The sequence below is a fragment of the Atractosteus spatula genome, chromosome 2, assembly GCF_055471065.1.
Source record: "Atractosteus spatula isolate fAtrSpa1 chromosome 2, fAtrSpa1.hap1, whole genome shotgun sequence".
In the NCBI taxonomy this organism is placed as follows: Eukaryota; Metazoa; Chordata; class Actinopteri; order Semionotiformes; family Lepisosteidae; genus Atractosteus; species Atractosteus spatula.
In genome coordinates this window covers 75,491,159-75,551,972 of record NC_142707.1, presented here as the reverse complement: position 1 = coordinate 75,551,972, position 60,814 = coordinate 75,491,159, and the positions used below count along the sequence as shown (strand labels likewise).

Genomic DNA, 60,814 nt, shown 5'->3' with positions numbered 1-60,814 from the left:
CTTTGTCCAGTGTTGATGCACATTAAATCTAATCGTAGATTAGATTAAATGGAATCGTAGATTACGGACTCTGCCATCTCTGTCATAAGATGCCACACAGTCTTTTGTAAAATGTTAGTGCTTTTTTATAGCTTTTTCAGCACCCATTCTGTGTTTTGCCATATTGATGTTATTCTTACAGATTCTGTCTAAAACTGTTACTAGTTAAAGCATAAAGGTAAACAGAATTATGTAGCTGTTGACCCCATCACAAAACAAATTATGAAAAGCATCAATACAGTTCTTTCAGGATAAAAGGATACATATTCATCTGATAACTAGTTGGAAACAAACTGAGAAATATACGTTCTGCCATAGCAGAATATTGTGTGAAAAAGTATCAAGATGTAGCCCATTTAACATGAAATGAAGTTGACGATAATTATAGATGGCACCAGTGTGTGAAGATAAAACACAAAAAAGATTAAGGAAAAGCAAGAATGTGGTCTTGAAGGTGTCTGAATAAACATCTCAATGTTTGACATTTACATTTACATCTAGTAGTTAAATGCATATTTTTCAGTTGTCTCCTTTTAAGAACACCTATCATATTTGTTAAAATATATATATGTGGTCCCCTATTCATTGATCTATAATTTTCTAACTTAAAAATTTCTAACTGATTGATCAATTTTTATAGGTCACGGGAGACACCACAGTCTTTCTCAGCAAGCAATCAGAACAAGACAGGTTACTCCCTGGATGGGACTCCAGTCTATCCCAGGGCACACACAGACACACACACTCACAACAGGGCCAAGTGACCTACTAGTATGTCTTTGGACTGTGGGAAGAAACCCACACAAACCCAAGAACATACAGACTCCACACAGACAGCACTCCAGGTCTGCAGTTGAACCCAGGGCCCCAGCGTAGCAAGGCAGCAATGCTAACCACAGCTCCATCATGCTGCACTAATGTGTATATATACATATTAAAGTATCCTGAAAAATCACTTACCAACCTTTTGTGTTGTTTTTTTTTTATAAAGAATGACAGGTTTTAATTTAGCATGGCAGATCCTGAATATAGTCCATAGTTGCCACTGAAACATGGACCAGGGCTTTAAGATGGCCCTTTCTGCTGGACTGCTGGCTGTTGGTTCTGACTAGGAACAGACAGTAGGGAAATCAGGGCTTTAGTACAGTCAAGAAGGATCGCTAGTGTCTGAGATGCTGTTGATGAGGTTATTTTTAAGGCCCATTAAACATGTATCTCATTGGATTAAGGCTGGAATTTTGTACCACACTGTAACCAATATAAACACCTCTTAGCTGATATTTTGGCACTGTGATGCCATTTCAACTTTTAAACTTGAGGTTTTATCACATTGTCAGTGCCTTTTGGTTTGATTGCCCTTTCTGTTTAGCTGTAGGAGTCTCTTTATAAACTTAACACTTTCGATATGTTCTGTAAGTGACAGGACTGCTGTGCAATTTAGAAAAAAATAAGTAAAGCACCTTAAATGTTCTCTTATTATTTTTTGCACTAACTATAAAATAGGCACTAGCTTCTATAACCAAAATTATCCTGCTGGATAGGATATTCAAATGGTTAGAGTTGCTTTGCTTTTGTTACAACTTTTAAAAATAGTTACTTCTAGTGTTGTGAAAAACTACACTGTTAATTCATTGTTCTGAACTTTGCCCTTAAACAATGTACAGTTGTAAATATCCAGCCATGTGAGGTAGAAATTGTAAAACATGCACTGTCAAGTCACTTTTATTGTTTAAAGAAATGGATAAATGTAGCATGTTTACAGTATACTTTAAGAAATGTAAACTAAAATATCATAAAATTAGTTGATAGTAATCTATTGATTACTTCTGTTGATTAGTTCTGTTATTTAACAGGAACTAAACAATTAAATACCAAATACATCAAGAAAAAGAATAAAACATTACCAAAATCTTTGCATTTGTATTTGCTTTTGTTGTTATTTAAGTATCAATTAAAAAGTACTTCATAATAGTGAAGTGTATAGATTCCTCCTGGGTCATTAAATCTGTGTGAGTTTAAACCATTTTATTGCTCATTTTAATATGCATGCAAATGCAGCTTTTTTTTCTCTATTACTCTGCAGTTCTTTTAGTTGTATAAAAGTGCTTGTTAAAACAATAGTTACAGAGCATCAAAAACACAACTTATATCTGCCACAGATTTTTACAATTATCGGGAAAATTATGTAATGTTTTTGTAGCAAGTGCACAGACACTATTGCACAGACACGATACAGGTCAATTAAATTTGTTGATTAAACTTTGCTCACAGCCCAGTTTAAGCACACTACAAGCTAGGCTCTTTCATGAAGGTGCTATGCTGTTGAGAAGGGAGTATATTGGTTCCTTTCTGTGTTTTTCTCTTCTTGATCTTCACCAAGATTGACATTAATGCTGTGAATCTGTGCTTATGCAACATTCAAAGTCACTCATGTGTGTCAGGTGTACTTAAATGGTTGCTTTGTCAAAATGATACAAACTGCATTTAGTCAACATTCAGAATCCTTATGCTTTATTTTTCTAAAACATACATACTGTAGAACTTCATGTGATGCTCAGTGTAAAGTAGTTTACTGTAGTATGATTGATTATCCAATATTTTAAAAATGTTTTGAATTTAAATAGTGGTACTATTTAAATTGTTAATTACAGATAAATAGAGACATTCAAACTGCTTATCTTAAACATTTCCATTTTATTTTTGACATAATGAGTTACATTATCACATTGCTGATCATGGCTTATTCCAACAAACAGTCCAATATGTGATGTTCTTTGGCCTTTTCACAGTTTATTTAAAGCACAGAGACTTTAGCTCTTTTTTTCTTTTATGCTGCAATGTTACTAGTCAAGTAAATAGTAATGAAAATAAAAACATTAACTTTAAACCTATATTAACTTTAAAAAGTTAAAATGTGAAATTATGTTTAAAGGATATCAGATATAAATTATAATGCATGTATGGATACAGAACTCAAAACTTTTCTCATACTTTTTCTGCCATACTGTGTTGGTATGTAATCTAGTAGATTGTGTATCAGTTCCTTTATTACAGGTAAAAAAGTTAAGTTCAATACACAAAAAATTGCTCTGTTGGACCGAATACATAGGAATGTCAAATTGGATATAACTTGTGACACAGATTTACCAAAGATAATGTTTTTTAGGGTCCTGCAACGTATGAACTTTGTAAGAGCAGTATTTTAAGCTTATCTTCTACTTATAGAACAACTAGGAGACATCAATAAATATGCAGCTGCTTATAAAGATTTGTATGCTCTTTTACATACACTGGTAATATGTTCCATGGTAACAGATATACTGTATGTACCAATACGATCCATAATCAAAATCTGTATCCATTACTCTTAATAATTTAAACCTGGCTTCTGCTATAATACATATTCAGTCTTGTCCAGTTGCCACTTGCAGCTCAGACAGACAACAGGACGGTCAGAGGCAGGATCCACCTGCTGACAGAGAATAAACAAGGTGAACTGAGATTAGAAACAGCCATAGACAGACAATTCATAAAACGGAGGAGGAACAAAGAAATGACTCACCTAGCCGCTGCAGGAGAACCTGACTTCGAGTCCGTATTTTAATAAGTGCCGGGTGGGGAGTACAGTCAGTTCTAAAAGGATTTTGGAATGTAGATTGTCTAAAAGTATTTTCTTCCCCAATTCTGCCGAGTCAAAGCTCATGTTTATGATATCCCCCACAAACAGTTTCCAGCTGAGGGCCAGATTGTCTTTCACGTCTTGATTATAGTGGCTTCATCCGTCCGGCTGAGGGGAGCGGACTGCAAGCATCCTCACTCCTCACTTCGTGAAGAAGGAGTTGGGAAGATTCTCTCGGGGCCAGGAAGGAGCAGGTGAGCAGCAGAGCGCAAGTGGACGAGATTAGGGTATGACCTTCTCCTGACCTTTCAGTTCCCACTCCATTTACTTATTTAGTAGTTTGGCCAAACCATAATTAATGCAAGGTAGAGGCATGATTTGGATTAGTATTAACTCACCTGGCTGAGGGATGGACAGTCTGACCACAAGCACAAGGCTGATGGAAGCCCAAGAGAAATGAGTGAGAAGTCCATAACACCGATGCTGAATAGTTATTGGTGTTTAGTAAAATGTACTGTATCTCATTGGGCATTTAGGTTGCAGAAGCATTTTATCTGCCTTTGAGGAGCATTCTGTGTGAGGAGTTTTGTTTTTTTAGGATCCAGTATTTATTATTTACATTTACTGCAGGAATATTATAAAAGCATGCAGGTAAGTGGATTCAGTTTGTGATTATCGTGCTTTAGACAACTGTGTGTCAACAGCCACACCCACCTTCTGGTTTATGCTAACTCTCTGCTCTTGTGTGATGACAAGGTAAGAAGTGGTATTTTATTTTTAGAAATAGAGGCAGTTAGAACAATCACGGATTCATCAGTCCCCACAGGATGCTGGAAAAATGTTGTACATCATGATAGAATGCATACATCTCATGAACACAAATAGTAGCAATAGTCTGATTGTGTCATTTAGCCAAAGTAATGGGTACAGTAGCAACTTCCCTTAACAATATCATAACCGGTACAGTTCAAGGAGTAAAAATACAGTGTGCCTTTTGTAAACAGTACTTTTGTGGATATACATGTACTCTGCATTTCTAAACCCTGAACCACAGCTGTTTAAAGAATGTATTTAAAGGCAGCTTACTCACCTGACTATCTCTTATGGTGATTGTGCAAAACCTGGAAAACACCATTGAAACTTAATTGGCAGTGTAATCTGGCATAATTGAAGAGAAAATCAATATTCAAACACTTCAAAATAAAATCAATCAGGAAACCTGAGCCTTGCATCGAACATACAGACTGCAAATACTATGCCTACATGCTCTCCTGCTTTAAATTCCAACTTTAAGTTACTTCTGTACTTAAGTAATGTTACTTTTAGTTTAATTGAATAATAAATATGCTTTCTGTAATCTAAAAACTCATCTTCATTTATTCTACATTGTAGTAAAGGGATTTAGCCCAAAATACACTTGTCCGAGCATCAGAAACGCAGTGTACTGTATTCAGTTTTCTCTCTGGAATACAGCGGCTTTACCTGGATAATAGCCACTCGCAGCACATGTTCTGTTTCTTTATCCACAGGAACGTCCCGCTGACAGAAACTCTGAGCTGCTGAGTTCAAGGCCTCTTTGAGATTTTCAGCATAATAAACATTGATTGCAGAAGAAGAGAAGTTACATTACAAGAAGGGAAGAAGAGCAGTTACATTACAAGTCATCAATTTTAGTCAAGTTATTTAAATCTAGTGGGTTAAATATTATCAATGACCACTTTACTACATGTATGTTGTTTTCTGGCCTTTTTTTCCATTGATCATCTATTACATTTGTAAGTATCTAACTAGAAACAGAATGATGCCCTGCTGGTAATATAAATTAAACATTAATGTTTACAGACATGAGCAGTTAATCAATATAAAGTGGTCAATATAAAGAAATGGTAAATATTGAAACTGATGTTAGTTTGTCTAAAACTGTATTTAGATATAATCATATGTTTGACAAGGAATAAACATGCAGGTAGTTTGATGTGAAAGTTAGGCACAGACATGGTACACATGCAAAATGAAATGCAGGCAGTGTTTGAGACAACCAGCTGCAGGAGGAGTTGATTTGTAAGAGATAATCCAGTGCTGTGTATGCAAAATGTATTAAAAAAAGATTACATTTAATATTATAATCACATTGAGAAGAATTTGGGGACTTTTATTAATTGTTTCTCAGTATTTGTTGATGATTTACATTAAGAGGTGCATGACTTTGCAGCCATTTATATTCAGTCTCGAATTGTCCATCATTTATTGTGTGATGTCTGGAAGATATTAATTACAGCTGAAACAGCCAATAAATTATGTAGTTTTGCATGACTGATGAAGGCATATTATATATTTATAAGGAGAAATTAACAGTCATATCACAATATCCTGGCATTGTTCTAAAATAAAATGAGGAAATATCTTTGTTACAATTTACAGTAGTGTTGCTGGTTTGCAGTGGGCCCTGGGTTCAATTCTTGGGATGCTATCTGTGTGGAGTTTGTATGGAAACCCAGGTAAACAAGGGGAGTTCGCCGGGCACTCCACAGTCCAGAAAATAAAATGTGTTATTTTGCTTGTGGAGCATACTGAACAGCCACAATGCAGTCACCTAACTCTGCAATAACAATATGGTGCACTTTGAATCTGATCACATATTAGTTGTATAAAAGTCCAGATTAAAAACTGATACAGCACTGACGAAGACAATACCAAGAACCATCATATTGCTCACCATTTATTCTTCCTTTCCAATCTCCTGTTATAAATTGTGCCATTGTGCTGAAGAATTACACTATGGTGTTTCTGAATACAACTTGTATTACAAGTGAACAGTAGCAGAGTGCTTACGCACGTTTTCTGATCTACAACCACAGTACTGCAATAGGACGTCTTTTAATGAAAGCAGCCTCTATTTAAGACGTGATATTTACAGTAAATATAAAGTTTAGTTTAGTACGAATGTGGAATGTGAGCAATGATATCAATGCAGAGAAAAGTCAACGATTCTCCCGAACGTTTTCGTCACAGCGGAATATATTGTTGGTGCGTTTTGACCAAACAAGAGCCGTCAAACTCGCATCATTGCAAAAGTAAACAAAATCTTGCTTGTTCATGATTTTTTTTGCAAGGAAATCGCAAACTCTAACTCGGGAAGCAGAGCCTCACTTTTTCTGAGCTGTCCAGTGTTTCTCGAAACCAGTAACTGAACGAGTATCTTCTCGTCTTCAGCCCTTGGAAAATAATTTGGGCAGCAAATTTACTCGCACTTCCGGCCTGCACAAGGAAGTTTATGTATGTAGCCTTAGCAACGACAGAGTTTCTTCTTATTATTATAATCTCCTTTTTTTTTACTTCCGAGAGAATATCCAAACGGCTGGTGAGATTTCCTATCAAACTGTGTGTGATGTCTTTGCAAGACAGAGATCCAGTGTACTGTATCAACATGTATTACAGACAAGCTAGTCGGGATGTAGAAGATTGTTTAATCTGTTTTACAGGGCAGTTGTGGTAATTTCCAATGGCTTGACAGTGTTTTTCTGTATTTCTTCGTTTCTTCGTATTTTTCTTCTGTTGAGATCCATAATTTCATTTTTTACTTCACGCGTATTAATCCAACAACCAGTATTTTGGAGGTTAGACGAGGGAGCAGCAGAGGAGCCAGTTTTTTCTCTCCTCTGTAGATGTTGTGCAAACTCGAGTTTCAAGTCGATCTGCAGCAGGTGTTAGGATATTAATTTGAGAATGTTGTTTTCACCTTCTTTACTAAAATCAAGCAGAATAGTTTTTTTTATAATTTATGCTCAATCGATTGCTTATAAAAGTAATTTGTTTTCTTTCAGGTTCCAGTCCACATTGGAGAAATGAGTAAAAACAGCAAACAGTTGAGGTACTGTATATAAAACTAGAGATGACCACGGCTGCAATACCATCGTTGCAATGTATTTCGACATTGAAGTGTATACTGTGTGTTCTGCATATAGTAAATGTTTGTAGAGGGAAAACAAAGATTTAGTTCGGATTGCTCCATTCAGTGAAATAATTCTCGTTTTCCACTTCGGTGTATTTTCCTTATTCTTATAGACGTGTCGTGAGTAGGGTTTTATGTTGCTGTATGTCGTTGTCGTTAACTTCAATATCATATATTTTCCCCCTGTGCTTTCTTATAGGGAGTCTCGGGGTTTGGAAGTAGAGTTAATAAAGAACCTCCAACAAAAAGTTTACTTTCTTGAACTGGAAGCGGCATTTCTATATCCATTTTACACGATTTCAGATATGATCAAGGCCCCTTTAAAATTATTACCATTTAACAAAAAAAACCTGTTATGACCTGAAAAAATGAGGATCAGCAGATTTAATCTAAATCATGCAATACATTTAAGCTTTATTTTATAAAACTTTAAAAATAACAACAAATAATTGTTATATATATATATTCCTGTAGATGTTCTAAGTGATTTTATTACAAATCTATATCTGTTCATTTTGATATTCATGTGATTAACTCATGGAAGTAAAATGCAGATGCTCTGAACTGAAACTGTTCCTTGACGATGTTTATGAACTCGAGAAAAAGCAAGGAAAGCAGCTGAACTGCAGCCTCAGATCACCTCAGAAGCAGAGCACATGCTGAGAAGCTTACAGGTACATGCAAATAACATGGGAGATCAGCAGCAGGACCTTTAAAGCCATCACTAAACGACACGAGGCAGATTCTGTTTCAGTTTCTTAATTAAAACTGTAAAGGAGCATTCATATTTCTAAATCTGATAAGGATATTACATTAAAAAATTACCACTGCTGCTTCAGTTAAAATGAACAATTTGCTTTTACTGCAGTATTGATTTTATTGTGTCAGATCAGAAGTCATATTTAGTTTATATGGATGGATGGATTATTTCAAGATATATTGTTGTATCTTTACATTTTCTAAATAAGAATTGATAAGTTAGGTTTACTCGTAATGAATTTTAAAGGAGAAAAGTATCACTGCTGTCAAATTCAGTATTCACAATGCTAAAAGTAAGTTTAATTACATTATACATGTCTTGTCGTGACTTTGTACTGTCATTATTCAGGAACTTCAGTCACAGTCTGATGGTCTTCATATTGAGTTAATGAGAAAGGAAGGAAACATCCATATATTACAGACTGATAGAGAACAAATAAGTGCTGAGATTCAAGCTATAAATGGTAAGTTATCTTAGGTTCCTCTAGCTCGCTGTGATTTATACATCATATGTACTGTAACTGAAGGTAAGCAAGTGCAAACCCTATCTCTTAAATTTATTTTTTTTCCATATTCTTTCTTACATAAACCTCCTTATTCTAAATTTCTTCAGATGGCCATTCGAAGGATAAACAGGCTCTTATACAGGAGATAGTGCAGCTGAAGAGGTTGAAAGAGCATGCAGACAGACAGGTTTCTCAGAAGGAAATGGAGATACTGAAGACTAGGCAGGAGATAGAGCAACAGCTGACAAAACTCAAAAACAGTGAATTTAGAGTCACTTTACTGGAGAATGAGGTGAGTTCTGTTTCATATGGGATGCTTGATCTTAATGTGATTTAGCAAATCTCATCGATTGACTGCTGAAGTCACTTTTATGCTGCAACCACAATCTCACTAAATCAGTGGGTGCATCAAAAACAAACACAGGGTGTTCATACTAGTATTAAATACCGTGTGATCCACAATGCACACTTTTTCATTTTAAGAGTGAGCTCTGGCAGCATTTGAATGAAAATGCCGACATAAGCCACACAATTGTCGAAAACTGTTTGATGTTATTTAGAAAATATAGAATAGCAAAATTGTCCAATTTGCACATTGCAAAGCTTCAATTATGAATTGAACTGCAATATCTTGCCATTGCACAGCTGCAACAGAGAGAAGATCAACACAAGACAGTAGAGATGCATCTGTCAGAGAAGAGAGTGGAGTTGCAGAAGGTGCACTCAGCAGTACATGAAATGGAAGAGAAGCACTTCTCGAACACAGTTGCTATGCAAGACCACATCACAAAAGAACTGAGGTGCTGGTGATACATTTTGAGTTGGTGTTCTAGTAAGGGGAAATCTTGATCACTAATGAAAATGTTCTGAAAAATGTTTTCGTTTTTTTTAATTTAAAGAGTTTTAGTTCATGCTGGCACAATTTTATTTCTCATCGAGGGCCGAACCAGTAGTTTGACTTAATATAGACATGGAAGAATTTAATGTTTTTACTGCAGCTTTATCAAGCTGTAATACAGGTATACTGTATATAGTTCGATAAAGCTGCTTTAAAAACAAACCATTAGAGGTCTGGACGTGCTGAAACATCCTATTTATATGTAAAAACCAGCAGTCAAATCCTATTAAACATACCGCATGCATGTGTGAAATACGAGTGTTCTCACTTATAGATAATACTATCTACAGTTTTCAAGTTAAATAATTTTACTTATCACTACTTTTATTTATTCATTACCATGTGTTGAAAAGCAGCACTTTCATCATTTATTTTCATTTACTTGTTTTTTAAATCAAATGTTGTACTTCAGAATTTAAGCAGTCTATAGAATAAATTATTCCAAATGAATTATTATTTGATTCTAAGATTAACTAATTTCCAAAAAATTAATAATTTAATTGTATATTGAAAACCTTGTGTTCATAATTACTACAGTATTTCACACTAATAAATAATCTGAAGGGGTCGCATATGCTTCCTTTCTGATGAACAGAGATGAGATATGTTTTCTCCACCAAGAGCAGCGAGAGAGAGATCTAAGAGCAGAACAGAACAGATTGCTGAGGCAGAAAATCTCTGCAGACTGTGAGACCCTGGCCAAAGAAAATTCGGAGTTACGCTCTCGACTTGCGGAGCTGTCCAGACAGCTGGATAAGGTGCAGTATCCTAAGGCAAACAGTACAGTACGAGGTTATGCCGTTATTGTACAGGATGTTGCTCACACGTGTTCTTAGCTTCACAAAGTGAGGTTGTGTGCTTTGGATTTAATCATAATCCATCCGGTTTTCTTGTTCATCCTTCCAAGTTGTCGTTTTCTAAACACATAAAAACATATACATATTCTATACAGGAGGGACAGTTTAGAGGCACCGTTTTACCTTGACAGTGTGGTTTTGGACTGTGGGAGAACAACGGAGAATTGAATTCTGCATCACTTGGCAGACTGCTGAGCAGTAAAGCACTGTAATTACCCCAAAAATTAATTTCATGTTAATTTACTGAGCGCCTGTATAGTCAGATATAAGTCAATAATTAAAGTGAATTTAGCCCCCAGATACGCAACACAGGCTAGGAAGACCTTATGTTTTTCACCATAGTCTCCTTGTGGAATTCACACGCCAGCACCACTTCGGGAAGTGCAGTAAGTAACAGTTGAAATGGGAGTCAGCAGTGTGCAGAAAGCACTGCGAGGCACTCACCCTGGTGTCATTCCTCAAGATGACAGTGTGTGCCCAAACACAGTCAAGGTTGCACTGCTGAGCTACAAGATTTTTTGAGCAAGAGGTCTCTTGTTCCATGCTTTTATATAATGTGTATAATAAAATCAGCTGTCATAATTGTTCGTGTAGAGACTGCTCTGACCAAAATAGCTGAAATACTTGTCTGAGGACACAGGTTAGGAAGAAAATATCCTAATTTCAGAATTTGGGGATGAGTGTTGTCCCTCTGTCCCCCCAGCGATGGACTGATAGAACTACATGAAGTGTGTGTACCTCTGCAGGAAAGGGCTCTGATGGAGGAGAGCGTCTCTCGGCATTCCCATGCCCTTGTCCAGCTCCTCTCAGTGAAGGACAGCGAGAAGCAGCTACAGCATCAACTGAAACGACAGAAGGAAATTCTGGATGGAGAGAAAGTTAAACACAAAGAAATTATGGACAAGGTACAACAAAGTCAAACTATGTTTTTGTGATCGTAGGGAGAAATTCCAGCTTATTGAACAAGTCAATCACTCTGTGACTGTGCATAAGAAACAGATCTTATGACATACCCAGGGGTAGCAGGATCTTTAAAACAGGCAGGTTGCAGGAAAAATAGAAACAAAACTGCTGTTTTGTCTGAAGCTTCCACCCTCTTACAATGTTCATCATCAGCTTGCATTCACGCCACTTACAGACATACCAACTAAATATACTACTACAAATCGTTAACAAAAAACATGTTTCTTTTGGATATAAATTTGATTTATAGTCTTACATTGAACTTTATATCACCTCTAATTTTCTTAATTTAGAAAAGTGAACAATTACAAATAGTGCAATGGGATAGTTACAGAACTTTTGGTATTAAAAATGAGAATTTAACCCTTTAGGATACTAACGTGGACTGAAGCAGATAGACACACAGAAAAGAAAAGTGCAGGATAGTGTACCCCCAGCTAGTGTACCCCCTTTCCCCCAGTTATGCCACATACTGTAGGCTGTTTAGTGACCATAACAGGCCTGGCAGGAAACTCCCAAGAGTCGGACGGTCTGGTCAGAAAGCACCAAGAGCTGGCCAGCTCAAGGAGCATGCCGGAGACCAGACCAGACATGCACTGTCAGCTCGGGCTCCCAGCTGCAACCCCCCGGAGAAGGGCCTGGGTTCAGACAAAACTGAACTCCCTGTGCCTGATGGACCGGGTCAACTGAGACATCTGTGGAGGATGGGTTCTCGACCTTGAGTAAGACTAGGGCAGCAGTGACAGACAAAGGGCTGGTGTTCAGGACTCAGGACTGGAGTTAGGACACAGGACTGGCGTTCAGGACTCAGAGCTGGCGTTCAGGATTCAGGGCTGGAGTTCAGGACACTGGACTGGTGTTCAGGACTCAGAGCTAGAGCTCAGGACACTGAGCTGGAGTTCTTGATGCCTGAACTGGAGTTCAGAGCAAAGATTAGGAAAGCAGAGCTGCAGGACAAAAATTGGAGAAGCAGCACTGCCTGCCTGCATCAGGGGTTTGAAATATGTAGATGGAACAGGCTGCTTCAGTGATGTATTCGGAAAAGGCCGTTATAAGAGAAGACCATGGTTCCGGCCAAAGGAGGCCCCTGGTAATGGTGGAACTCTGGGCAGCCGAGGAGAGATAAGGTTACAAAATACTTGGTGGTCTAAAAGGTGAAAATGAGCTAAGACCGGAAGAGGACCCAGTCACAGTGGTAAGCCATGAGACATTGTGAGGCTTCGTTAGAACGCTCCAGTGTCCCATGGCAACCATGCCGAGAGCCGAGAGACACCGCAGGCTGGCAGGCGTAACAGTAGATACTGTTACAGTAGGAGTCAACTATCATTCGTCCAAGTTGACTTGGGCCCCAAAATCCAGCACCGAGCATAACAAATGTCTAAGTAGTCTGGGAATGCTAACCCTAACCCAAGCCGGGTTTTCAAATGAGCAATTCCCCAATCTGTCTCTGCAGGCCTCGAATCATGAGATTTGAAAAAGTTCCTGAAACCGAGAAATTTTAGTCTGAAATAACCAAACCCATTGAAAAAACCTCTTAGAAATTTATATTCTTTAGTAATGTATCTTCTGTAGGCAAAGTTTCAGTTACCTCAAAATGCTTTTTAACTGTATTTATCGCGCATTTCAAGATAGTGTAGGGTAGGAGGTACAAAACCACGAAATGTCGACTACAGTTATACTTCTAGTTGCATTTTAAATGACACAATTAAGAGAGTTCATCCAGTAGAACAGGTTTTCTTCCAATGTTTGATCTGACTCAGTTTTGCAATAAAATTACTGAATGGAGCAATATACATTACCAGCAGCCAAAAGTCTCAGAAAAAAAGTTGAAGGTATGATCAAAGTAGCACTCGTACTAAAGATCACTTGGTTCCCAAAATCCAGCACCGAGCACAAAAAATGTCTAAGTAGTGTGGGGATGCTAACCCTGACCCTAGCAACTCTGCAGTCTGTCTCTGCAGGCCCCAAATCATGAGATTTGAAAAGTTCCTGAAACCAAAAACTATTAGTCCAAAATAATCAAAACTATTGAAAGAAGCTCTTTGAATTTAAAATTTTTCAATAATGTATCTTCAATATCTTACAACTTACAACGTGCAATTACTGGACCTACATGAGACTGTACTGTACTGTACCTACATGAGGGAATGTTACTCTCTGTTGAGGTTCTCTGGATGTAGTCTTGATGTCTGCTGTTTCCCTTGTTTTCTCTCTCTTGCTGAAGGACAGGAGACACTGTACCTTGATTTATTAGGCTTACAGTGCCTATAACAATTATTCACCCCCCTTTTACTTTTTATATTTGATTGTGTTACAGCATGGAACCATCATGTATTTAACTGAGACGTTTTGCCACTCATCAACACAAAGTACTCTATAATGTCAAAGTGAAAAAACAATCCAGATATTTTACTAAATTCATTAAAAATAAAAGATAAAAAAAATTGAATGGACAAGTATTCCCCCCCACCCCCAGAGTTAATACTTGGTAGGACCACCTTTGGCAGCAATTACAGCTATGAGTCTCTTTGGGTCTCTATTAGCGTTGCACATCTTGACACTGGACTTTTTGCCCATTCTTCATGGCAAAATTGCTCAAGCTCCATCAAGTTGGATGGGGGCCATTTGTAAACAGCAATTTTTAAGTCATTCCACAGATGCTCAATTGAATTGGTCTGGGCTTTGACTGGACCACTCCAGAACATTAACCTTTTTGGGTTTTAAGCCACTTTAGTGTGGCTTTTGCTGTATTTTTTGGGTCACTGTCTGTTGGAAGATGAATCGTCTTCCAAGTTCCAGTGCTCTTGCGGATTGCAGCATGTTTTCCTCCAGGATATTTCTGTACTTAGCTCCATCCATTATTCCTTCTATCTTTATGAGTTTTCCAGTCCCTGACGCAGAGAAGCATCCCCAAAGCATGATGCTGCCACCACCATGCTTCACTGAAGGGATGGTGTTCTAAGTGTGATGTGCTGTGTTAGGTCTGGACCAGACCAGGTTTATTCTGAAATCATGTGAAACACCTCAACTGCACACAGGTGGACTCCAGTCAAGCAACTACGTGACTTGGAGAAGAAAAGTTGGTTACTTCAGAGGTGTGTCAAAGCAAGGCGGTGAATACCATTATGCATTCAATTATTTTCTTTTTTTATTTTTAATTAATTTAGTAAAATTGAGTCTGGATTTTTCATTCACTTTGATGATATAGCGTACTTTGTGTTGATGATTTGCAAAAAAAGTCTCAGTTAAATACACCATGGTTCCTGTAACACAATAAAATGTGAAAAAGTCCAAGGGGTGTGAGTACTTTTTATAGTCACTGTTTGCATCATCACATTAAGTGAGATGTATACTGTACATACTTTACTCGCTCACACAAACGGATGGATGATTAAACCGTCCATTTTTTATTTTTTTAACTGCTACTTCCACTTCAGGGTCTCGGGGGAGCCACAGCGTATCCCAGCAAGCAATGGGGGCAAGGTGGGATACACACCGAATGGGACACCAGTCAGTCGCAGGGCACACACGGAGACCAACACAGACATGCACACATGCTCACACCAGGGCCGGTTTTCCCTAGCATGTCTTTAGATTGTGGGGGTGAACTGGAGAACCCGGAGGAAATCCACATCAACACGTGGAGAACATACAAACGACATGCAGATTGCACCCCAGGAATTGAACCCAGGGGCCCAGAACTATCTAGATTATCGGTGTAAAAGGTCATTTGTGTTGACTTTGGCCATGTTTAAAGTGATGGTGTCAAGTGAAATGGAAACAAGTCTCTGCCTGACAGGTTTGAATGGCCATTGTTCAAGTTTAAATGAAGTTTTCAGTGCGAGAGTTTAATGGCCATTAATGACACAGTTTACTCCCTGAAACAGATCCTCCTCCTGGAGCAGGGGAGGACCTCTGCAGAGCTGAGCGGAGCTACAGTGCACAGCCGACTGGCTGAAATGGAGGCCCTGCTGGCTAAAGAGGAGCGAGAGAATGTGAATCTTAGAAAGGACAAAGCCCTGCTGGTGGATCTTATTTCCAGCCTTCAACAAAAAGTAACATCTTTGTTTTTCAAGACAACACTCCATATGTATCTCCCTTGACTGCACATTCCTGCCAATAACAGCATAAAGTAACAGTAACCGATATACAATAACAGATTGTATATCTGTATATATAAAAAAAAAACATTGCAACAAAGCCTGAGCACTAGAGGGCACTATTGTGTTTAATAAAATGTGAATAATTATACTGCTTACAAACTTCACTGTTTGGAGGTGAAAATAAGCATTAGACTTTTTAAAGATTATTCTCTCTTCATTGAACCAGTTCAACTAAGTTTTTTTTTGCTAAGCATAATCGAATTTGGACAAGCTGTTTAAAAGAAATAAACAACACTGATGCAAAGGGCGATCTCCAGGAACTAGATCCTCCCACTTGAGGAACTAGTTTTCCGCGGCTTCCCTCCAGCACTTTCTGTTTACCAGCCTTTCCTCAAGGACTCGCTATTTTTACGAATTAAAACTGTAGCCATTTGACTTTCGGTTCCATGAATTTTTGTCATAAGCATACACTTAATTTTGTCCTTGTACAGTATACCTTTCTGTGTTTGTATCAGAATTTTACTTTGTTTATGAAGCCAAAGTTACAGATAAACTGGATTGTGTTTGTATGAGCATGAATTTAAGAAAATTGATTTAATTGCACACTTTAACAAAGAAAATACAGTAACTTGTCTTTAATCAGCAACATTCTTTAAATAAATTACAAATTATTACAATGCCAGGAACTACACTCAAGATACTGTACATCTTTGTCTTGTGTTACAGCTCATTGCAAAGGACAGCGAGCTGGCACAGATATCCTCAAGAATTGAGATATATCACAAGGACATCTCAACTCTGAGGTCCCTACAGCTCAGTGAAGAGAAGACGGCTTTAAACAGACACCGGCCTGTCAGAAAAATGACAGACTCTTTAGTACAGTACTGAGAGTAGTGTGTATGTTGTTTTTTCAAAGTACTGATTTTTATCTTCACTTCAGAAGGAATTGAATTAGGAGCAGTTATAGTGGATGTATTAATTAAAAAGAATGGTAGCTGTGTTTGAAACTTTGTTTTTTTTAAAAGTTTGTGATCGTGGTATCAACTTAATAAAATAAATTTGTCTGATGAGTATTGTCACTTTCAGAAATGTGGTATTAGTGTAAACAAAAGAATTACAAATCATTAGACTAGAAATAATGAAGAACATATGCTGAAAAACAACCTACACAGACTGGTCATTTATAGCTTTATATCTGGGGTATCACTAAACTTTACCTTAAGTAATGCCAAATTATGTTATAAACTCCAAATTTGTCAAGTATATATATATTAAAATATTTAATAGTGGATTCTTCAGGTATTAGGTAAAATAAACTTCATTGTCCCATGGGGTAAATATTTATGGACATGCATTGCTTCTGTACCGCTGAATACATCACAAAACACATCACATCTATTGTACTGTACATGCCTAACTCATTACAAACAATGGCATGTTAAATATAACACTAAACAGCTGGTACTCGTCATTTTGGACGGAACGAAAAGTGTCATACTGTCTTTGAGAAAGTTAATGAAAATTTATTATGCAAAGGAACAGGTATGGGTTTATTCCATGCTGAAAAGAAACACAACGTTTCGGCTGTGGAGCCTTCTTCAGGTCTTCAGCCTGAAGAAGCCTCCACAGCCGAAACACTGTTTCTTTTCTTCTTTTTTGAGCATGGAATAAACCTTTACTTGTTCCTGTCCAGCCTACGCATGCTGACACAGCTACCTACTTGAACTACAATTTATTATGGTAACCTCCTTGTTTACTTTATTATCGCGACTCACCCTGGTTAAAAGGGTCAGCCATTTCATGCAAAAACCAATGAAACCGAACCACAACTTTCAACAGACTAGCTGAATTCCTAACCGAAGACAGCCCACCACACGGTGTTTGCTTTGCTTAAAGAAAAGTTTGACGAGCATTTTAGAAGCTCGTGGTAAAATTAAATTATTTTAAGGTGCGTCTTATTTGAGCTTTTGCTCACTCGAAGGAATAAAAGTAGCGTGTGTTTTCAGCGTTTTAAGGCAGTAATAATAATAGCCTTCAGTGCCGTTTGCGCGGTGGAAGAGGCTGTGGCTCCGCCCTGCGGGAGCTGGGGTGTGAGTGACAGCAGAGAGACCCGGAGTCAACACAGGCGGCCGGACGGACCGGCCTCGGCTTCAGAACTGGTGAGGCAGACGCGCACCAGCAGCGAGGGCCGCTCAGAACTGGTTCTGGACTGGAAACCGGCACCGCGCCGCTAACATGGAGAGCAGACAGCACGGTGAGCCGCTCTTCGTTACTGTTCTGCACCGGGGAAACAAACTATCCGCCACTCTTTCTTGAAGGATGAGAAATGTAAGATAGTGCATGTGAAATATCCACGGCTTGCGATACACTTTGACAGACTGCTGATCTGCAGCGGCACATCTGGTTTGGCAACATTGCACGGCAGGAGTGAACTTTGCGCTCCTCCTTTTCAAATAGCAAAATATTTTCTTAAAACAACTGCGCGAGGTTTGCTTATTGTTCAACTTTACACATTAGAGAAAAAAACAGAACAACGTCATAAGATATTTATTTAAGTACATTTCAGATTTTTCCTTTTCCACGGCGGTTTCCCCGATTTCCATTCCTGTATACTTGATCTTAGCGTTGTTGTCATCAAAATATCTTTTTTTTTGCAGTTTATTAATTATTTTCCTTTAACACGAGACTCATTTGTCAGGATCAAATACAAAATGCTGTCGATGCGCTGCAATACTGTAGGTCCTTTTCTGCCAACGCCAGTCTAGTTCGGAGACAGGCGATGAAGCTTTCTTGCGCTTGTGTGTTAATTTGGTGATTTCAGCTTTGTTGAGGTTCCTTGTTCTCCGAAGACCTTTGGCTTTCTGTCGCTGTCTGATCATTTATTTATGTGACCACCTGAATCAAAAAAAATCTTGTGTCGCGCAGAACAAAGGGAATGGTGTAGTTTGTTCAAACATTACACAAAAACTGTCCCCTTGGTGCTTTTTAGCCCTAAGAAACAAAACGAGATCAAGTCTGTATTCCGTAAGGTTTCATATCTTCGGCACTTCTACAATTCTGTCAAATTATAATCTAAATCTTCTATAATTCTGTCATACAGTTAGTACCGAGAATAACAACTGAGTTATGCAAATATTCACGGTGGTATTCTAGCTGTGAGTGTAGTGGATCGCACCTGTTCTGTGAGTCCCCCTGCACGCTTCATCTAGACTGCTGGGGAAAGCAGCAGAACTGAACCTTATATTCATGATTTAGTTCTCAGTTCTGCTGGGAGGAGGAGGCGTTTGAGTAGTTGCAGGAGATTAGAGGGTTTAATGACTGGAATAATGTTAGTGTATAAACGAGAGGGGAGACAACTTTGTTAGCAACACCAGAGATCTTACGATTTTTATAATGCATATAAATTGTTTTTTGAAAACCTAGGAAAAGGTCCATTTTCATTTGGAAATAACATATAGAAGAAGTGAAATCTCCATGAGAGTACTTACCAGGCAACCTGTGCTATTTTCCATACACGGTGGCTCATGGTTAGTGTTGCTGTGTTGCAGCACTGGAGCCCTGGGGTGCTATCTGAGTAGAGTTAGTACTGTATGTTCTTCTGTGTATGTCTTAGTTTTCCACGTGAGCTCCTCCTCTCGCAGTTCAAAAACCTACTGGCAGGTTAATTGGCTTCTGGGAAGATTGGCTCTGTTGTGGCTGGTCATGTCTGTGTCTGTGTCCAGTGATGGACTGGCGTCCTGCCCAGAGTGTGTCCTGCCATGTGCCCACAGCATGCCTGGACAGACTCAGGCTCCCCCGAGACCCTGTATTGGAAGAAACAATTAGGAAATGGAAGAGTTTTCTCAGTAGTATATTAATGCAGCAGTAATATTGTAGTTCTAACTAAGGGTAAATGTTGTGTTTGAGATTCATCCTGCTACACATTAACATATGATTTAAAATTTTACTATACGATAAAACATGAGTAGTTTTTTTTTAAATCCAGGGGAGAGTGGATGTTTTTGATGATAAAATAAAAAATGGAAATAAAATAGATTTGATTATCTATGTCTTGCATTCCTCCATTCTTTCCCATTCGTTAGCAGAAAGCTACAGTACTTATTCCTCTTCAAGCCATGAAGTCTGTTATAAAAACTGTCACTTTCTGAACACCAGTTCTGAAAGTGGAATTTACACATTTTTACACCTCCCTCGAGCCCACTGCACTGCAACAAGACAATTACTGTGGTAGGTTATCTATACTGTTATAATTACAGTGAGTTGTAACTCGCGGTTGTAATGCCATTGTAGAACTGTCTTTTGTGGTGTCCAACATTCACTCTAATAATCTTGAGAGAGGCAGGCTTTCTCTCCCCTATCAGCCGGGTGTCTGGAAACAGGTTGCTCTGCCCAATTTGTGTCAGAGGAGTAGAGATCATTTGTGTGTCCTTTAATTAGAGAAGATTAAAACGATTCAGGAAGAACACGGAGAAACTTCCTTTGTAACCTGTATGTAAAACCTCCCACTAACTGCTGCTGAGGAACTAGCTCCTGGTTGTTGTTTTCCTATTTCTTTTTCTTTACTTGTCTGTGTCATATTTTGCACTTCACCAAGGCATGTATTATACACTTTTTCAATCCTTCGTGCAGAGAAAGATGGTCCATCGTTTGTGATTTTTGCAGACCAGAATAAGGCTTCTTGCACAGCCTCTTGGGTAAAAATGCATTTTCTTGCAGTTTCCACTGGTTCGTGTTTCACTGTTGATTGTGATGAAGTCCTTTTGGTCGATTGTGATAATGCATTTGAAGATCTAGAAATCTTAAATCAGGCTTCCTCTGTTAAGGACTAAAAAGGATCAGTTCCAGTCAAATATCACATACAGTACACTATTCTTTTGACCTCAGGAATGCATCTGGTCTCTCTTCACTATACTGGAATTCAGAAAAGCAATTTATTTTTCATAAAGTAACTAAAATTGTACATAATATTAAGTAGTAATATTTACTGTATGCTCTATACATTTGTATGATATATTCACTGTAAGCTGTCTCTCAGACCTTTTCAAAAACTTTGTTATCTCATGAAAATAGCTTTATTATCTCATTGTTGACAGTGAAAGTATTTGTTTATTATAATGCTACAAAAGTTGAGAAAGCGAACTTGGTAAGGTATCAGTTAAGGTAGCGTTCTGTATTGCAGCTTGGGAAATTTAAGGTTAATTAGTTTTGTAACGAAGTGACAGGATTTGGAATGCAGTTTAGAATCACTTGTTCTTTGTCTTATCTTTTAAACACTTTTATCATATATTTGAAACTCATTGTGTAAAAAAATCTTCATCAAATATGAAACAGCAAATCTATTGGGGGCATGTTCTGTAGCCTTAATTCTGCGGTTTAGACAAGTGATTCATTTACATATTTTACCTTGTGGGAGGAATGAATTATTTCCCACTTGTGTGAAGTGAGACTGTATCAAACCATGTGAATGGCTGATGACTGTGTACATCTGAATTGTCAGACTCTTTAAACAAATTTCCCTTCTATACTTGAACTTTTATGAGAGTAAACCACATTTGAAACCACAAATACTGTAGTAATGATGTGAAAGAAATCCTTCTAAAATCCCCACACACCTTGTTAACTCAAGAGGCGAAACAATTTTTCACTTCCCTGCCTGTCTTCTGTGTAGTGGAGCTGCTCCTATATGTACAGCCCTTTCAGATCCTCTCACATTGCAATTAAATGAGTTATGCAAATTCAGGGAAATGTGCATCTATTATATATTTTACAACTGTTTTAGTACAATGCTCTTAACAAAGAATATACCACATGATTTTCTTCTAGTGGTGTTTGTAACACAATAAATAGTAGTAAGCTGTAAAACATTTTCATAATTGTTATTTCATAATATCATATCCTGATTACCCCACCTTTCATTTAGAAAGAGTCTGACTCTGTTTTGCAGATACGATAATGTCTTCCCTCGTGGGGATAAAATGCATTGGTGTTTTCAGGCATAGTATTCCCTTCTGCTGTTTGAGCACGTCCAGACACATAGAGACTTAAATACAAGTGCTTTAGCTTCTTCCTCATGTAAAACATCAGGGCTCCATCTCGTCAGTCATAATCCACCAAAGCACTTCTGCTGATTGTTTCAGTGTTAATACTGTAAATCTGTTTTTTTTCATTACTACTGTGACAGAATGCAAAGCTGAAATATAAAAAGATGGATGAAAAAATATAACACAGTCCAAGTGACCGTTTTCTTTTTCTTCATTCATTTTATTTTTCAGCATGAAACTAAGCTCTGCTTCTGCTTTTGGAGCTCACACACTGCAAAAGGTTTCCACTTTAACCTTTGTTACTGTTTTTCTGTAGAAGGAGTCAGTGTGCACACGGCCAGTGTCACAGTATTGAATAGCTCTGCATGTACAGTACAAACATGCAGTACTCTGGCAAATACTGCACTGCTGGTGGACAGCTCCCCCAGACTCACTGGGAAACACACATTCATTGCAAAATTAAAGTAGACAGCAATTGTTGTGGAAAATATCATTTGATATTAATGAATATAACTGTAATAATCAAAGCCAGAAGACTGGACGTTTTTTTAACTAGTTCCCCTTTTCTGTCTGTGCGCAGTGTTGTGTGAGTGCAGGCGTAGGGCCTGCTCTGTGAGTTGTGAGCAGTAGCAGAGCACGTGGGTGGGACAGTGAATGTGAATGGACGGACCCCAGAGAGCTGATTCTGTGTAGGTATTCTGGCTTTCTCGTCTGCATGGGAAGTTCTCTCTCCTCAAGTGGTGTGAGTGTGGAGCTGTGTCATCCTGTGAGCTACAAAGCTGTTCTGTGTTTTTTTTTGCTATTTGATAAATAAATATCATTCTTACGGAGCCAAAACAAATTTTAGTATAAAATGCATTGGTGTGAATGTGTGTTTCCTGAGGAGCGTTTTAAATGTGGTTTGTTCTTCAGTGGGGCTGAGATGTACTGTATTGTCCAGGCAGAGCAGCTTAGGCAAGTTGAAACCGTCAAATCATTTTAGTCAAATATATGGAATATATTATAGAATTAAAAGGGGTTCATATTAAAATCAGTGGGTATCCTGACCAGTAAATAAAATATTTTAGATAATTTCAGGGGGTTTATAGGTAATAATTGTAATAATTGAACATTCAGATCAACATCTTTTTTTATTATTATTATTATTATTATTATTATTGTTGTTGTTGTTCTACAGGTTGAAGCAAAAAATGTATACAAATGTTGGACTGCCAGGCAAAGACAGAGACACATATCTGGACTGAGGATTCTTCTAGACTTTTACAGCATGTCCAGGAATTATATGGACAATCTAGCCGTCTTGTTCTGGCTCTGACCTTTTAATCAGCAGCACAGTGAGTTAGACGTCACTGTTGACTTTTTTCTGTTCCACCAGCACCCAGCCAAAGGAGTACCGAGTTAAATTCAGACCATCAGATAATCTGCTAAGAAAATCCCTCTGATTACTGTAATGCTGCAATTATATAACTCTTTGGAAAGAGGGCAACATGTTTGCTGGACTGTAAAATAAAGTGCTCGTTTGTTCTCCTTCTTATTAATGTCATGTTTGAATGCCTCCCAGGAAAGAATCAATATGAAGGATCAGAAACCTCTTGTTTTTAGTCAGCCTTTTGGGCTGAGAATATTAAAGTCAGGTCTTCATCAATATCTTTAAAATTAGAATGAGCATTTAATTAATTTACTGTGTCTTAACGTATAACACAGTATTAGATGACCAATTTTCACTTCAAATGATTTCCCAGTAAAGAAGGCTGTAGCGCTTTAATGTTTACAAATATTTTCCATCCATCCATCCATCCATTTTCTAACCGTTTCTTCCAGATTAAATTGGGAGGGAGCTGGAGCCTGTCCCAGCAAGCCGTGGGCACAAGGCACAGGATTACAAATATTTTTTTAATCATTATCTTCTAAAATAAACAATTAGTCAGGAGTCTGAACTACCAACTATTCTGGAATGTAGTCTTTAATTTCCATTCTACTGTACATGCTTTCTTTGCATTAAAAATTAAACCAGGTGTATTTCAGAGAACTGAATGACACTGTGAAGTGGAGTGATATGATCATGTTACAACAACCTTTTGAAACAAGAACTATAGAACACAATACAAGGCACAGAGTATAATAGATGAGCAGGAGAATAGTATGATTAAGCAAAAATAACATTAGTCCTAATCATAACTTTTATTAGTTCTAATCATTACTTAAATGACAAATTCACTGTAAAGAGAACATTGAAGATGCTTGTATAACAAATTGATGCAGGACTGATGATGTATCAAATGTAATCAAGGCAAACATTGTATCGCACCACCCAAAGATAATCTGAATAAAATTTATGAAGATGAAAATGGTGCTGGCCAGCATGGTGGCACAGGGGTTAGTATTCCTGCCTCACAGGGCACGTAGATGAACAAGTCCCTGTAGGAGAAGGGCAGCACTGTCACCAAAGCCTGCTGGCCAAGATAACAAAATACAGTGAGGGTAGAAAATGGATGGATGGTATACTGGATTTATAGACAGTGTAGTGGGCGCTTTTGAATCAAATGTATGCTTGAGATATTCACTACTGGACAGTTTTTGTTTGCATCTTTTCTTTAAGTTCATGTTTGTCATGAGTCTTACTCTACTAAGCCAAAAACCAATTAAAGTAATCTGGAATGAAAGACATCACATGAGGTATTTAGCAGTGTGATGTTCAGGTGACAAGCTGGTGGGAAGGAACTGGAATGACTTACTTAGCCAGTGACTCATTAGAGAGTTTTTGCACAACTGGCTGGACAAACGTATTAAAAACTGAAAATATTTATAATTAGTCTATGCGATATACTATACACAGAAATCTGAGAAAATCTGCACAAGTGATAGAAATATTGTGTATAGGACTAGTGAATAGTTCAATAATAACATGAATAATTTTGCAGACTCGAGCGTGTTTGCTTCTTCATGACCATTCAAGGTGTGGCAGGTATCAGTATTCAGTAAATTTGCTTAATTTGTCTCATTTGTTTATCTTGAATAAGGTATACTTGTACACTATGTGCTTTCTGAATTCTTTTAGCTCTGATGACATCTTATATTTAGTTGCAAGTCTCCAGTTTAATGTGAAAATGGCTTGAATTCTCGCAAATTCATATAAAAAGTTCTTTGAAGAGAAGCAGTAGTGTGCGTTGGGGTGGAAGCTACACTATTCCTTCCTTTGAACAAAAGAATTGCTTTTTTGCCTAAAGAAATTTACTGAAATATGCTTGCTACATACGTCAAAGCACTTAAGAAACACAATGATTCAATACCAGTATGTTTTCCTCACTTGTCCAGATATTTCTCATAAATACTGTACGTTCAAGCAGAAGGCATCTCTGCACAAGAGCTCCAGCAGATTTTCACCATTATCTGGGCACAAGCATGCAGATGTTGTGTCTCCATTCCGTCTTTTAACCAGCAGCTGGATCAGCAGTCTTCTTTTGTTTTTTTGTTTCTAAACATACTGTATAATTACAAAGCTTATTCAACACCTACAGGTAGAGTATATGATGGTGTCAAGGATCCAGCCATTGTGTGACAATAACCTCAGATTGAAACAGAAAGGGCTAAGTGTCTCTCTGAGGGACTAATGCGGACAAATGTTGTCATGTGCAAGATTCATTGATCATTTTAAAGGCATGTTTTAGCAAAAGGTAAAGCAGATGTCACAATGCTGTCATAATGTTCTGCTGTAAGTTTGCTGTCAATAGCAACAAGCCAGTTCCTGAAGCTGACGTAGCGGTCTAAATCTGCCCAGAATTCAATTGGCACCTCCAAGCAATGTGACATGCAGCCCACACTACTGGCACATAATGTGAAACTAAGGAGGTCTCCTCTAATATGTGAGGCACTTTAGGAGTCCTTGCAGTGAGATGAAAAGTGCTATACAAATATACGCAATTATTTGTGCCATTCATGCATGTAAAATTATCTTAGTACATGTTTGTTTACAAGCATGTCTTAACATGTTCACTCGCTTTTTTAGCGTTTATATGGTTATATACTGAAAAGCAGTAAATCGTGATATGTCTCTTAACATAGTTCTGTATGAGAAACATAATTAGAAGCTAAACCAGTTTGTGGCTTTAACACAGTGTTTTAATATACTGTATGTATGTTACATTTATAGCCTTGGCAAACTGGAAACATCTGTATCTGTTATGATAAATAGTTTTAATTATTCACAAGACGATAGTGAACTTCTTCCAGTCGGCAGCTAAAACAACTGTTTGCAGTTGTGTGGCCTAGGATGTATACGTGAAAAAGATTAAAACCCTACACTTACATCTACAGCAGTTGTCTCCGAACGTTTCTGCAGCAATTGAAAAGCTGCCCCTGACAAGACCTTGACATTGTTTTTTCTGAAGTTGCACTGTCCAGAATTCCAGAATTAAAAAAAAGCACAATCTTTCATTGTCATGCAATATGGATTGCAAGATACATTGTGGATAATTTTACATACAGTACAGCTTTTAATTTATATACGGTTCTACCATTTTCTTGATCCACACCTATAATAAAAATATAGCAGTATCTCAGTAAATATACCTTTTTTGTTGTTTTGATTAAATTCAAAGCAATATACTTTTTTGTTCCAAATGAATAAAAACATTTTCTAATTATTTTCTGAAGCTGGGAAATCAAAAATGCTTCTGGTCATCTAAACCTAAGACATACTGTACGGTAATTTGCTTCAGACTCTCTGGTATAATCCTTAAATTATGGTGTTGTGTTTATAGTGTCATTGTAGTTTTTGGAATAACATCAGAGTGGCTTTCAACTCTATTGAATACAAAAATACTGTATTTCAATCAGCGATTTGACGGACCAAAAGAAGCCTCAGGTCTGCACAGGATGACTGCTGGGTAATCGTATTTTTCCTTGTTTCTTACTAATTTGACAAATTCAAGGAAAAGTACTAGATGTAACCTTGAATTTACAAGGAAAACTTATAGCTAAGTGTGTGATGCCGCATAAACATAGATTGGTTATAGAGGAAACATGTTTCTGAAATAGGTGAGCAATTTGAAAACCCACAAACTGTCCAACAGTATGAAGAGTTCAGCAGGAAATTAAAAGTGACTGTCTTACGTGTACTGTGGTATACTATTAATTATACAGAAGTACAAAAGAAGGGCTTTTGGGATGTTGCTGAAAGAAGTAATAACAGTTTAATGTAATTGTCATACTATATCATTTTGGTAACCACAAAGCCTAGTCGTTTACTTTTAAGTGCTTTAGACTACTTTTTTATTTGTAATATAGTATTGAAGATTTTGCCTTAAAATCTTTAAGATAAGATAACTTTATTGGCCATATACAATTTATTGTATTAGGAATTTCTCTTTTCGCATATCCCATCTTGCTTTCCATGAGACAAAAGAAGCTTTGGGTCAGATTGCAGGGTCAGCCATTTATACGGCGCCCCTGGAGCAGCTGGGGTTAAGGGCCTTGCTCAGGGGCCCAATGGAGTAGGATTCCTCTGCCGGCCGCGGGATACGAACCGGCAACCTTCCAGCCACAGGCACACATCCTTAGCCACAGAGCCACCACACTTCCCCTAATTCAAATTTTATTCAAATTCTATCCCTGCTGGCAATTATTAGGTTATCATCACATGCTTCGTGTCCTATTCCATTATTCCACTGCTTATGAACTAGGAACCAGACATTCAAGACTTATTTTTCACTAAACAGTGAAAAACTATTACGAACAATTGCTTCACAGTGGTTATGTTCTCAGTCCATGCTGTTTAATTTTAGTTTAAGTTGTTTAATTTAAAAACAATGATTATCCTACATATATTCAAATTAATGCCATGTTTATGTTCTAAGAATGAAAAAGTGTGCATGGAAATATTTTTTTCTCTACATCCCAAAATGTATACAGAATCATACTTTTAATTAAATTTAATGGTAGGATATCAAGTAAGATCATTAGCATAACAGTCTCAGAACTGTTAACCAAAATTATAAAGTACTTCCTAACAGGTGGAAGCTAATGAGCAACATGAACATTATTATAAAACTACACTGATGTTTAGTACCAATGTAACTCTTTATTTTCAAAACATTAATCCATCACAAAGTGTAGTATTAAAAGTGTTTAATATGTAGGAGAGACTAGATTTGTTCTCTACATTTTAAGTTTTAACTTTAAATTCTTCCTACCATTTGAACATTTTATCATTCATTGTAAATTCTAAAGCCTGAAGAACTGTTATTAATGTCATTAAAATAAAAAGTTAGGTCCCGTAATGTTAAAATAGCTAAAAATAAATCAGCTAAAAAAGTGTACTTTTGTTTGATAACATATCATTTTCGTACAAGACTGAAATCTGACATTTGTTATGATTCAGAGGAAAATTAGTCATTAGATTTAAGGAAGCTTGACCATGGGTATTTTGCAAGCAGTGTACTCGGGAGTAAAATGTCTTGTTGGTAATCCACGCAAATAACAACTGAGTCTCTGTGTGGTTCAGATATGCAGTACTAGAGGTATGCATGCAAAAATAATGTGTTGCTGAAGCTTTCTGAAGGTACCACTCTAAGCAAGGTACAGTATTACATCATAAGGAGCCTGTTTTGATTTATTAATCATAGTCCTAGTTATCTCTGTAGCTTGTTTTGCCTCCAGCAGGCGAGAGAAAACATCTAATGAGTTATACAAGAAAATATGCTTCCAGATTCAGAAGAATTCGCAAAGGTTACGAATGGGTAATCCTGAGGCTCCTTAGATTTGACTCAGACTATTTATAATGTCTTGCTTTTCATTATTTCAGATTGTTCAGTACTTTATTGTTAATTATAATGTATGTTATTTATCCCCACCACATATGTCATGTTTTTAATATGATTTTAGGAATTTCCAGGCATAACAATATATTAGATGGCGCACGATCTGAGTTTTTTCTGTTTTAATCGGCTGGAGTGGAAAAGGCTGGACCTTGAAAAGTTTTTCATGGTTTTATTAATAGTAGGGCTGCCGGCAGGATAAAGACAGCAGTTAGTTTATTACTGAGAGCACATTTTTAAATGCAGCTCTGTACCCACTCAAAGAAGTTTCGGGAGCCTTCGGCAGTTTTAATGAGACCTATGTTTCTTTTTAAATAATAAATACTATAAATCAATTACCACGATTATTCATTCTCTTTAAATATACTGTACAGAATGTTTCTTTAATAATTAAAAGTCTGTACTCTGAACATCTAATCACCTAAGCCTACATAATCACAGTAGTCATCATTTAAACAGAAGGCTGCCCACAGCTCAGAATTACTGATCACATTGTATTTGACGACTCTACACGTTCCCCGGACCCCCTGTGGTCTGAAGGCCAGATTATCAGCTTCATGCAAACTCACCTTTGCAGTCTTTCCCTTTCTGCACACAAGACTCGTTACTGCAGCCATTGGTGGTTTCATATTCTTATCAAAGCTGATATTGAACAACAAAATAATTTGTATATATTACATTATGTTATTTATATAGATTGTGCACCTCTAGATTGCTGATCAAAATCAAACCTTTCATCTGTTCATTCTCAAGAACAAAAGCAAATTTCAGCATCGGTTAATACTTTAGTTTCAGTTATTTTACTAGCATTAAATAATGCGATGCAGTAGGATTTAACAGGGTCAGTGTGAAAATGATTTTATAATCATTTTAGTATGATTTGTCATCTTTGGGACTTGGTTTAATTTCTAAATAAAGTGTGTTAGTGCTTTTATAATATAGAAAAAATACATCTCCAAAAATCTTATTTGACAAACCTCTCTAACTGCCAGAATGACTTTTGGCTTTGAAAAGTTTCAAAATTCCATGTATACTGTTTTGTTTTTGTTTGCATCTGAAGTGCTTATTTGTAATCTTTAAGAACTGAGCTTATACCCAGAGAGGAAAAATAATTATGTAATATGATGTATCAGGTGCAGTTTCAATAAATAGAGGAAAATAGGTGTAGTTATTATGGTATTTCAAGATTGTGTTGCGTGAAACACAGTTCCTGTGGAGAGGGGATTAGTGCTTATACACTGTATAATGAAACATAAGGAAGTTAATAAAATAATACAGAAACTACACAAAACATTAAATTCCCTGAGTTCTTGAATCTTGAGGTCATTTAAAAATGAAGCATCAGTAGAATGCCTGGGCTTTAATATAATTCTCATTCTCAAAAGCACAATTTCTGTTAGATGAGCCATGTGTACTTTTGAAGTGAAAGGTATTCTGGGATTACATCCATGTAAAAATAGATTTACTAATACAGGGTTACTTGAGTCGCAGAAAGACAGTGCAGTAGATGTTGAATGAGCCAGATAATTGTGAGGCCTTGAAGCAGAAAGAACTGTATTTTAAATGCAGTGAGGTCATGCTGAGGAAGATTACAGTTCTCACAGTGATGGACAAGCTATAAAGCAGTGCTCAAATTCTACTGCTTTGCCAGTCAAAAAGCAGCATGAAACAGGATTGTGATATGTTTACAGAGCTGTTTCATTCTTTCAGTCTGAATGGAAAATACTTTTTTCTCTTGATAAACATATACTGTATAAAAAAATCAACATTTGTGGATATGATATTTAATAGAAGAGGTCAACTTCTAATGCTGCAGTTTCGCTCCTCTCTGTATAAATACTCCCTGGTCTTCGTCCAGCCTCATCTCTTCCTCAGCCTGGGGTGTCAGCACCAAAGTGGAAAGTATGCTAGCCCTTTATCCTCTGTGTGCACATCCTAGGTGTCTTAGCATCTCTGTTTGTGAGATCAGATGAGGTTTTTATACCACGACCAGCTGTGCAAAATGGATAGTCACTGCTCTGTTTCCTGGTGTATTTGTTCCTGCTCTTGCCTCGTTTGTTAGGTCTGCTGGAGACAGAACCCCTACAAGAAGTAGATGAAGATGTGGTTGCAGAGGTTGACCTGAACAACAGTGTTTTTGAAGAGGAGAGAGAGGAAATACAAACAGAGCTAGCCAAGGTAGTGTGCTTTTATAATGTTTTCGACATTGATTTGGAGCCATTGACGGTTTGATTGAAAGATGTTTCAGGCAAATAAAAGTAACTGTGGCCCAAAGTTTTTAAAAACAGACGCATCAGGTTCTATATTTTCTTTCTTTTATTAGAGTGGAATAAAGGAAATTGGGGGGTGGTTAACTTTTCAGTGATGTAATCTGTTGTTCTTATGATACAATATCCATCCATTTTCTAACCTACATACAAGTCTCAGGGAAGCTGGGTCAAGGCAGGGTACACCCTGGGCAGGACACCAGTCCATTGCCAGACATACAAAGACACACACACTCACACCAGGGCCAATGTTCCCAGAAGACAACTAATCTACCAGCGTGTCTTTGGACTGTTGGAGTAAACTGGAGCGCCAGGAAGAAGACCACATGAACACAAGGAGAACATGCAAACTCCACACAGATAGACACCCAGGACCCAAGTGGAGTGCGGCAGCAATGTGAACAATACCATCAGTATTATGCAAATAGTAATTATGCGATGACCTACATTTATCTTTACATGTAGTCATGCAGTAATTTACAATATGCACCCCTGGCATACAGTATACTCTCAATGTATAAATGAGCAGGCGATTTTCCAATGGCCATCTGAATGGTTTTAATTCACAGCATTGGTTTGTTCTGTTTTCTTAGTCCTGATGGGAAATTAGGAGTCGGTATTTGTTTGCTTCAATTAGAATTTCCACTTTTGAATAGTTAGAAGAAGAAATCGCTGCACTGAAGCAAGTCCTGGCTGCCAAGGAAAAACACCATGCTGAACTTAAACTGAAGCTGGGAATGAACCCATTGAACGACCTGAAACAGAATGTCAGCAAAAGCTGGTATGAGGTGCAAACATCCACAGCGTAAGTGCAGTTGTTTTTATTCCCTGTGCCTGGATGAGTAAGGATGACCGTAATTACCTGGATTAAATCGTGACTGGGCTCTAAATAGCGAGTTGCATTTACATGGCACAACCTAAGATAAGTAGCAAGAGATTAAAGTTTATTGTATTAGTAATGAATTTAATAGTATTAAAGGTGTAGAAAATGTTTTGGATTTGTACGCATGAAGATCATGAGAGTAATCCAGTCATTAGTACCAGTGTGCCTTGGCCAAATGTGAAATTTCTCATTACTTTTACATTTCTCTTTAAATTGACTTGAATAATTTAGCTTCATTCATCCGACTTTCCGAAGAATGCAGTGTGCAAGTGAATTGTGTAAGTCTTCTCTGCAGCTGATGGAATAAAAGGATACAGGCCTGGGGGTGTTTTACTCTTGTCTGCAGAAATTAGCCTAATAGGTATTGACGTGATTTTACCTCTGTTCAGAGCCATTGAAGCAAAGGTTAGCAGTCTCATAAAGCCAAACAACAGCCTATATCTGAAATTATTGCTTCTTACAGTTAAGTTCTCACAGTGGTGCACTGCTGACCATAGTTCTGATTCCATCTCTCATCACTGGGACATAAAACTGACTTTTACGTGCACATGAAAAAACACTTATTTTAACTAATTGCTTATGAATTCATCCAGTAACTCCTGTATTGAACCTTTAAGTACCAAGTGCCAGTTACCGTAGCTACGGTACTTAGCTGTTCCCAGCAGGGGTGCAGTATTAACCGGAACTAAAACAGACTCCCTCTTCATAAAAGCTTTTTTAGAACAGAATTAGATAGCTAATTTCACAATCCTGTGTGAGTGTTATTTTTGGCCCAAGTGTGCAAATCATAATTATTCATATAGATCATATAGAAGGTACCATTAGGGATCAAATGTCTGTGAACAGGTACTGTATGAATGGTAAATTAATGTCTCTTTATACAGCAGGTGAGTGTGGTTTGACTCAGCAAGCCAGTTGTCTGCTGGACACCTTTTAATAGTAGCTTCTAACGAGCCTTCTTCTCAGATCACTGTTTCCATGGAGAGGGTACTACACACCAACACAGCCTGCTGAAGTCAGTCCAGGCAAGCTGTCAAATTACCAACAAGGAGAAAGGTTTCAGTTGTCAAAAACATGCCATACCCTGCTTTTTTCATTCATGGGCTTTGTGCAGTTAATTACACTCCGTTTATGCTAGTGTTGCCGTTTCATTTGCATTTTCAATATGCATTTCAGGATTACCGTAGTCATCCCTAACGTGGATTAGAAAAACAAAACACCTGCACTGTTCCAGACGTAGGTGTGCTGGACAGTGTTCATCACTTGATTTTTCAACCTGATAACCAGCTGGAACATTTATCAAGTTGGTTGTGTGTCGGTTGTGTATTTTAAGTATTGGATCCACTTAGAAAAAAGTGGAAAGTCTCACACTGGCCAATCTCCTAAATTAAAACCAATTGAGGATGCATCTTATACGCTTAAGAAAAACTTCAAGTAACAACACCCCACAAACCAAGGCTGAGAAAGGCATCTTGAATGATTATACTAAGTGTTTGATGAGCTCAGTGGTTAGCAGACTATGCACAGTTATTGCCTCAAAGAGATGCGTAACTCAATACTGAGTTTTACCATCTGAAATCTATTTGAAGTGAAGCTTGAAGTGAGAGTATCCCAATACTTATAGTCACTTGAAATCACTGTGTTGAACTCCAAAGTATGTTTTTGTTTTAATATGATCCCATATGTGGAACTGCACACAACTACATTTACATTGGATTATGACTAATATAATTCACATCAATCACAAATACATATTATTTGACAGTAAATCAAAAAATAAATATTTACTTTGCTGTCTGAATACTTTTAATTTGTTCTCAATGCTTCTAATTTAAAAGGAAGTTAAAAAACATAGTTTATTAGTTGTGAATTCCTCAGCACACCAATAAGTAGTGTCTAAATGGGTACACTATCAGTAGGCTCTAAGATATGATTTCTACCAGATTGTATTTTGCAGGGTAATTAAATCTTTTCAGTCTTTAGCGAAAAACAATCTAATTTTCAAGATCAACAGCAAATAAACTGAGTAATGATGATGATAAAATTGTGAAAATATAAAATAAAAGTTTTATTAGCTGAAATTTTCTCTATACTGTAGCAGTATAATATAAACATGTTCTTGTAAACTATTCCAGTGTCTGATTTAGATCTAGATCTAAATCTTTAAGAAATAAAATTCACTGAATTTCCTTAGGAAATAAAAAAAACATTAAATAATTGCCAAGAATTGACTCTACTATTTATCTTCATCTTTAGATAACCTAACCAGAAATGAACTTTACATTCAACATATAGAAATCAGAATATCAGAATATTTTTTAAATAGCATACTACTATAATACCAAAATATTAAAAATGATTTTCACTTGTATCACATGTATTATGTAATCACTCGTTGTAGACTAATAAGAGGTTTCTACTTTGATGGAAACCTTATCAAAACAATATCATTGATATACCTTTAACCCAAAAACCATACATAAAATGAAAGTCTTGTACATTCAAACATTAGAAACATTTATATGTATATAGTATCTTGCAATGAACATCTTTGAAGTCTGTGGTGTCTTTTAAGAGCATGTAATTGCTGTATATTTTTGTCCAGAAGTGAAAAGTTCATACAAAGGGATGAGTACTCAGATTGCGGTGATGTACAGCAAGTAGTTTGAGTACCACACATCTGTACTGGGACCACCGTTCTTCTTAATTTATATCGCTGATCTGGATTCTGATATAGACAGTAACCTAGACAGGCTTGCAGATGAAACTAAAATAGGAGGATGAGCCAACATTATAGTAGCAGCAAATAAAGTTCAGGAGATTTATAGCAAATTTAAGACTGAGCAAACACCTGCTGCTGATTGTGACATTATGCTGGGTATTAACATACAGTACAAATAGCAAAAACTAAATACAAAAGAGGAAATGTTGACCTTATATAGGCTGCTTCTTAAACTCTCTGGTGTTTGTGTTGACACATTATTTACAGTACATCTGGACCAAACAAGGAAGCAATTAATCAGATAAATTATCTTTGTAACTTTAATTAACTGTATAGTATATACAGTACAGTGCCTTGCAAAGGTGGTCAGACCTTTCCCTTAGTTTCTCAATTTGTGAAATTGCAAAATGACGTGTACGCATTTTTAAACTTAATATTTGTATATTAAATAATTATATATCTTCCAAAACTGAATGCTCAAAATGAATACTCAAGTTGCTTGGGGATCACTTATGGTCTAACAGTTTTCAGTTTCCATAGATTCTCAATAAGATTCAAGTCAGGACTTGAGGTCGCTTGAGGACATTCTCTTTCTTGTTCTTGAGCCATTCAAGTGTAGCTTTAGCCCTGAGCTTTGGGTCAGTGTCCTGCTGAAAGGTGAATTATTGTCCCAGTCTCAACTCTTAAAGAGGTTTTCCTATACGATTTGCCAGTACTTTTCTCCCTCTGTGTTCCCCTCAGACTCGAGAAATTTCCCAGGTTGTATATACAGTAGATACGAAATATTCATTACTACTTCAAAGACTAATTAAAACAAGCATTAAAGCAACACAATGTGAGAACTGTGTAGAAGTCTGAGTGAATTGTTAAAGCCATGAAAATGATGCAGTGTACTTGGGTCACCACTTCATCAAAATGATATTGATTCTCTTGAATCAGTCCAGAGAAGAACAGCCAGCCGTATTCTGGGGCGTATTGCATAAGTATATATTGCCTATGTAGCGGCATGGCTTATTGATAATACAGGAATTAAGTTTGCTGCTCACTTGCCAGTCCCCTTCTCCCTCATCTCAGTGGTGCTGGACACAGAGAGGCCATTCCATTTGATTCAGATTTAAGGTGTTTTTCTATCTGATAGAGTTTCCTGATAAGGAACAACTCCCAAGGCTGAGATTCTCCAGCCACCCTAATAAATGGTCATCTCTGGCGCCTTACTGTCTGGGATATTCCTTTGGAGAGTCTCTTGTTACTCATCCTCCACCTCGATCAGCCAATCAGGAACTGGTAGCGCAGGGTAACCCCACATGGGTCTCGAATGCCAGTGGAACTTTCAACCAATGAACGACCGTAGTTCCTCTAGATAAAAGAGGTAGCACAGGGCCCAGAAGAGGCCCCTCCAGGACGTTCTCAGTCTCAGCTCGGACAATCAGGCGACGGCCAGTGTGTCCGAGTGCCAGAACTTTACTTTGTTCTAAGAGTTGAGATCGGAGGTCGCCCGCCTGTAACCAAAGGATCCGCCCGAGGTTAGCTCAGCAGCAAGCCTCGTGAACCGCCGGTACCCCACTGTGAACGCTCGCCTGACCAACGAGTGAACTCAGCCCGCTCAGCCCAGTGTGTTCCAGTTCCTTCCCCGCTCCAAGGTTTCACTGACAAATCCAGCGGGAGCGAGCCTTCCTGAATCCCACACGGAGATGTGATCCAGTTACATTACATCACTTTATTGGCAATATACAATTTCTTGCATTAGGAATTCGTCTTTTCGCATATCCCATCTTGCTCTCCATGAGACAAAAGAAGCTTGGGGTCAGAGCGCAGGGTCAGCCATTGTACAGCACCCCTGGAGCAGTTGGGGTTAAGGGCCTTGCTCAGGGGCCCAACGGAGTAGGATTCCTCTGCCGGCTGCGGGCACAGGCACAGAGCTTTAGCCACAGAGCCACCGCTCCGCCCTTGTTGTAAGCAACCAGAACACCACATCTTAAACATAGCAGTTCACAGTGCAAACAAAGGAGCAGTTACGTTGCTCACTGCCTGGGCTTCCATCGTGCCCAGTCTGTCATTAAGTCCGCAGGAGCGCAGGCTACAGTCCCATCTCTGGCTGCTTGGGGAGTCATGGGTTTTCCGATCTGTTCGGATAACAGTTTGGCTTTTTATTGTCAGTGAGCCAACTACATTATTACATGAATATGCTAAGCCTTGTCCTGCTAACAGAAAAGGAAAAGACAAGAAAATAGTCTTTTTTTAAAATCACGTTGGGTAAAGTCACTCACATCCCTTCTGGGTGTGACTTTTGAAAACCGAAGCTCACGCAGAGTATGAAATGGCGGATCAATGTGGCGGATAGCTGTGTGGTTGCTAGTGTGTGCACAGCTCTTAAGTGAGTATGTAGAGCTGTGTCTCATTGACACAGACAAAGGTGGTACAACACCGTGTTAAACCCTGTGCTGTAGTAAGTCAGGATATTCATACAGCTTCTGCTTCACTGCATAACTGAGACCTGTCATGGTCCTGATCTCAAAGAGCATGAAACATTTCTCAATGACATCAGCATAGATGATTAATCAGTTTACTCACTAATTATATTTCTCACAGCTATTTTCTGTGCTGGTGATGATTTTAAATAAGATGTGCTGTGTAAAATGTTTAGTCAGATATGTAGATATGTGGAAATACTGTATTTGACATTCTTGAGAATAATATATTCATATGCCCACTCAAGAAACCCAGAGCAAGATGATATAGAGAGATGAGAATTAATTTCGAATCATAGATACTGTATTTGTTCTTAGTTCCCAAGGCATTAAAAGGACTTTTATAAAGACATAGACTGAGTGTCGTAGTAATTATAGAATAGAAGTGAAGTTTTACCACTCATATTGATCATTGGAGTCATAGTAATAATATGAAGCAGCTGTAATTTGCAAGATGGTTGTATTAGTCTCTGTGACATGATGGCCTGTCCGATTTATTGATTCTCTTCAGGTATAAAAAGACACAGGAGACACTGAGCACTGCTGGACAGAAGGCTACAGCAGCTCTAAGCAACGTGGGCACAGCCATCAGCAGGAAGTTGGGTGATATGAGGTATGCATTCCATGTACTGAAAATGAAGAAAAGTGTTTTATATTTTGAGCCTGTTCTTCTGATATTTCCCGTCTTCTGTTCTGTTTACTTCTTTCAGATAATTGCAGATAAAAATAAATGTTTTACTAGTTACAAAGAAAATCAAAACTTAATATCCATGTTATGAAAAGAACAGCATATTTTTAAAAGATAAAAAAACTATGTGATTATTAGCCCAGATGTACTGTATGTGTCTTTTAACACCTCACTGTTGTTACTGGTTACTCATAGCTTCTCTAACATGAACATGATTTTGTTACATAACACTGGCAGTTTTAATCAGCTTTCTGTGGTCCACTTTTGAATGTAATCCCAGGGGTGTAGGATCAGGGGATTACAGACTGTGATTTAATTTATGGTAACTCTTGGTCCCCTCTGACACATGCATTTGACCACATCTCAGTAAATGTTCAGTCATCTTGAATACAGTAGTGTACAATGTTTTTTTATTTACTTATTTTTTATTTTTCCATTTTGAAAAGAAAAAACAACCATAATTTTGGAACACAGTGGTTGTAATATTCTAATATCGAACTGCAAGCTATTAACTCATGTAACTTAAAAAGAAATAAGACAGGCTTTATCTACTTGATCAGTCTTTGAAAATATATACAGTACATCGTTCTCTTAAATTAGATTTTATTAGAAAACACTTTTCTTGGGTACACCCTGGACAAGGACACCAATGCATCACAGAGCACACACAGACACAAACGGGCACACACACACGAACCGGGGCCAATTTTCCCTTAATATACAGACTATTGAGAAATTTGGAGTAAGCCATTATTTTGTTATTAAATAATAGCCAGTTGTGTGTTTTTCACATCTCTGCTCACAGCTACAAACCCTGCAGCCGCACACGGGAGAAAGAGGAAGTGTAGGCAGACTTCCCTGATCTACTCTCCACGGCACTGCTCCACTTACAGGCAACATAGCCCCATACCGGAGGTTGAGCACTGCCTACAATCTAATCCACCCTAGCCTAAGAGAATCACAGTCACACTGGCTACTGATGAGACCCACATTCGAATCCATGATCATAGCGATCCACCTGTAATTATGGTTTATATCAGGGAAATTAGTGGAATTTGAAAATATAAAAATACCGCCTAGATTAACCTTTAATCTTGCGGATATGCTAGTGGCTCTAGTGATGACTCAATATATCAGTATAGTCAGCTTTATGAAAAGCCACATTATGTTCCTACAGCAGATGGCCAGTTCCTTTTCGTTTTGTAATGAGTTGCACATGTTTAATGAAAACAAAATCATAAGAAAACAATCTCGAGCAGCAACACAAATTTCAAATTTAACATAAAGGTCTGTATGTTTTAAGGCACTTTTTTCTGCCACAAATCAACTCTTTCTAACTGGTAAGTCAATACTAGGGATGTGTTGGGCTGCTTTAAAATTACTGACTTTTAGTTTTAACACCATCTTGCTGTCTTACTAATGTATTAATGTAGGACAAACAGGTCAGTGTGACTGATACAGATTACCTACAGTAGTTTCTCGATATTGGAGCATGGCAGGTAAAAGTGTTACGTTTAAAAAAAACTTTTCTATTTAATACTGAATGGAAGTAGAAGCCAAATTAACATCTCTTTGCTTACAAATTATAGAATGTATGCATGTAAATGTCAATAATCTACATAAAGCATTATTATGTTGATTATTTTTCAGGAAACAGTGTTTTCTAATTAAGATGTTTTTATCCTGTCCTTTATCTTATTCTGTGCCTCTCATTTCCGTATTAATGTTGTGAGTTAGTAGAGGTGTGTGCATTGTTTCACCCATGTATTTTATAACTGAATCTGTTCCACATTAAAAGCCTCCTTTGATAAGAAAATGATTATCATTAAGTCTTCTCAAAAAACATTTTGTTTTTGCTTCAGTGTATATGGCCTTGACTTTCTGTTTCCTAGAAGGTGAGGTAGACAAAAGGCTGTGTGTATCTTTTGTGATGAGACCTTTCTTCTCCGTGTCCTTTGTTATGGAAGTGTTACTGAAACTGATAGCCCTTCAGGAGTGCATGCCACATGCGGTATCAGTGCTCATTATACTGACACTGGGTGAACATTGAAACAGCTTCATCCATCATTTAAACATCCAGTCTTTAAGGAAAGTAGATCTGGAAAGCCTGAACTTGAATCTTTGTCTGACCTTGTCAAATCTCATGTGTTGAGCAAGGCTGAATCTGCCTACTGAAGGACTTGAAGCTTATAGTGTAAATGTGTGAGAACATCTTTTTTTTCCAAGATTCTCAACAATGTCCCGATTTGATGAAAATTATACTCTGGGTGCTTGCACAGAAAACAATATTTTTTTTAAAACAATGAGGGCAGTGTTCCAAGAAACCTTGCTTACATTCCACCTGTTCCCATAGCATTTCAGAAAACGTCCATCCAGATTTCTGTATAATTGATTTACTTCCTGCAGTGTAGCTGTTGTGTGGTAACTGCTTGGCCATGTCAGACATTTTGACCTATCGGTAATTACGTCAATCCATTGTTGTGATATATTTAGGGACACTCAAGACCTCTCACTCACTCAGACTCACACCTCATGAGCGCTTTTTTTCTTAATACTACTGTATATCAGCCATTACTGTATGTTCATTAACATAATCACTTTTATTCAACTGGCTTTTCTACTTAACTGCATGTTACTAGAAGTCCTGTCATTCTAAAAGAGCTTACTATTTTACTATTTACTATTAGCTTACTATCTAAAATAGCTTACTTTTATTTTTTAAAGTTGTATCTCACAATGAAGAAATTGATTCCTTAATCTCAGTTTATTACACAAATGGAAGTTTAATAGGATACAAATGAAACTCATTAGCAGCACTAGGTTGGTGAGCATGCAATTAATGACTTACGATTCACGGTGTGCTGCTGTTTCCAGTTTGAGAAAACCTGCTGATACAGTTAGTTAATTCTAATGAGAGTTCAGTATTGCTAGTGTTCGTGAGATTTCCTCTTGAAATGCTCTTGCCTGTTCAGGGGCTTGTGCTGTATGCCACTGGCTCTGGACCTGTTAACATGAGCCCCTGCTTGATGGAGTGTTCTGGCACCACACAGTCAAGTGCAAACTCAAAGCAGTTACTGAGTGTCACAGATCTATAAGATGACTTTGTAACTCTGTTTACGACAACGTATGTGAAGTGAAGATGAGATATCTTCATTTCATAAGCCTGCAAAGTGTGTCTTTTCAGTATGTAAAAGAGAATGTAAAAGTTTTGCATGGGTTTTGTGTTTGACATTTAGCGTGCATCTTGATGTTTTGTTGTGTGGTTTGCTTTTAACTATACAAAATGTCTGGTAAAATGGTGAATCTGTGTTGTGTTGTGTTTAATTTGGTGTTTGTGTATATTGTACATTTTTTTTAGTAATGGTGAGTTGTTGCATGTATCGTCGAGTTTTGTTTACACTACACAAGGCACGAGAGGTGCAGTCTGTGCCATCTGGAGACATCGCCTGTCCTTGAGGGTGTGCTGTGATGACATCACGTCATGCTCTGCGCGCTGCAGCTCCTGTCAGGAGAGTTAGGGAGGTGCAGTGCGTCTCTGACGTCCCTGCAGGCCTGCAAGCAGCCAGGAGCCGGTTGGGTCAGCACCTGCTTCTCAGTAACACTGGCCAGCTCCCAGATTTGCCCTGGTGGTGCTCTGCCTGGTGACCTGGCTCCAGGCTCAAACTTGCAGCAGCTGGGCACAGAGCAAGTGCCTTTACTGGCTGAGGAGACCGATCTTTCAAAAAGTCTAAAAAACACCAATACATTTTAAATAATGCTACCACTAGTAGGTGCAGTGATCAAATTAAATTTTAAAGGTTTCAGTGAAATCTGAAGAATGTATTATATTACAAATGAAAAGGCATGGGATGTTTCTACAGGTAGGAAGATCCTTTTCAAACTAATTAAAGGGTGGTATTTACCAAAGTATCCTTCTTTTGGAAATCTATAACCATCCCATTCAAATCTGTGCCAAAATATTTAATCTATTTAAAAAGATCATAAAAAATGGTTTGCAGTCTACCACTGTAACAGCCTTCTAACGTAATGGGTTTTGTGGTTCATACCAAAATGTCCTTGGTGCTGGTTACATATTTATTACTTATTTCAGAAAGTTTTTGAGTCTTAAATAACATTATCACATTACGTTTGATCATCTACAGTAATTTGCACTGGTTTGTAGAACTTTTCAGATAACTTTCAGAGAATAAAACCTTTTCATTATTTTAAAACAACCAAATCATAAATTTTATATGCTGACTGTTTAAGTGTGTTTTTGAACGTGTAAAAAAAGGAGTGTTTTAATGCCTCCCTCACACACCTAACTTTTTCCTTCTTTCCTTATGCATCAAAAGATCACATTCAATTGGGTAAGATGTATTTTTAATTTAGAGACATTAATCTTATTATTGGAAAGATGTGGTATTCTGGTGAATTGTCTAGTTGTTAATTTAAAGCAAAAAACATGTTGTTACTGTATACTGTATACCCAGTGTGCTTAAGATTGCTCAAGTTCCATCTTCCATTTTGCTTTATCCATGAGAACTGTAGAGTAGGAGCATGTTGAGTAGGAGTGGCCGCATATCATTTTCCACCTCAGCTGAAGAGAGAAATCCACTTTTTTCAAGGACACAGTTATGATCTTGGAATAGGAGGTTCAAGCTCATCCCAGCTGCTTCCCATTTTCCATTGTAACACTCAAGTGCACATTGTCAGAAGAGGCAAGAATGACATTGTTATCCACAAACAGAAGAGATGCTACCACCAAGCCTGCAAAGTGGATCTTTTTCATACATTGGCTACTATCTTGTTAATGTGTGGATAGCTTGTAAATAGGAGTGGATACAAGATGCACTCATGTCCAGTGTTTATCTTGAATGACCTTGAGTTAATGCCTGGAATATGAATTCCACTGTCAGAGAATGGAAGAACTGGTTAGCACTCAGAGGTGTCACATGAGCCTCATATAACTGCAGCGTCTATCATTGGACGTCTCAAGATTGGACTGCCCAAGAGAAAGAGAAAAGTCTTGGTCCACTGTTCCATTGCCAGGACAGAATCCACATTGTTCTTCTTGAATCTGACGTTTTTCTGAACACTGGTCCTGTTTTTCTAAAAATGGGAACTACATCCCAGTTTGTCGGTTCAGAGTTATCCACCCACCTTCCAGGCAACATTGAAGAAGCACGTTTCCCACCGCACCTTAAAGTTGTGTAGTCAAGATCCCCAGATCAGCACCCCTGAGGGCAATCAGCGACTTCATGAGCATTACAAGTCTTCTGTCCTTCCTGCTAGTTGGTCCAAAGGTTTCTGCCATTAAAAGCACAAACCTTTTTCACCATTGAGGCCCTGAATACCAGCCACTCAGATTCAATGTCCAAGAGCTCACCTGGAATGCAAGAGACATTCTTTCAGAGGTGGGAGTTGAAATCTGGAACGGGTCATCTACTGGACCAGCCATTCTGCAGCGACTGATGGTTTGGACCTTCTTTGTCTATCCAGATGGCATCCTGGAAGATAGATCCTGGTAGCACGTCATCTCCAAGTGGTGATCAGTTTACAGTTCTGTCCTTCTTCGCTCGGGTGTTCAGAATATGTGAAGATACGTTCAACAACACAACTGTGACATTTTAACACTGGACATCAGCTAAGGGTGCTAGGTACCCTTGTAAACCACACCAGCCGCCTAGTGTGTGTACATGTTGTTTATGTTGGACAGTCCATGAAGACCAATAACCCACTGTTCAGGTTCAGTTTGAGGGGGCCATTCTTCTACGTCATCCCTCTGCAGGTATTTCCGTCATTCCCCACATGGGCAGTAGAGCTACATCCAGCTCTGGTCTGTAGTTACCTCCTTCTGCACCAGCTCTGGCTCCTTCCGTGTCCCGCCTGCTAGTCTTCATTGCCCCGTCCACAACTTCACAGCAACACATGAACTGTATGGACAGCAAGTCCAACTTGTTATAATGCAGCATAAAATCAGAAAAACTGAGAATTGGAGATTTTTTGTTTTTGCTCTTGATCTCTTGATACATGGATGTTTACTGTGCATCTTCTTTACCAGCTCTTCGGGAACTTAGTTTGTCTGAGATGTGTTCACTCCATGTACAATGCTGACAAGACGTAGAGTCAGTGTGACTGACTGTGTCAATGGTTAACCTGTCTTTCCCCCTGTCGATGCTCACCTGGAGCAGCTACTCTATTCGTCACTCCGTGAGCATGCCTGCGATGAGGTAAAGGGATGACCTCTTCTTCTCTGTAGGTGGAATAAGAAGTGGCTCAGTGGGGTTTTAATTTGTAATTTCTGATATCTTATACTGAATTTAAATATTCTTTTAAAAATAAACGTGTTTATCACATTTTCTTCCTATGGCTTTTCCAGTTTTATTTGAACTTCAGCTGAAATTAGATTTTTTTACAAGGCATTTAAAGGGGAACTGCATTCCCAATTTCTCAACCCGGTTATTAGATCTTAGAAAATTAATCCATCGATGGTATAGAAAAAAATTACAAATTTTGAATTAAGCACAAATTTGTGAACTTTGTGAAAGTACTGTAAGTCGGCATGTTGTTGCAAACCCCTGATCTCGCAACGGGCGAGAGCAAGACCTCCCACGAATTGACGTGAAGCGGCCCTTCCTGCTCACTAGTCACTGTAATGACTAATGTAATGTGATGTACGAGCGAATTAAGTACAGGCTGTGTAGCAGATATTTCACTGCACAAATTTTCTAATGTGATCTTCGTGCAGAGTCAACAAGTAAGTTCCATTTAACGGTAAGACCATCTTGAATTTGAGAGCAATATTTCTATTAGATTAAAAGAGATGAATTCACAAGCCTTATTGTTTACAATGTTGTAGGGCCGCTTCACCTCTGCGGAAGTTTTGTTGCCTCGTTCTGAATAGCGAAATATGGCACAGTACATACCTATTTTGTGATGTAAACTGGAGGTTTTACAAGTTACTGTGTACATGTTACTTTTATTGTGGTTTGAAATGCATTAATTAATGCTGATTCTTTCTAACCCTGAAATATAAAAATAACAATGAAATATAAAAATGATATTGCAGTTCCCCTTTAAAAGAACTCAGCATTCAAATAACAGTAATAGTTTTTGAGTATTTAATAAAATGGATTTAATAATGTTTTTGTGCCTAATGTTTTATGGGAATAGTAAATAATGACCATTTATGCTACTTTAGATCACTGTAATTATAACCTTTATGTAGAATTTTTATTTAGTTAGGTGATTCTGTTTATCTCTGACACTGTACACAAGCAAACTACATTTATAAAGTAATAAACGAGGGGGTTAGTAGAATAAAAATTGTATACTCTAAATGTAAGAAATTGTCTTACAAGTCATGTCAAGTAACCAGTCAGATGTGTATTTTGTGAGATCACAGAACTGTACACCAATCTTTAAATTGTATCTGTTCATCACAGGAATTCACCCAGCTTCAGGTCCTTTGAAGAGAAGGTTGAAAGCACAGTATCCACTTTAAAGGTGAGCACTCCTCTGTAGAAATATGGGTCACAGCAGCACCGTGTGCTCTTGCAGATGTAATAACCCCCCACATCCACTCCAGAAACCACACCAGTGCACTTGACACTGTCTGAAAAGATCTATATTTATGGTGCACTGAAAAAGTCAAGAGGTCTGAATTTAACAGCACCAAATGCAAAATTTAGGTTTTGAGTACCCAAACGTGGTCTTAGTGAGTCAGTACTGAATAAATGGGATAGGGAATCCAGATATAGATTCTACAGTAAATTGTCATCTTTGTACTTGTTTATTTGGAAATAACAATGAATTAGATATTAGTGATTAGTCTTCATTAAAGTGACTGCTTTTGTCCAGAGCATCAGTCAGTACCATTCTTTAGCCTGTTACAGGGACATTAGTCACTAGGAACCCAGTACCATTTAGTTCTCTCATGATGGAAGTCCATGTGTTTTGGTGTTTTCTGATTAGGGGCTAAGAGTATCTGGAGAATATGTGCACATCTTACTAGGATAAGATCATTTTAAATAACACAGCATTTTATTATGACAATAACAATATAAATTTAATCCAGAATTTAGTAGCCTTTCAATGCATTATGCTAATTTAACGACCTCAAATATACAGACCATTTCAAAAGAAAGTAAACGGTGAGTTTATGGAGTTGCTATAAATCTCTACTTCAAATGTGATTCTGGATTCAGGATCTTTAATGACCATGCAGTCAAGACCTTGACTCATTCAAAGGATGGCTTCATATACAGCAGTGTGCTCCAATTTCTATAATCAGGCATTGGTTTGGGGAGTTCTCACCAGGCCACAAGGTGATAACATCGCAAATACTCTGGAACTGGAAGAATGGATTTAAAGAGACCCCTCTTGGACTCAGTCTTCAGAAACAGATATTACAACATGTCGAAAGATGGATTAAGTGCCTTACTCTTGCTCCTTTGTGCTCCTAATGACTCACCAAGAACCTTCTGTTTAAGCTATTCCTGGCTCAGAGTATTATCAGAGCTGTACATAGCTTCAGTATTTCACATTATTGCAGTTACACTGCTCATTATCATTAAATTGTATGGTGTGAGCCAAACTGTTTTCCATCTAATTCTTTGCTGCATTGTAACAACCTATATAAAATGTGATAGGCATTAAAAATGCATATCGTTTCCAGTACTCTTTTGTTTCACTTTAGTGCCTCTCAGTATATATTTGCTTGCAAAATTCATGCTCTGGGCACTAGAAAAAAATCTATCATCTTGATAAAAAAAGTGAGATGATTTGCAGGAAGACACAAAGGGTTAGGTCACGTGCTCTAAAAGATAGGTTTCAAGTTTGCAAGTCTGGTGTTAGATTAGGACATGGGACTTAATTAATGTATTTTCTTGGATGCTGTTCATAAAGGATTTTGCAGTTGTATGAGCAACGATAGGTGTTACGTATGCAAAATTTTGTAAAAGCCAATTGGTAATATCTGAAGTATGAGCCATCAGATGCATCAGCCATTAGTCTTCAAAGTTGTGTACAACTACAGTGATGCCAAGAGATTCCAAGTGTACTTAAATACAATGCCACATGACTTTCCTGCTCTCTTGCTTTGCGCGAGCAGACAAAGGTGGGTGGATCAAGCAGCAGCAGAGGGAGTTTCGAAGAGGTCCTGTCATCCACCGCCCACGCCAGCGCCCAGGACCCCCCGGTAGCAGTGAGGCTGCTGGAGAGCAGCGAGAGGACCTGCTAGCTCTGCGCTCACGCGCCTGACCACACGCTGCTCTAGGGGGCGGAGAGCAGCCCGTCAATGACCAAAACCCCCTCTTTCCCCACAGTGTAAAATGAAACTACCCTTACATCCAGTCTCCCGAGTGGCTCTGTCTGCGTACCAGTTAAAAAAGAAGTGAAGTTATCCCTCCTCTGCCACATTCTCTGAGTTATTTTTATGTATGCTTTTCACAATCTACACCAAAGTTCAGGAGTCATTTAACAAGCACAGTAATGAAAATAATCTACATTTATTTTTTAAATAAACCCCCCCTCCCCTATCTTTCGGTGTTAAATGTATAAAGTTTAATTTTCCTTGTCATTTCCTTATTCATGAGAAAAAAAAACGTTTCACTTTTTTGTACTAAGACTTGAAATACTGTATATAACGATGCAATCTTATAAGTATTCGAGTCATACAATTACCTACTCTATACCCCCGTAATTAATAAATTGTGAATCCCTTAAAATTATTAACTTTAAATCTTCTGTTCCTTTGTATATTTACACTTTGTGACTTAAACATTCTTAGATTTTTAAGTATTTTTGTTTCTATGGATAAAGGGCAAAAGTGTGTTTAAGCCTGTAGTATTGTACTGAAGGATTTAAAACTTTGAGCATTGCGTGTACACTTTACTCCTTTTATTATTTATGTCTTTCAGTAATGTTATGTACTACTGCTGCAAACCTGACAAAATTGTATTATACAGTATGTGCTTGTTAATCTAGTTTCAGAATAAAGGTTTTGCATGTGACTGGACACTGGTTACCTCTGAATGTTTTTTATAACTCCTTTATAACTTTTACTTACATCATGATCTACGTAGGACCAGTGGACAAGATTATTATAAGTTCAGGTGGGGAGCTGCGTCAGCATGCGTAGGCTGAAAAGGAACAAGTAATAGGTTTATTCCATGCTGAAAAAAAGAAAGAAAACACAATGTTTCGGCCGTGGACCCTTCTTCAGGTGTGAGGGCTCCACGGCCGAAACATTGTGTTTTCTTTCTTTTTTTCAGCATGCAATAAACCTATTACTTGTTCCTTTGAAGATTATTATAAGATGTTAATACAACACAAAATACTTGTTTTTTTAAAAAAACAAACCGTGCTGTAGGGTCAAAATTCGTACACTATACAGTATGCAAACAAACACAATATACACCGGTTCCTCTTTTGTAAATGTTTCTGTCCAAGTACAATACTGAAATGTGTTCACAGGTAGTCTTGTGTTTATGTGTTCAGTAACTAGGTCTAATGGAATGAGTAGTGACTGTTACAAAATTAGAAGAAAAAAGCATTTTGGCTTTGGATTCAGGTGTGCTGGGGCAAGAGAGCAAGATGGGCAAAAGTGGTGGGGTAAACAGGTCAAAAAGTAGGAGTGGGGAGGGGGGTTGGAGAGATGGAAAAGGACATAACATATTCCATGTGTGCAAGGCAGCAATCAGTAAATGGATGGAGGTTTTTAAAGCCATATAATATTGTAAAACTTCATTCATACATTTCCCGAACAGCCAACGAGTGGCTAATTTCTTCCTGAATGTTGCTGAAGCACTACATACAGTGCACCCTGAGCACCACTACTGCAACAACCGGTTATTCAAATAGGTATTTACTGAATCCTGGGTCTTCTTTCACTTGTTTGGTGGCAGGTAATATTGTACCCATTAAATACTTTTTGTGATGATGTTGATCTATTATTATTAATTTACTATTAGGGTGCACTTGGGAACTTTTGGATGTAGATCTATTATTAAACATGATTAAGTTTCTATTAAACATAATATGATTTATACAATAAGTAATGGTTTCTATTTTGGGATACATTTATTCTCATCCTTTCGTGTCGAAAAGATTTTTTTAACATATTCAGACAGACTTGTTAGGAAATCAAATTACCTCTGATTCCTAAGGAAAATTCCAGAGTTTTAGGTGGTTCTACTGTATGACTGTCTGGTAATTGGATGTTTGCTTCTCCTAAATACACCCGCACTGATGTGCAGGAAAAAGGAGAGAGTAGGATTATAAAAAACAGATTTTCACCTCCCCTCATTCACTTTCTCTTTTTTTCCTCAGATTCCTGTTCTCTCCCTCAATGCTGCGCACCCAAGCTTAAATGTTGCTTTTTCTTCTTTTTACTTTTCGGCATGGAATTAAGCCATTGTTTAAATTTTAATTTAAGGCAAAACCCCTTAGTTATCTTAAAACTATTCCCCATGTATTAAGCAATGTAACTTTCTGGCATTTAATAATATGTTGAAATACCCAAAACATGTTTACATGGTTTATATCTCTCGTTCATGAAAACCTATTATGTTGATTTAATTTGCCTCAGTATGTTACACTATAAAAAATAATTCCTACTATGCAAATTCCAACAGAATGCCCAATATTACTGTTTTACTTTAGTGTATTCCTCATGGAGAACTAAGACATTCAGAATTACGAATCACCTATAAAGATGAATTAAAAATTGTTTCTCCTAACAATAATAACCTTAATGTAGATTCCCTGACTATACCTTTAAAAGTAATCTTATACAGGATCATGTTCCCCATCTCAAAAATGTGTACAGCTTTAGTAAAGGTTTGAGGGTGAAAAAAATCTTCCTGGTTTTGTACATTTGTTTTGACACATGACACATGTAACCACAGCTTAATCATCACAGGCCTTCGGCTCACTCAGAAACAGTAGGTTTTTTGTTCCTCAGATCGCTAAACAATGAAGAAAATGTGCTATAAAATAGCTTAAAAACATCAAATCAAGATAAGGAAAGAATTATTAAAATATATTTTATTATGGACCGTTGATGTTGCAACTACGGTGGTGAAACTCTGTCCCCTGGCAGTGACGCACCTCGGTCAGGACTGCTCCCTGTAGCAGCTAGTTGCGTGTTTCTTTCTTCATTTAAACTTTTTACTAACTCGAGGATCTCAGGATGCTGAAATTTGCCTGTAAGAGGAAAAATGGGTCTTTTGTTTCATACCATTTTACACAGACTGTGTAAAATTTAAATAGACTGGTACACTGCACTGAATTAACCCTTTCACAAACTAGCCTACCCCTAAAATATATGCAGTACTGTATGTAGAACATAAAGTCATATAAAGAACATAAACAGCAAGCTGTCTGTTGCCAACTGACATTCCAACTGCAGAACATGAACAGAACACTTACTTTGGCTGCTAGAAATTTCAATAAAACTATGGTGGTAATCCTCATGCTGTTAATAGAAAACCTTACAGAAATGAGAGTGTATTTTTGACGGTGGGTAGCTGTGTCAGCATGCGTAGGCTGCAAAGGAACAAGTAACAGGTTTATTCCATGCTGAGAAGAGAAGAAAAAAAACACGTTTCGGCCTGAAGGTGTGAGCATGTGAGCACACCTGAAGAAGGCTCCACAGCCAAAATGTTTGGTTTTCGTTCGTCTCTTTTCAGCATGGAATAAGATAGATAGATAAGACTTTATAAAAGTCTTTTATAAAGTCTAGAATAAACCTTTCTAGAATAAATTATATTCTTTCTAGAATAAAAGAACAAACCTTTACCTGTTCCATGTGTATACTTGATGTTAGTGATATTGTTCTGAAAGACTGCCTCCAGCATTATTTTAATAGAAGTAACAAGTTAACTTAAAGAAGTCTGATAAATAAAATGAACCTTGTAAAGTATGACAGGCGGTAATGATGAAATACAAACATACCATTAGTGGAATCAAAAAAGTCTTGCAGTCGACCAGGTTTGTTCTCAAGCGTCTCATACTCATATGCCTGTAGAATCATCTCAAACCGGTCAAGTTCTTTCACCAGCTTGGCCTCTGGGCTGGCCTGATACTCGTACTCCTAGCAATAGAAAAACACTGCTCAGAAGCAACACCAACATATCTGTATATACAATTTCCATGTTCAAACCTTCCTTCAAATTATTAAGAACAGGGTCCTCTGGGAAAGGTAACTGATATTACAATATATTGCAAATGTACATCTAAAGTACTTTTGAATATGCCTCCACAAATTACAACCGATTCGAAGGAAGCTTATATACGAGCTTATTTAACAATACTACAGATAAATCTAAAGATTAAAATTTGTTAAGAATTATACAGTGCCTTAAAGAAGTATTCAGACCCTTGCAGATTTTTTGCTGCTTTAAAGCCAGCAGTCACTGACACTTTGAAGTAGCAATTAACATTTGTTATATACACTACCTAGTCCACTGATTCAAAGCAAAAAACTAAAAGGTAAATAGATTGATAGGAAAAAATGGAAAACTCATGATTGCATAAGTATTCAAAACCTTGGCTGTAGCAAACCTAAATTAATTTAGGTGCATGAGCCACACTATTAGTCAAATGTACACCACACCGTGTACGGTCCATCTGTCAGGTAGGGAGTTTAAGGCAAAGACTGAACCATAAAGATGAGGGAACTTTCAAAACAACTCAAGAATAGACCTGTCTGAAGCCACAGATCAGGTGAAGGTATATAAACATTTCAAAGACTCTTAATATCTCTTTTATCGTAGTGAAGGCAATCATTCAGAAATGGAAGGTACCCAGACCTGGTCCCTTCAAACTAAGCAGCTGAACAAGGAGGAAACTGGAGAGAAACGCCACTGTGAGACCAGTGGCAACTTCGAAAGAGTTGCAGAGCTCAATGGCTAGCCTGAGAGAAAATACCCCTGGGTCAAAAAATACATGGGTCAGTCCGCAAAGGGGGCTTGTATGTAACCGACAAGAAAAAAACCTCAAATCAAGCATTAGGCTTGCAAAAAAGAAGCTAAGTGATAATGCAAACATGTAGCGAAAAGGTTTATGATCGACAAGACAAAAACTGGAAATTTCTGGTCTAGCGCAAACTTTTATTTAACTTTTTATTTAGTTATATTAAAATTGTGTAATGCACTAGGAAGGCTTTGTTTTGAATATTGTGTACAATTTTGGTCTCCACATCATAGAAGAGATATTGCTGCTAGGAATTCAGTTAAGACTGATGGGAACCTTTATGGAGCAAAGTACTGTCAAATTTTAAAGGAAAACCTGATTCAGGTAAAAAATGGAACAAAAATTCACCTTTCAGCAAGACAATGACCCAGAGCACAAGGCCAAAAGACAGGAGTGGCTTAAGCATAAAAATGTGAGTCCTTGAGTGGCCCAGGATAGACTTGAAAACTGCTGTCCAAAAGTGCAAGCACAAGGAACAGAAAAGCACCCATTACTATTTAATATCAACTGACACGTATGCTATTTGTAATTTCAGGACGCAGAACTTGTCCAGCTTACCTCCCATAAGTCATATATTTCTTTCTTCGTGTCTTCTGATAATAAGCCAGTCAAATGTTTCATTGCTTCCTAGAAGACAGGGTTCACAAGAGATGGCATGATGGCACTAAATGCTTGAGAATACAGCTTCTAATATACTCTCCAGGTTCACTCACAGTGCACTCCAGTACACGTGTGCAGGTTTTAAAGGATGTGCAATTTTAAAAGAAAAGCATTTTTTTTCTTTTATTGTTTGATCTTAAATCAGAAACACACAAAGAGTCACCTCAGCAACAAACAGAAAAGCCTTGTTCAGAATCCAACAAATGTGGTGTTATTACAGTGTAAGTAGAGCTTAAAGTTAACTCCACTTACACAGTGCAAGCGTAGCTCTAATCCCCCACATGTTGCAACCGAGGTGTGAGCATTTGCATAGTTATCCCTTCACTGTTGCGAGCTGCAATATATAATTACCTTCTCTCTTCTGTGCTTCTCCTCCTTGCTGACGTTGTCTGCAGGGGCGATGTCACCAACAATACATTCTGCCATATCATGGACCAAGGCCAGCTGCATACATCTGAAACAGTGGGTTTACAGGTCAGAGCAGCTGCACTGTAACTGCTCCACACTGACTACATCTAAACAGCTAAACCCCTGTTTGTCAAACACATTAAGTATCAAAGTTTGTGATATTTATACAGTGGGCATAAATGCAGGTCAAAGACATTATACCATACAACACTTGCTAAAACATCTAAGCCACTGCAGTTAACTCATAGCTTTCCTGTGGTCTTAACTGTATGGATCTAAATACAAGCAAGGGCTTTGGACACTCGTAGCTTTGAAAGTACTCATATTGTGATACTAACAGTGAATTTAAAGACATAACTGTATTTATACGACCTGGTGAAATGCACAGATAATGGAAATAACTACAATGGGTGAAGAGTTTAATAAGCACAATATGGTATTTTTGCATTTTTCATACATTTAGTTCCACTGTATTAATATCAATGATCACCAGTAGGTAATAAGACTGAACCTTTAAGGCACTAGGATAGCAGTGTCTTGATAATGTCAATATCATTATTATTACTCTTCTTGTTAAGAGTTAAAGAAAATGCTTTTTCATTCTTGCTAAAGCATTCCCAGCTGCAGTATTTCCATACGTTACATTTAACATTTCTGGGATGATCATTTAAAGAAGATCCCACTGAAGAAGAATTAAAAAAACAAAGCAACAGATTTTATTTGGTGGAAATATCATTCGTAAATAAACCAAATGTAGTAAACGCTAAGGTACTGTAGGCTGTATTACTCTTGGTTTAAATTAATAACGAGTGCTCCATCTAGTGGTTTATTATTTAAAAATCAACATCTTCCAGTATAACATTTCAATTAAATATAATCCCTTTGAACTGGCATGAATTTGCAACAAAAATATTATATATACTCTTATATATTTATCACTGTAAATAATACTAAGTGTAATATCATTCGTACATATTACATACCTTCCCAGCCACTAACTTTATTATTATTAGGATTTCAAAAGATTTTCTGTACTCTTGTTATGAGATGGTAAAATGTTAACATAGTCCTTTATCATTTATTGTTCTTTACTCATCTTTCACATAAGCCTTTCATTATTAAATCACACAAAAAAGTTTATATAAGAATTATTAAATCTTAAAATACTTTTAAAACCTCAAAACAGAAACAACCAGCATTCTTTATTCAAGTTGCATCTAATCATCACAGATGATTCTGCTCATATATTCTACAGATGTTTTCTGCTGTATTTCTGCCTTTGGAGGGTTAACTTGGTAGCATGATAATTTGAAGAGAGAAGTCCAAAATTAAATGACCTGTGATTCCAAAGAAATGACCCTATTTCCCTTCTACAGACTACAGACCTACAGTAGAGTTGTCTTCAGCCTCTTGAATTAGTTCCCCCAACAAAACTGGATAATTACAGACTACATAAAATTAGTAAAACAAGAATAAAAGATTGCTGTACTACTTCAACATCTCCTTAAAGAACGGGGCTTTTAAAAATCATGTTTGAATCATGTTTTAGACATTACAATCAGTATTGTTTGTAACGATGTATAAGTATTCCTGTTTTTGATTTTGAATTGGAATTCATCAGCAACTTCAAATGATAAGCTCATCATTGAAAACACACACTATACAATCTAAACAGCATTTCATATTCTATTCTAAAATGTGATTTACAGTTAAATGCGAAAATGCACATTCGACTTCTGAGCTTAAAGCTATACTAAACGTATCGTTGTGCTTCAAAGCTGCCGTAAACCAGACTGAAGTCACAGAAGGGGCAGGGTACCCTACCTGCCTCTGTTGATTTTGCGGTCTCCGATAGTCAAGGCCATTAAAGACATTCTGTACATGTGGTCGGAAACACTCTCCGGGTTGAGCACATTCCTGTAAACCCAGCCCGTCCGAGGAGTTCGCTTCATTGCGTGCAGAAACAACAGAAAAAGATACGCAAAAACAAACATTTAGCAAGTAATCAACATTGCATTGCAGGAGAATTACTATTCGTACTTTAATGTACCGTTCACAACTGTATTGTTATTCATTTTCATTTGATTTGTGACTCTCTCAGGCACCATACACATTAGCAGATCCATTCATTTCCTTCCTCCTGTAAGGAACTTTATTGAACGCACAAAAGAGCGTCGATTTGTATAATTCAGAATTGTAACAACTGCTATGACATTAGACCTTCAACTACCTTTAGCTGTCCTATGAGTTTCATAAACTGCAGCAAATTCTTCATGTTATCTGCGGGCACTGAAGTTGTTGACATATTCTTTAGTGGCGAACCGGAAGAAAACAGACGAGAAGAAAAGACACGTGGTTTTTAGTGTGGGAGATGCTACACAAATACGACCAGCAGGGGGAACCCTTACCTTGCATTGCAATAATTTATAATAGGCGGCAGCAGACTCAAGAAGTCTACAGCAAAGAAAGTCTTCCTATTGACTAATGGATGGACTTTCGTTATATGAAATGGTGATATAAAGTGAAACACAGTAATATACACTTTTTATAATATTGTCACATTATTACACTGCCAACTGATATACTGTACTATTCTGTAAGCAGAATGGAGATATACTGTAGGCAACTGACTTAATCCATGTTTGCATTAAGTTGGATACTGTTAAATTACTCTGTTCAAGAAATGATCAAGTCAAAGGTGTTAAACAAGTGGAAACGCTTAGGTTAAATTTGCATTTTGTACAGCAACCGCAGTGCTTGCTGAGGTCGAAACTGAGGCCATTAGAAAGAAAGATACAGTAATGGTCTCGGACGCGAATTTCAGAATTCATACGAGGTGTCCAGCTTTTACTAATGCAGTTCCCACCTTGTATTATTTATTCAATATGGAGACGTATTTAAATTTTTAAGACCGTAGGACCCGGTTTAGATGAGCTTAACTTTGAACCTATGGTGTAGAGGGATGCCGACGTACAGTACAACTGTATGTGTAGAAAAATGAGTTTAATATACATGGTAAACATTTCTTAACAGACGTTATTAGCATGGTTCAATTCTGAAAATAAGTATGGTTTTTGAGTTAAAATTTCTACACTGCAGCAGAAAACTGGGGAATGGAGGTAAAGAATACATGTCCATGACTGAAACTATGTGCAGCAAATAAAGGCATCATGTCAAGATAATATATTATAATAGAACTCCACAAGCAATGTTATCTTACATTTGTCATATGCAACTGTAGTGTGTCATTTAGAATAGTTTGATCAATCTTGGTCGTCAAATTATAAAAAAAAAAGTTTTACTCATCTGGCATCAGCCTAGAGAAGAGAAAGAAGAGAAATCTGTACATTCTGGGGGCTGCAGGAATGTCCTAGAGTAGACTGACAGGCTGAAAGAACTGAGCCTCCCGAGTCCTGGACATACTGTAGATGGCTGAGAGGGACTTGGCTGAAGTCTTCAGAATCCTCAAATGTAACAACAAAGTCGGCCCAACAGACATCTTGAGAAACAACAAGGAAACCCTAACCAGCAGGCACAGGCGGAAACTATGAGGAAGTGTCTTTAAACATGGACAGGAGACGTCTCTGAGAGCTGAAAAACTGTAAGATTACCTCTCATAAGTGTTTTCACCACACATTTTCACACTAAATTGAATTCATGAATTAGAATAAGCCCTTTTGATCTCCAAAGTGTGTTTTTAAGTTTTTAAGTATATTTCAGGCACTTGCTTTCTCTTATATTTAATAATTTGTGATGTGGCCTACAGCAATGTCACCCTGCAATTCACCACTGGAAGCCCACTGAAGCTCAACAGGTGTGAGCCTGGCCAGTACCTGAATGGGAGACTTCTGGGAAAGCTAAGGCTGGTGCTGGAAGAGGTGTTAAGAGGGGCCAGTAGGGGGCGCTCACCCTGCGGTCTGTGTGGGTCCTAATGCCCCAGTATAGTGACGGGGACACTATACTGTAAACAGCTGCCGTCCTTCAGATGAGACATAAGACTGAGGTCCTGACTCTCTGTGGTCATTAAAAATCCCAGAGCATTTCTTGAAAAGAGTAGGGGTGTAACCCCGGTGTGGTCAAATTTCCCATTGGCCCTTACCAATCATGGCCTCCTAATAATCCTCATCTCTGAACTGGCTTCATCACTCTGTTCTCCTCCCCACTGAGAGCTGGTGTGTGATGAGTGTACTGGCGCATCATCCAGGTGGGGCTGCACACTGGTGCTGGAGGGGAGTCCCCATTACCTGTAAAGTGCTTTGAGTGTCCAGAAAAGTGCTATTTAACTGTAAGGAATGATTATTATTATTAGTTCAATAATCTGATAATTAATCTGTTGATTGCCTTGCCATAAATCATAGTGGACTACTATGCACAGTAAAACACCCATATTATGCCTTACAGTTATCAAAAAGACATGGTGCAGGCATTGAGAAAATTATTGCCAACACTGATACCATTTAACCCAAACTTAAACTTAAACTTATCTATTGTTGTCCTGTTTGTGATGTCAGTTTAGCCCTAGGTAATCTAGGGCGTTTATTACACAGAGAAATTGGTTCTAAAATAGTCTGAAGCTGGAGAATATAATTTTTACCATGTTTAAATAATGTTCTCCTAATTATAGCTTTACATGTCTTCTGGAAGACAATGGTAACCTTTAAAAACAGTGTATGATTCAGTTTGTCTGTCTTTATTTATATTGATATGACATTTTCTGTTAATGCACTAGAATCAAACAACCAAACAGTATATGCTGTACTAATCAACTTTTCACATAAAGTGTTTATTAACTTTTTCAAATAATTGCTAAAGAGCTATGAATTACAATATATTCTTTAGCTATGCATTTGAAGTCTGCAGTGTAACTGATCTACAAGCTCTTTGGATGTGGACACTATGTAATTGAACAGATACTGTTACCATCGTATCTGTATTTGGTGGCATTTTCATATCTAAATGTAATTGATAATTATTTTAATGACTAAACCTTTTAGGTGATATTGTGTGGTCATGTATGTGATAAATCAGTGAAAAACATTGTTTAATTGTTTGAACGTAGTGATTTACAGTATTTTAGCCATATTCACTTTTAGACAAAAAAGTCTAAGAAGACATGGCTTGATAGCAGGTGTTTCCAAAGGTACTCAGAAGTGTTATAACTATTCAGTATAATGAACACAAAAATCTTCTATCAATCCTGGCTTTGTAGTTGTACCCTAATCATTATATATACAAAAGGTTTCTGTTTTATTAAGGAAAAAATGTTCCATTCCAAATGCATCGTGTGTTGATGGGTAATATCTGAATCTTTTCTGTCACATTTGAATAAAAATGGATTTAAATTAAACAAGCAAGAGAACAAATAGTTCTGATAATGTATACAGAGATCCAAGCAAGCAGAATACTCAACCATGCAAGGACCATACAATTCTTCTCATTGCAGGTTTCAAAACAGCAATGAAACATAATCCACGTGATGAGTTATTAATTATGCAGAGGACATTCTCAAATCTCGGAAATTAGTAACAGTTATGACAAATATTTATTCCCTGCAAAAATCTAGAAATTATTAAAACATTTTTTTTTATTACTGCAATCGTCTTCCTTGTGTAAGTCCTGGGCTGCTGCGGGGTGCTGGAAACGCAGCCCCTGCTGTTTCTGAGGTATGAAAGGACAGTTAAAGGCAAACGCATGCCTTTTTCTGAGTGTCACTCATCTTTAGTTTCAGAGCGATACACGTGATCAGATTATTTACTGGTTTTTGAAAGCGTTTAAAATCTGAACTTCTCTCTGTTTTTGTTCTGCTGAGCTGCTGGGCAGTCATTCAGCTCCACCTTTTCTTGTGCTCTGAGAACTGGGGATGCAGACACTTCCTTCCTGGATGAGTTCAGCTGTGATGCTATTTGTGGTGTCTGTTGGTGTCTGTGGTTAATCTCATCAGCGAGTGTCAGCCTCTTCCTCTCCACTCATTCCATGTCTCTCTTCCACCCGGACAGCACACAGCACTTCCTTCCCGTAGGGCTTCCTGAAAAGGCTTTTACATTTTCGAAGTACACAAAAAACACTCCGTGAGCTGAATTACTGGATATTTGTATCTTTGCTAATGTATGTTAAAGTGAAGGACCAGACGTTACAGTCTGGTACTCATTACAGTTAACTCATTTCATGTTTTGCACACATAATATAAAGTGATGAGTTGTTTGTGATCAACAGACACCGATATTGAGCACAGTGAAAAGCTATGAAAGACATAATGTGCCTGTTCTCTCTTTATTTGTTCTCTAAGGATTATGCTTGTGCATTAAGAAACAACATCTGTTAGGCGTTGTTTTGCTCCTGAAAAATCAGACCATGTAAACACTTTACCAAATTCAAGAGAAAGATTTCTAAGAAGCACCAAGATTATCAGCCTGTTTAATAAGGCCAGATATCAGTAAAGTTTGAATCTTTTCTTGAAAATGAAAAGCAAATAGAATTTCAGTAGAATACTGTCATGTTGGCTGTCCACATTATGTGCAGTAAAAGTTTACAGCTTGAAGAGACTAAGATGCTTTAGGAAGATTTGATTAACTCTAGCATATTTTTGACAGTTAATTATTAAAACCTATCTCATCTGTTTTTGTTCTAAAAGAAAATGGATTGACATTTCTCTCTAGGAGTACATGTTAAAACCCCTTTTTGACACATTTCCGACTTCAAGATTGAACAAGTTCCCTGCTGGGGCAAAGACTTGTTCAGAGGAGTTATTAGAACACTGCCCACATTCCTTTAAAGCAGAATGCTATTCATCTGCCTAGAATTTCATCTGACACTGAGACTTTCCATATATAAATTTGATGGCTCCAAAAGACCCTTAGGACATATTCTTCTGCAGGTAGAGATGACAGGTGTCAGGAGAAAAAGAAATAAAAACTGCATCCAGCTTCCGTTGTCGAAACAATGATAGGTGTAATTTTCTCTCTATTTACAGGAAACAAGTTGTTCCTTCCTTTTCTCTCCCTGTGGCAGAACACAGACACTCAGTAGTAGCTAACAGTTCATCTTGCAGTATGGCTGGAAGCTGTGATAATCTCCTAAATTCTATTTTTAGCATGCTTTTGGTTGTTTTTTTGGCAGTCCAACCTTTAACCCCCTGTCTTACCCCCTTGCTATTCTTGTAGGTCTGTGCTAAAAATGGCCTGGGAAATTTTTGAATTTCGATGTTCTTGAGCTATCCTGAGAATCCTTCAGCTCACACGTGTGACGCGCAGGGTCTGAGGCTGCAGTGTTTCTCATGAGAATCGATTTGAACTCTGCTGCTGTTCCACTCGGGATGTTTACTGGGCACACTCAGGTCTCAAATCACTCATGCTGCTCTGAAGACCACCTCAGACTAGCACTCAGACCCTGGCTGTTATTCTAACCCTCTGTCCCCTGCACCACCAATTACACATTGATCTCCCTTGTGGAGTGATGACATACAGACCTGTTAAAGTTTTTAAGCAGCACAATACCAACAGACATTCAATGCTCCGAAGCATAAAAAAGCTCTAATTCATCTTCAGCTTTACCAATAATTTCTAGACTCTGGACTTTAGAGGACCAGGAATTTTCTGTCCCTGCAAAAAAGCATGAACACATTGGTTGTATAATGTAATAGCACAAGTTTACTCTTCAGGACACAAAGCATTATGCCCCTCTGAAATAAAAAAGTGTGTGTTTTTTCTAGAAAAGACTGAATAATTGATTAGTGAGTCTAAAAAGCAATGATGTGGTTAAGATGGTATAGAAAAACAGATAATTGGTGATATACACAATTTCACTTTATATTGGGAACTTTAAACATGTCCTAATTTAAAAATTACTTTCTTACACTGCTCTCTTCAGTACCAGCATTATTACTACAAAATAATGGAGGTGGACTAAAAACATCACAATAAGCCTAAGGCAATGAAACAGCTCTGAATTTTCTGGTGAATATTCATCATCTGAAGGTTGTCCTTGGGGAATGTCCAGGTGTCCACAGAAAGCTTTGGAAGCATTTAGTCTACCTTAGGAAATGAACTAATATCAACATTCCTATTTAACAGTATGTTTCACTCTCACTCAAGGGAAATGCATTGTTTTTGGTAAGCTGTTGCTTTCCAGTACCACACGCACGGCCTTACAAGACACATCAATATTATGATATTTATGTAAAATACATTAACACACAGAAGCTTTTGAGT

The 60,814-nt window shown here is 37.6% G+C and overlaps 3 protein-coding genes across 4 annotated transcripts; 2 read left to right on the top strand and 1 right to left on the bottom strand.

The window, feature by feature from the left end:
* Window positions 1-7,503: 7,503 nt before the first annotated feature.
* Window positions 7,504-16,584, top strand: LOC148840310 (uncharacterized). Its single transcript, XM_088937111.1, has 10 exons — window positions 7,504-7,529; window positions 7,810-7,890; window positions 8,206-8,284; window positions 8,719-8,833; window positions 8,983-9,167; window positions 9,521-9,675; window positions 10,369-10,531; window positions 11,377-11,535; window positions 15,481-15,648; window positions 16,423-16,584. The coding sequence occupies exons 1-10, from the start codon at window positions 7,504-7,506 to the stop codon at window positions 16,582-16,584; spliced, it is 1,293 nt and encodes a 430-aa protein (XP_088793237.1).
* Window positions 16,585-17,780: 1,196 nt separating this feature from the next.
* tpd52l1 (tpd52 like 1) lies at window positions 17,781-47,577 on the top strand. Of its 2 annotated transcripts, XM_088908686.1 has the most exons (8): window positions 17,791-17,950; window positions 30,615-30,730; window positions 31,476-31,624; window positions 37,404-37,505; window positions 41,915-41,929; window positions 43,754-43,792; window positions 45,008-45,068; window positions 46,675-47,574. In XM_088908686.1, exons 1-8 carry the CDS (start codon window positions 17,932-17,934, stop codon window positions 46,801-46,803), a joined length of 630 nt encoding a protein of 209 aa, XP_088764812.1. In that variant the 5' UTR covers window positions 17,791-17,931; the 3' UTR covers window positions 46,804-47,574. The 2 variants fall into 2 exon arrangements, with proteins under 2 accessions (XP_088764811.1, XP_088764812.1); XM_088908685.1 differs by lacking the exons at window positions 41,915-41,929; window positions 43,754-43,792 and having other exon boundaries at window positions 17,781-17,950; window positions 46,675-47,577.
* A 2,009-nt stretch (window positions 47,578-49,586) lies between these two features.
* Window positions 49,587-54,935, bottom strand: hddc2 (HD domain containing 2). The gene is made up of 6 exons (XM_088908684.1): window positions 54,838-54,935; window positions 54,432-54,553; window positions 52,551-52,653; window positions 52,098-52,166; window positions 50,520-50,658; window positions 49,587-49,769 (listed from the first exon to the last, which is right to left on the bottom strand). Exons 1-6 carry the CDS (start codon window positions 54,910-54,912, stop codon window positions 49,636-49,638), a joined length of 642 nt encoding a protein of 213 aa, XP_088764810.1. The 5' UTR covers window positions 54,913-54,935; the 3' UTR covers window positions 49,587-49,635.
* Between the last annotated feature and the right edge of the window lie 5,879 nt (window positions 54,936-60,814).

Bases quoted from the DNA above. Each gene is read 5' to 3' on its own strand.
- tpd52l1 (XM_088908686.1), top strand. The intron at 30,731-31,475 runs GTAGTGTGCTTT...ACTTTTGAATAG, and splicing joins TACAAACAGAGCTAGCCAAG to TTAGAAGAAGAAATCGCTGC. The intron at 43,793-45,007 runs GTAAAGGGATGA...TGTTCATCACAG, and splicing joins GTGAGCATGCCTGCGATGAG to GAATTCACCCAGCTTCAGGT.
- LOC148840310 (XM_088937111.1), top strand. From the start codon at position 7,504: ATGAGTAAAAACAGCAAACAGTTGAG. The intron at 10,532-11,376 runs GTGCAGTATCCT...GTACCTCTGCAG, and splicing joins TGTCCAGACAGCTGGATAAG to GAAAGGGCTCTGATGGAGGA. The intron at 11,536-15,480 runs GTACAACAAAGT...TCCCTGAAACAG, and splicing joins ACAAAGAAATTATGGACAAG to ATCCTCCTCCTGGAGCAGGG.
- hddc2 (XM_088908684.1), bottom strand. From the start codon at position 54,912: ATGTCAACAACTTCAGTGCCCGCAGATAACATGAAGAATTTGCTGCAG. The intron at 52,167-52,550 runs GTAATTATATAT...CCTGTCTTCTAG, and splicing joins AGAAGCACAGAAGAGAGAAG to GAAGCAATGAAACATTTGAC. The intron at 49,770-50,519 runs GTATGTTTGTAT...TTCCTCTTACAG, and splicing joins CTTTTTTGATTCCACTAATG to GCAAATTTCAGCATCCTGAG.